At 38.2% G+C, this 58,472-nt stretch overlaps 1 protein-coding gene across 1 annotated transcript; it reads right to left on the reverse strand.

Moving 5' to 3' along the window:
- Nucleotides 1–32,005: 32,005 nt before the first annotated feature.
- LOC113484655 (interleukin-5 receptor subunit alpha-like) lies at nt 32,006–50,444 on the reverse strand. The gene is made up of 10 exons (XM_026857125.1): nt 50,342–50,444; nt 49,843–49,997; nt 49,571–49,718; nt 48,245–48,353; nt 47,972–48,159; nt 44,485–44,621; nt 40,242–40,386; nt 36,210–36,297; nt 34,557–34,647; nt 32,006–32,256 (listed from the first exon to the last, which is right to left on the reverse strand). Exons 1-10 carry the CDS (start codon nt 50,442–50,444, stop codon nt 32,173–32,175), a joined length of 1,248 nt encoding a protein of 415 aa, XP_026712926.1. The 3' UTR covers nt 32,006–32,172.
- Nucleotides 50,445–58,472: the final 8,028 nt, after the last annotated feature.

The following is a 58,472-nucleotide window of genomic DNA, read 5'->3' on the forward strand; positions in this document are numbered from 1 at the left end:
ACAAATCAGCTTAGTCAAATTGAGTAAGTGCAGCCCATTGTTCTGACAACCTGATTTCCTTTTGCAATATGCTGCAAAATGCATGTATCAAGACCTCTACTGTACCTTTTGTGCCCATCTTCTACCCATGGGCAAAGCTTAGAGGAGTAAACCTCACAGCTCCCTGGCATTCTTAAAATTCCTGGTTTTGTGCAATCACCTCAGTGTTGCCTGTTGAGCTTTCCTTGTAACACCACGGCTCGGCCTGTCCCAGCCTTCTTTACAAATGACAGGAAAGCAATGGAGAGAAAAAAAACAAAGATGGCAGGAGGTCTGCATGGATTAGCAAGGAGCTGGTATCTGAAATCAGACATGAAAAGGAAGGGTCCAAGAAGTGGAAGCAGGAGCAGATGGCCTAGCAGTACAAAGCTGCTTTTTGATCTTTCAGGAACAGGGTTAGAAAAGTCAAGGCCAACATGGAGTTGAATCTGTTAAGGGAACTGAAGGGCAACAAGAAAGGATCTACAAATACATTAACAGTAAAAGGAAGACTAATAAAAAAATGGGCCTGCTGCTGAATGAAACAGGAGACTTGGTGACAAATGACAGAAAACGCTGAGGTACTCAATGACTTCTTTGCTTCAGTTTTTCCTATCCAGACCAGTCTTCAGAAAATCACAGAACTCTGAGACTAGAAGGAAAGTCTGGAACAAAAAACCCTTACCCTTAGAAGAGAAGGACCAGGTTAGTGAGCACTTTAACAAACTGGACATGCATAAATCCATTGGGCCTCACAGGATGCATCCATAAGTGCTGATGGAGCTGGCAGATGGGAGAGATTCCTGAGAACTGGAAAAAAGCAAACATCACCCTTATCTTCAAAAGGGAAAGGAGGAGGATTGTGGAACTACAGGCTGATCAACTTCACCTCAATTCCTGGGAAGGTGATAGAGCAGCTAAACCTGGAAAACATTTCCAAATACATGAAATCATTCTCAGCCAACCTGATAACTTTCTACAGCAAAATGACTATCTTGGTGGATGAGGGAAAGCAGCATATACTTTGACTTTAGTGAGGGCCTTGACATTGTCTCTCACAACATCCCACAACATCAATTCCAACATTGGAACTGTCAATGTTAGATAAATGGTTGGACTGGATGATCTTCAAGATCTTTTCCAACCTAGATGATTCTGTGACTCTATGATCATCATAGACAAACTGACAAAGTACAGGTTAGATGGGAGTTGAGGTGTATTGAATACTGGCTGAACTACCAGGCCCAAAATATTGTGATTTATGGCATGAAGTTCATTTGAAGGCCAGAAACTAGTGGGGTCAACACTGGAGCCAATACATATTAACATCTTCATTAATGACCTGGATGCTGGGACAAAGTGCACTCTCAGCAAATTTGCAGATGATAAAAAACTGGAAGGAGTGGCTGTTATACCAGGTGGTTGTGCAGCCATTCAGAGGGACCTCAACAGACACGAACCTCATGAAACTCAGCAAGAAGAAATACAAAGTCCTGTAACTCGGGAGGTATGATGCTGGACTCTAGTACATGCTGAGGGCTGACCAGCTAGAAAGCAGCTCTGCAGAAAAGGACCTTGGTGTCCCAGTGTACAAGATGGACATGAGCCTGCAATGCACTGTAGCTGCAAAGAAGGTCAACACCTTCCTGACTTACATTAGGCAAAGTGCTGGCAGCAAGTCAAGGCAAGTGAGTCTTCCTCTCTATTCAGACCTGGTGAGACACATCTGGAGTGCTGGGTCCAGTGCTGGGTTCCCCAGTACAAGAAAGATGTAGAGTGAGCCCAGTGAAGGGCTGCAAAGGTAAATTAAGAGTGGAACATCTTTCAGACAAGGAGAGGCTGAGAGCCTGGAGAGGACTCAGGAGGATCTTACCTGTGTGTATAAATAGCTGAAGAGAGTAAAGAGAGACTCTTCCCAGTGATGCCCACTGACAGGACAAAAGACAACAAGGCAGAAATTAAAAAAGATTAGGTTCAAGCTCAACACAAGAAGGCACTTTTTACTGTGAGAGTGGCTGAGCACTGGCAGATGCTGCCCAGGGAAGTTGCAGAGTCTCTGTGTGTGGAAATATTAAAAACCCAACTGTACACCATCCTGGGCGAATGGCTCTATTTGACCCTGCTTGAGCAGAGGGATTGGAATAAATGATTTTGAGAGGTTCCTTCCAAGCTCAACCATTCTGTGATATTGTGAAGACACAGGAAATGTCACATCATTTTGCATTTGCACATCTCAAGTATTAGAGTTCTGGCATCTCCCTGTTCCTCATTTCCAAAGGATGTGGTAGAGTTAGAAAAGAGAGAAAAGCTACAAAGTCAACCAGAGGCAGGGAACAATATTTGTAAGAGGAAAAAATTGAGACAATGGTGCTTTGCAACTTGGAGAAAAGATGAGTGAGTGGAGAATTGATAAAGATCTAGAAGTTCATGAATAATGAGATGGTAACTAAGGACTGACTGCTTTTTCTCACAACATAACTTCCTGATTTTATAATGAAGTTATGAGGCAGCAAGATTAGAACATCAAATAACACTATTTCTGAAAATATATCTTCAAACAGTGCAGTGTGCTCCGTAGTGAGAAAGTTGCAGCTTGGGAACGGATACTATATTATTGGTAGGTCTAGGAATGCTGACACAGCTAACAGCAGTAAGCATGAAATGAGACAGTAGACAGTGTGTGAAAGAAAAAAAAGAAAAAAAAAAAAAAAGAGAGAGAGAAATATCACTTGTCTATTCACAAGAAATAGAACCTGACATGATCAGAGGAGACATGCTCCGGAACCTGAAATTTTAATCAGTATGGATAAGAAAGAGGAACAAATTGCACAAAATGGGACATAGACATAGATTCTAATATCAGATTATGATCAAGAGATCTGACTTCTTATGTACAAAAAAACTAGTCAATTTGATCCCATATATCCTAGACTGGCAGTGTAGGCATCTTCAATGTATAAAACTAAACAAACATTCACATATTTCTTTCTATGGATGGATCTGCAATAGTTACATCCAAGAAATGTGTAGGGAGAGACACATTAAAATCTGACTATCTTAAATTGGCAAGCTGATCTCTCTGTTGCAGAAATTTGTCCTGAAGTAGGAAAGTAGAGATTGTTTTAGAAGAAGCAATGATTAACTTCTGTGTGCATGTAAGAACATTACCTTTCTATCTTTAAAATGCAAGTAGGCTTAATTACAGTTTCCATACATGATTGCACTACAGAGTTTTATCACTAAAGAGGACTGAAAGTTTCCTTCTGCTTTGCACTTATTCACATGATATCATTACAATCTGTCCAACAATACTTAATTTCTGAACATACTGGAAACTTTGAGCTTTCATTCATTCTTAGGCATTGTCTATTAGCTAGTAGTAGCCACAATAAGCAAGTATTTGAAACTGTGAACTCACCAAAAATAGTTCAGAGAGCAGTGTGTAAAAGCCTGATCTGCAGTCATTTGTACCAGTGCCATTCTCACTGAACACTGGTCTATAACTGCCTGATACTCAAGTGCTGTTCTGCCACCTAGGCCATACCTGTGCCAAGGGAAGTGTAGCATTAAACTAGATTCCATATTTACTGCATCAGTAGGTAAAGCTTTATCACACAAAATTATTTCAGAAGGTCATTATCAGAGCTACAAGATGAAGTATCCCGAAGTCAGAATAAAGAGTGATGTATAAGATAAATGATTTGTTCAACATCTTTTGTCTGCATAAGGGAAGTGTAGCATTAAACCAGATTCCATCTTTACTTGTCCTGGTTCAGCTAGGATAGGATTAAGTTTCCCCAGCAAAGAGGGGGAAGGGATCTCCAGCCGGGTTATTCATACCATGCTGACATCGGTCTGTCTGGCGGCAGCCAGGAAGCTTTCCTTTGTGGTTTTGGTCGCAGAAGGCACACACGGCGGGCTGACTGTATCTCTCTATATCTTTTGTCTTGTTTACTGTTATTATTGTTTATTGTTGTTATTATTGCTACTGTTGTTGTTCAGATTGTTTATCACACTGTTGTATTAAATTTCTTCTTATTTCAACCGGGGGTTTGTGCCCTACTTGTGTCCAAGGGTGGGGGAGAGAGAACGGCAAGGTCGTCTCTGGTCCTGGCAGGGCCTAAATCAACACATTACTGCATCAGTAGGTAAAACTTTATCACACAAAATTATTTCAGAAGGTCATTATCAGAGCTACAAGGTGAAGTATCCCAAAGTCAGAATAAAGAGTGATGTGTAAGCTAACTTCTTTTGTCTGCGTACTGCATACAACTTAAACCACAGAGACATGAGTTCAGACAACAGAAAGAAGCTGCTTTTTGAATGGATCACACCTGGATCATGAAGGAGTCTTTTATGTGTAGGACCCTGCTTCATGTGCTAAATAATACAGAAAGTAATGCTGAATGAACCTGGGTGCTACAGAAATAAAGATGAGGGTGTCCTGGCAAGGATACTCACGTGTTGTGCAAGGCGTTTGTCTACACATTGGAAGTTCTTCACTTTGATAAGGTTTGTTACTGACATTAACAGCTTCAATATAAATTTCAAGGCCTTACCTAAAAGAATAAGCATGTTTGGTCATTGAAGAAAAAAAAAAAAAGTATCAGCAGAACTATTACAATGTCAGCAAATAAAAAACCCTTAGAGAACAGAGTAGAGTAGAGTAGAGTAGAATAGAATAGAATAGAATAGAATAGAATAGAATAGAATAGAATAGAATAGAATAGAATAGAATAGAATATAGAATAGAATAGAATAGAATAGAATAGAATAGAATAGAATAGGAGATTATTTCAGTTGGAAGAAACCTATAAGGACCATCTAGTCCAACTGCCTGACCACTTCAGGACTGACCAGAAGTTAAAACATGTTATTAAGGTCATTAAGGTCATTGTCCAAAAGTCTCTTAAACACTGACAGGCTTGTGTCATTGACCACCTCTCTAGGAAGCCTGTTCCAGTGTTTGACTACCTTCTCTGTAAAGAAATCATAGAATCATAGACATAGAATGATTTGGGTTGGAAGGGACCTTCAAAGATCATCTAGTTCCGACCCCCCTGCCCTGGGCAGAGGCACCTTCCACTAGATGAGGTTTCTCAAAGCCCCGTCCAACCTGGCCTGGAACACTGCCAGGGAGGGGGCAGCCACAGCTTCTTTGGGAAACCTGTTCCAGTGTCTCACCACCCTCACAGTAAAGAATTTCTTCCTTATATATAATCTAAATCTTTTAGTTTGAAGCCATTATGCCTCATCCTATCATTACACTCCTTGATAAAGTGTCCCTCTCCATCTTTCCTGTAGGACCCCCTTAAGTACTGGAAAGCCGCTATTAGATCTTCCTGGAGCCTTCTCTTCTCTAGGCTGAACAATCCCAATTCTCTCAGCCTGCCCTTGTAAGGGAGGTGCTCCAGACTCCTGATCATCTGTGGCCCTCCTCTGGGCCTGTTTCAGCAGTGTTTCACAATGTCGAGTCTGATCCTCCAAAGAAAAAAGAAAAAGAAAACCCAAAAATGTTGTCTGAAGTGAAACATATTTTTTTAAAAAACCCAGACATAAGCAAGCACCCTACATAACATAAAAATTAAGAATGGATAGTTCAAGTTATAAAGTACTGAAACATTATTAGCAAAAGAACACTTTTAATAAGTAGTATACAACAGTTTGCATCTTTAAAAGGATTATGTGTTTCATTCAGGGAAAGTTTTTTCACTATTCCAGTCAAGAGTTTGTTTAATTTTTTAACATATTGTTTTGTTAAATTTTGTCCTTGCCATGTGTATCCTTAAAACGCTTCTAATAAGTACTATATTTTTGTTCTTAGCATTATTATTTTATTTTCTGGGGAAGAGAATGATAGAGATATAAATTCAAGGATGCAACTGAACCCATTTCTCTTTCTGGGATATCAAAATTTTTTGGAGCATTTTGCATCAAATGGAAACCTGACAGTCACACTTCTATTCTCTTTCTCTTTTCCCATCTACTTATGGTAATTTAGCATGTGGAGCCCTTCAACTGCAAGTCAAAATATTGCCCTAATCCCACATCTGAACTGAAAAGATGGCAAAGCAAATTTTACTGTATTGTCTCTAAAACAGTCTATAGAAGATGGAGGAGTAACTGTGTACCAGCTCATTTGTGATGATCTTTTGATTACATAACCCTTAAGACTATGTAAGATTAAGATCCTTAAGATTATAATAATATACATTAATAATAATAATCAATAAGAATATGTAATTATGTAATTCTAGCATTACAGTCCTTTAATGCTAGGAAAGATCAGAGGCTAAAAATAATTTCTGTAACTTTCAGTTACTCTTCTTTGAAGAAGTCTGCTTCTTCCATCTCCCAACATTGAATATTTTGATCTATTTTTTAAATTTCCAATCCTCTGGCACATTCTTTGCAAAATATCCAACACAGCTTCCCTTGTTTTTTTCCTGGTAAAAGGCAGAGCTCCTGTCATCCTGGAACAATTTTATGTTGCAGGCAAGGGGCTTTATTCTTACTTCCTAAAATGGTAAGGAATATAACCTGAAGTGATGGTGAATATATGGGACAAAGGTCTGATATATTAAAGAATACATAAGCAATAATAGGTAGGAAATTATTGCAGATTACATGGGAAAAGAGGAAACCCAAATATTCATTTGCAACCTGGAAGAAAACATGTTTTACACTGCCAAAAAGGAAGAGCAAGTAGTGGAGCCAATACAAAACCAGTAATCTTTCCTTCTCCCACCCTAACACTATTTCATTCCATGTATCTCATTTGTCCCAGAGTCCTTACTTGCTGCATGCAGCAGGCAGGAGACCACACCCGGAATACATCAGGGCATTAATTCATCATTCAGAGTTTGAACTACTTCGGAATACATCCAACAAAACGTGCAAGGCAAAGTGGTAAAACACCCCTTAGAAACTGTGGGATGAATGGAGACCTGGAGGTTACATAACCATTTCGAGACCGGATCATAGCCTCTCCCATGTTTCTCACCAGCTGGGGCTGCACTACCAAAATCCTGGCCTGCCTTTCAGCTCATAAGAGAACTAGCATTGTTTCTGAAAAGAAACTGTTATGTCCCACACATGAGGAAACTATGCATTGACCTATTTATTACAGAGACTCCTATCACTCTCACCGTTTCAGCTTCTGCAGCCTGTAATGACAGTGACCTCATGTGAAACTTCAATGCAAGTTAAGATGTTAGCAAGAGTAAGGGAGGGAAATAATAAAATTTCGTCTTGATTTGCTTCTGTGTTTGTAGAGAATAGATACTCATCCCCAAGGATGCTGTGTGAGGGATAAGCCTGCTAGAAAAGTATGCTGACAGCCAGGAGGGTTTTGCCTGCAGTATGAAGATCATTGCCAGGTCTTAAAGAAGACAGGCATGAGACAGGCATCAGGAGATGCTGATTTCATGCTGGTGTTTTCATAAAGTGTTTCAGGCTTCTGTGCTTACTGTGAGTCCAAAATGGTAGGGAAACTCCATGAAATGCCCCCTGGAATTTCCAGCCAGCTTCCCTTCCCTCCCCCTCTCCTCTCCACTGCTGCAGACACTGATGGGGAGGAGATAAGGATTCAGTTACGAGCTCTTCCGGAGAAGCATCTGCACATACAGTTGTATAGGAGATACTGAAAGTAAGATAAGAGCATTAAGAATGATTTTTTCCATGCTACTTTTACATTACTTGCATACATTATGACAAAATGCAGTTGTTGGATTTTTCTGCTGCTTGAGTGCCAGATTTGAGATTCTGAGTCAAATTAGATTAATGAAATAGATCTGTTTTGTTGTTTACATTCATTTGGACTTTTCATTATCAAAGGCCAAGTCACAGACTGCTCCTGCTACATCTTCTGTGGCTGCAATGGTGTGAGCTACAGTAACAACAAAACTAGTCTTTATAACCTTCCAACTGCCAGTTCATTTCAAGAAATTGGGCTCCACTTACAACATGCACTGACTTACCTTTGACAGACCAAACTCTACTGGATTTCACCCGTTGCTGATATGAAGTGCTGTTGGTGTTTCAGTAGCTTGCCAGTGGACGGTGTGTTGGAACAGGCTAAATGCTTTCCGCAGTTACTGTCTGTGCTCAGCTCTTAACAGCAAACATTTGTGGCATCTGGAACCAAACATATTTAAAGAAAAAAGCTAATCAGTGTGAAATAATGCTAGAATGAGTAGTCGGTAATACCAGGATGTACTGAGATGACTGCAGTTTCTTATCTTTGGAAAGCATTTTAATCCTTCTCTCAGGTTTTGAAAGTTGCAGGTACCACACTCATTTCATTCATCATACAGTTTATTGCTTTGGCTTTTATAACTTTTTAGATAAGATTAACTTTTCACAAGAATGAACTGTCCAAAAATTACAGCATAGTAACAATTTCATCCTTTTGAAACTACTAAACAAGGACTTCCAGGAACATAGGATTTTATTTTCGTAAGTGGAACAGAACTCTGTTGGTACTTACTTTTTGATTATTTTTATTAGCTTTCTCAAATAACTACATTTCTTTTTCCACATGGAGTTTGACTGAGTATCAGTATTTTTTACCTCTAACGTGCCTAAATTCAATCACTGAAAGATCTTCAAAGCTGGTACTTGGAATTGAGCCCTGTGGATTTGTGATGCACTGAACAAGTTCATTCTGATTTTCATAACAGATTAAATCTCTTATGAACTAACTGAACTTGCTGCTCCTGAAAAATCCCACATTCCACCATTGTTGTTGACATTGTCCTAAAAATATTCCAGACTGCAATAATTCTTTGAATATATTTTAGTGTTCTTGAGTTTAAATCTTCCACAAAAACTGATAGCATCAAAGATATTCTGAACAGTGTTCCCTTGACCTTGAAGGCAGGTATTGAGTTAATTTAAATTAAGATTAAAATCAACAAAGAATTTAGGTCAGTTACAGGGCAGTGCGGGAATACAGATATGAGAGCAGGGGACCATGAAGGGGAAACATAAATCTCCTTACGCTGAGGTTGCTAACAGGAAAAAATGCACCTTGGTCACAGTGGTGGCTTCGTACCCCTCACTGAATCAAGGAAATAAAACCAGAACCACTGAACAAGTAGCATTTGCTACAGATAACAACAGTCCTTAATTTTCTAGGACTCTGAACACTAGCGGGTTTTGCTAGAGTATAAACTTTGGGAAGGGGACTTTAACCATGGTAAAACTTTGGAGGAGCCTGAGAACAGCTATAGATTAGTTGTAAAAGTTAATGAGTTTTATCAGGAAAGGGTTTGCCCTGAAGATTGTTATCTACAATGAACAGCAAGCAGGGAGCAGATATCCCTGATCTCTCAGGACAAGAAGGGACCTACAGCATGTCACCTGAAAGAGACAGAAACGAAGCATTTAAGATTTGTGCTTGCTCTAGGAAGATCGTAGTGTTTATTTTCTTCAATTCTGTTATAAGCATCAGCTACTTTTAATGTCTGCTCCAGAATAGAAATATTTTCACTTTGACTTAACCTGTATTTAATGAAGGGTGATTTCGATCCGACTACCAGCAAGTACTTTTCACAAAAGCCTGCTGTGATTCTTAAAACGAGCAGAGGAGGCACCCTAACAAGTGCCTAGCTCTGAAGCATTGCTTGAGGCTGTTCAGGGAGGAGCAGAGGCTCTTTACAGGAGAAGGCTGGTGTGAGAGCTGTCGTTGCAGGGATCAAGAGAAATCATGTCTTACAATGTCAAGCAACAACGGGGCAAGCCTCCAGCATTTGACAAGCAAAATGGAAGCAAGGTTTGGACTTTGATGGGTCTCCAAGGGGTTCAGAACTCCTGAAAATTTAGTTCACAAACCAGATACTTTTGATCTAAACTAACTAAAATATCAAGAGTAAGATTTCCTAATATTCACAAAATAAACATGTAAAATGTCCACTTTTTATAACTTACCCCAAGAAATTGTGTCCCCTCTATGTTAAAAATGGGATGTTTTAAGGCATCCCAAACTGCACGCGCATCTTTCTGCATTGCAGGGACAAGTCAGTTTTTCACCTGCAAACACACAGAATAGTTGTTTGTGCCTTGCACTCAGCACAAGATGAAGCACAAGGCAATGGTATCATCTGGCTTTGGTCTGTGTTCCTGCCCAGCTTGCTTCTTGAGTTTTTAGGGTTGCTCTTCCACATACATCTGTCTCTCTGCAGTAATAATCATGAGCAAAGATAGGTGCCAGGTGACCTAAACATGAAAATAAGGGCAGGTTGCGAGAATTTAAGCTTTCTTCTGTTTTCTCCACCTGATGTTCTTGACGTGACTCACCAGAAAAGAAACAAACAGCCAAGGTGTCAGCAGCAGCCAGTGCTGGGCCTTTTCCTTCTGCACAGTGAAATTGCTCCATGTTTCACTACCTTCCACATCAGCAGCTTCTTCTGGTTATGGGTCAGCATTGTGATGAGTGCTTCATTTGACTCATGTATAAGGAGGTGGAGCATCACACGATCAGCAGCACTAAACCCAACAGCACCACTTTTAATACTAGAATAACATATTCTGGACTCTGAGTCAGATTATACTCTCTGGGTACCCAAATGGACCCTAGTGAGAATCAACTTGGATAAACAATGCATATTCTCTAAGTGAAAAAGTCACATAAAATGAAGTACTCTGGCTTTTGAACTTGAAATCAAAGAGCAGGAACTTGGGTTTCCCAGACACTAAAGTGACAGACATATAGTAATGAATTTTTCAGTTAAAATGTTTTTGCTCAAAAGAATAATGGATGTGGTTAGTAAAACTAGATAAAATTCATTAAAAATAATTCAAAGGTGCTCCATAATAGCAGTTGGAGAAGCAAGAACATGATTTTATATCTGGACGTTTTCTCACTGCTTCTCCTTTTAAGTCATACCTTTTCTACATTATTCACGTTTGTGAAGCAACCCTTTAATGCTATTGATATTATTCTTTCCATCTTTTTTATCTGCAGAGTAGATATATTTTCTTTTTTCCTTCCCGTTTAGTTGCAGTTGCAGCTCACAGTGCTCCATTATTCACCTTGGTCCTTATTCAACACAGAGGAAAATCAAGCATTACAGACCATTTAATGAGATGAAATGCGGGAATTTACAGCCCTTAAAGTGAATCTAGACTGAGACAACAGCTGTTCAGTATGAACATGCAGCTGCATCTGTTTCCTCCAGCCATACGTAGCCCTGAAGATCATACAATGGAGATGTGAATCCCACATTGGTAAATACATATTTAATTGTTAATTGGCTTTTCTGTTTGAGGTGATAGGTAAGCTCACGCTGAGGTTTTTAGCCAGCTTCCTAAAACCTACAGCTAACTGGAAGACACATAGTTTACATTTTCAGCACTGTAATCCATCCTGACCTCCTTTGTATGGCAACAGAAAGCTCCATTTTTGTGGGCAATCACCTATGTGGTGCTGAACAGCTTCAGCACACAGCAATATGAAAGTTAGCTGCTGACAGAAAAAAAATCCCTCTCTAAAAATGAATCACTGAGGAAAACAAAATATGCCAAAGCTGCTAACCAGTAGTGTGCAGTTTCTGTATCGCACTCTGCAGCTCTTTCACAGACATGGAGGAAAGAAGGTACATTGTATATCACTTTAGCTGCAAAGACCTTTAATGCTCTCCTGGTATTTTTATGCTCTTGAGCATATGTGTGTGTGTGCGCAGGTGCACACACATCTGTATGTATAGGTTTGATATAAATAGATACATAAATACATGCATATTTTTATTCCATAACAAATTATTCCTGTACATACATAAGAATGTATATACATTCGTATATATTTTATCATTTTATCCTGGGATGAATCAGACACATATCGTTCATATTTCTAGATCAAATGAAGTCAGAGTTTAAAAGTGACTTCAGTGCACCCCTTAAAATATTGCATAATCAACATCCCCTACTGCCCTGGAGGATTAACATAGCAGTTAGCCTGCTTTCCTTGCTCACTCCCACTTGGGATTGTTTTTCTTCATATACATTATTTCACACAGAAAAAAAGAGAACTCACATAGCAGGTGGAGTTTCTCTCTATGCAGAGGTGTCTTTACATGAGTGACTCCAGACCTTAAACATCACAGATTGAACCCAGATCTGATATTTTTCCTTAGTTTAATGAGATGCTAAGCACTAGCTGGCAAGTGTCCTGACTTACTGACTACACCAGTCACAGCCTCTTGGGGAGGTCCCAGGGAGGCATCACTGTCCACTGGTACCAGCCCCCGGCTCAGTGCTTCCTCCGCAGGACCCCATCCAGTGTGGGGCCAGGAGCAGCTCTGGGAGGGTGAGAACTCCAGCTCTGTAATCAGACTTCAAAGACCCTCTTCCTCAGGAGGACACAGCCATTTGAACACACATCTTCGAGTGAGAATGGGGATGAACTGTGTGGAGATAAAGTCCTGCACAGAATTCTTAGGAGAAAATAACATGTGCTTGTTAGTACTCTGCTGACACTAGTTAAGATAAGATGTTGCATTGAGTAGCAGCTTCATGGATCTCAAGTGGGGATGCTCCAGGGAATACAGGGAAATAAAATGGCTTTGAATGCCTGAATAATTGGAAAACTAGTTGTTTTAAAAATGAGCGTCTAAGTTCATGCAGAGCTGAGCTGAGAAGTGTGATACAGCCAGGCACAGGCATTTAAAAAGCTGTATGAGCTCCAGCTCTCCCTTCCTAGAGACACCAGCAAGGCTCCAGATACCTGTGTTAATATGGTAATGCTCTGCTTTCACTCTGTATTACATTCCTCAGTGAAAAATGGAGCACACTGTCCTTTAACTCATTCCATCAATAAAGGCTTCAGTCTTTTTTTTTTCTTAAATATATATATATATTTATTCAATTAATAAACAAAATTCCTGTGAAAAACATTATTTAAACTTATGTCTATTGAAATTATCAGAGTATTTAAATCACCAACTGCAAAGCTTTCAGAAGTGAAAATGTTAATTTCTCCAAAGTTCCAATTTCATTACATAAAAAAATCATAATTGCAATAACATATTTAAATAGGTTTTAATTTAAAAATAGCAATAAGAATGTCAGTAATTGGGAGTGCTGAATACATAGTCATCAACAATATCAACTATTTTTAGAGAAAACTCCTTTTCAGAAGGTAGCAATACCTGGATGAAAATCCTTCAGCCTTTGCTTATTGAAAATTGTAAGCCTCTCTGAACACACATGGAAGAACATAAGCACCATTTAGCTGACACATCTGGACACAGGCACTCTACCCGATGGGACTGGTTGCGCACAGTCTTCTACAGACCTAACTAAAGGACAGGGAACTAAGGAAAGTTTAAAAAAAAAAAAAAAAAAAGCACAAGTAAATGCACAAAAATTAAGACTAGCACCATGGAAGTTAAATATTTTTTAAAGTGAGAGGAAAAGATTATTGATTTAGAAATTTATGTTGTGTCTCTGTTTTGCATTTTGGTTTCAAATGTCTTCCAAAATACACTCATGATTTCACGCATAATCAGTGTGACATGAAATTACAGTGACTGCTGATGCAAATGAGGTAATTGTGCATGCCAATTATGTGTTACATGCCTGTTGCCTTGTTTGAATAAGCAATTACTGAATTTATAGAGACAAGCATGTTAACTAGGAATGCATATTAGGCACATAATTACCACCACTTAATTCAGAAAATCAGGCAAAGTAGAATTTAGCTGGGAGAATGGTTATGAATCTTGGCATTTTTCCTAGGCATAAAATTCTAGTTTCATTATATGAATTTTTTGCATTTATAACAGCTTATGCCCCAAGTGATTTAGAAAATTAAATAAGCTCAGTAAAATCAGACACGTGCCTAGCTAAGCATATGAATAGCCATTTTGATTACTTTGGCATTCCTCGTTTGTGTGCAAAACTTGTGGAAGCGGAGTTATCTGTGAAGAACTCTTAATTTTCTCCTGAACTTTGGTTGCCCCACTGGCAGATTAAGCAGTCCCACATACTGTAGGGCACAGGAAGGAGCGAAGAGTCAACACACTGCAAGTGAAATTTTAGCCAGAGCAATACCTTGGGATGCTTGGCAGCCTTAGATTGCCAGGGTGCATTTTTATGCCTGATCTGAGAAGCGCTGTCAGCCACTGTCATGACATCACCCACAGTGGTGACAGCTCAGATCATCCAGAGTCTTTCAGAATGCTTTGACCACTGGCTGGTCTGACTGGACTCATCACTGATTTCTAAATCTCAAAATTGCATGCATATGCATAACCTCTATTCTGTTACAACACTGGTTGCAAATGAAGACATGCATTTGTCGATTTGAAAAGCAAAAGCTTGTATTTAATTGTTCCTGGTGGTGGCTTTGTCTGTAGTCCCAATGCTGATTAGATATTGATAATTCTTAAGCAGAGATGTCAATATAAAGAGAAGATCCAGACCAACGTATGTTATAACTTTATAACCTATTTATATATCATATTCTATAAAATATTAATTGTTTCAAATGATAAACTAGATATTTTATAAGCATTTATAACTATTCCACGTGATAAAATAAATAATTTAGTACTCTTTAAAGAACTCTCAAATGAAGGCCACAGAACTGGCAAGATATTTCTTCCATACCCAATCTCACAAATTTGTTTTCTCCCACTGAGGATGTATAATTCCTTTCAACTCAGCTGCTTGCATGTGTAAGGCTATGTGTGCAAGTCATAAGGATAATTCATGTATTTAAGAAATTGCCTGGAGGTCCTGATTACAGCTGAATTATTTGAGCTATTAGAAGTTTATATTTTTCATGTTTGTAAAACCAAAAGAATACGCTGGCAAAAACTAGTTCCCTGGAATATCTAACAGGGTGGAAGGATTTGGGACCAATCCTTTAGAATGCATGGAAAACCCAGCAGAGAGGTCTGAAGTGTCCTCCTTTCTGCCCCAGCATATACCAGCATATACTCCAGCATTTCATAGCTTGAGATTCATGTTGTATATTTACATTTAGAATGCTGGTGGGCTCCCAAAGATATGGAAACAATCTAGTTCTCTCCTTAAAAACAAAACAAAACAACCCCAAAACACTCCACCTTCCCCTCTTCTTTCTCATCCTCTCCCCTCCTCTATCCCCCAAAGAAAACACATTGGGTCTGATTAGCCTAAAACCTTATTTCATCGGTATGCAAATTAAAGGAAACAATGAGTCACCCTGGCTTACTGTGTTTTGCAGAAGAGTAGTCATCTATTTTGAGTTTCTTCAATGGTCAATCTGTTTTATTCATTCAAGTTCATATTTGACATCACTTCCATCTCTTTATGACAAGGTTTAAGACCTTACCACTTCCTTCTATGGTACATCTCTTTTCACTACAACTTTTTGATGACCACCCTTATGTTAAACCTATAACAATTGTTTGCAGCCTCTGTGGAGCCCTAGGATTGTTGAGTCCACTTCAGCCTTGTAAAAGATTTGCACGCTTAAAAGCTTCTCTGTGTTTTTTTCCAGGTCTGTGAGTTGCTTTCCTAAAAGACAATGTCTCTCCTGACAAAACTTGTGTCACTGCATATTCCTGCATAGACCTAACAAAGCTTTTTTAATATTCAAATATTCCAGTTAAAAATTAGAGTATGACAGAAATTATTTTTTTTACAAGTAACTGTCATTTTCATTCGTTTTCTTGTAGAAAAATGACAAATGAAATCTAAGTATTTTATTTTTCTTTTTTGACAACATTTTGCATTGATGTGTTTTCCACAAATGTAGAATTGTCTTAAATGTGAAAGATTTGATCAGATAAATCTTCTGAATGCTTTTAAAGTACCACTCTAGTAAGTGTATATATACAGTATACAGTTTTTGGTTTTGCCATTTGACAACTTTTCCAGACTGGATATTAGTTAAAGTTCAGCCTTCTATATCTACCAGCAGTGCTGCCTTCATAAAAATATGCAAGGATTACACGTAAACATGTTTCGCTTGATGAAGAGCTCTGGTTAGTGCTGCATATTTATTCGTAGTCATATATTTCAATTAGTTCTAAATTGTTAAAAAGTACTATTTCAAGTAATATAAAAAGTAGCAAAAGTTTACACGCTTAGTAAAACTTACTTTTCTTTGTGTCTCAAGGTTTCACAAACCCCAGACTTTCCTTTTACATACTACCAGTTGGTGCAGGGTTATGTTGATTCATGCCATTCTTGTGGTGTTTTACAATTTCGTTCATCTGCTCTCAAGTGAACCCATATATGTAAAAGTCTATGAACATAAAATTTCAGAGAAAAAATAACTTCACTCATTCAGTTTTTCTTCTGGTTTGAGTTTTGAACTAAAACCCCCAAATAACTGTAACGTGACCTATTTGCCTGTTTATTTTAGCCCATCATAGCAAAATTCAACTTTTTCAGAAGATGAAAAATATGATGAAAATTCAACACCAGAATTTTGTTCTTATACATATTTTTTCTTTATATTGTCATGTAAAGTGATAGCAATCCTGCATGTTTTTTTAAAGTCTGCAGTGGAGTTCAATATTTGTACTTTAAGCCTATTGGTTTAGTTTTTTGGTTTTCCCACATATTTAATTTAATAAGATTTCATTTGTTTTCTTTCCCATGTTGACTAAATGTGGATTTCTAGTATAGTGGAAACCCCTCACATCTATCTGACATGCCTTACTAAGAACTCCCATGTCATGTTCATCCATCTGAAATTTTGGGGTCTCACTAAACGTGATGATGTCTCAATATTCAATAGACAGTGCAGGACACTTTATGTGAGCTTTGTATCCTGCCTGCCATTAGCTTAGTCCAGTATACCAGAATGGGTTATAATGGCCTGAGGAGAGCTCGTGACTTTTGCGACTGTGGAAGACTTCACAGTGTCAAAGAAAGCAGGGAATTAAATGTACATTTAATGATAGTCCCTTGCATTGACCAAATGACTGCCCATCATACAACTAGCTAAAGATGTTTCTGCTCCCTCAAGCCCCAATTTACCTGTAAATTGTATCAGAATCTCAAATTTCAGAAGATAGTTGTTCTGTTACTGTTATGCTATTTGTGCCCCAAGAAGTACTGAAGCTTTAAAGCAGGTCTTGAGGGGAAAGCTTCTTATGTGTGCAGGGGAGAGTTAAGAGACTTATAGATGATCCTACAGCAAAGGGGACAGAGATGAAGTTCTAGACTCTGGAGTTCTAGACTCTGGACATCTGCTAATCCTATGCGCTCAAGGAAGAGGGTTTTGCATCAGGGAATGTGATTCATGTCAATCATTTTGCTATCTGAGCTAATAACAAAATGTTCTTGTGCCTTTTAATGATTAATTGCACTGAAGATCCCCTGTATCTAGAAGAGCAATCCTTAAGAAACACTCTAAAAGAGGGATGTATGGTCAAAGCAGTGTGGTATCTTAGGTCAATGTGTCTAGGTAGAGTTTGAGTCTTTATACATTTTTTCCTAAATATCAGTTATATTTGGGCTGGGGGGGAACTCTTCAGCCAGGACATCTTCTTGCTTTGTTACCATATGATCCAGCTTCAGTTACTACTGGCTGTTGAGAAGACCCTTCAGTACAAGAATAACTGAAAGTGAGGTATAGCACAAGATAATACTCTTAAGTAGGTATATCTTCTTAAAGGAAGAAGGGGGAAACCAGTCTCCTTCACCAACAGCATCTTGCTTTTTTTCTTGACAGCCTCCATTTTGTTTTCTCTGTGAGCTGTTTTAAAAAGGAAGCAGGGGCCCTTCTCGGAATTGCAGTAAATGTAATTGAATTTCAAATGTTGTTTTCAAATAAACAAACCATAGAAAAGTTGAGGATGGGAAAATATAAGCAAAGTTTTCTAAAATACCATTGTACAGACAAACACATGTTTTGAGTTAAGTTGAGCTCATTTCTGGTAATAGTATTAACTTTGTGATGGCCATGACCAGCAGGCATATGGGGAATGGAGGGTGGCAGTTTTTATCAAATTAGATCTAAAGGGGAAGAACATCTATTTAGGATCTTTTTATTGTTAGTATTTTTTAGAAGGCAATCTGGAAAGGTCAAGCAGAGGCTGTGAGGGCTCATGGAATGATCCTATTGGTTTGGGGCTGGAAAGAAGGATTCTGCTTTTGTTAAAGAACATTTTTTCGAGATTAATTTTTCCTCTTTGTTTCAGTTTAAAATGTGGTACTGGCATGGAAAATCATGTTGAAAAGTTGTATCTGATTTTCCTTTGACTTTTTCATTTTCTCCTTTGACTTGGTGTTCGGGTATGACAGCCCCTGTGCATGTGAATGTAGGCAATATAGTTTTTATGCTACATTGACATTTCGTAGCTAGATAGTTATATTCCATGTTTTTCTTTTCTCATATCCATTCAGCCTCACAGAATTTCAACAACTCATGGATAACTGCAGTGAAAAAATGTTTGAGCCAACCCCTTACCCAGTCTCAGTTACAGGTTTACAATAGAAGGTGCTTCAATGATGTGGAGTAGTCATAAAAACTAGTCTTGGAGAGCCTAAGTAAAAAGGGCTTCTTGGGATTTTACACTCATGAGAGTTTGATATGTCACGTCTCTATCAATTTTCGCTGCTGATAAAAAGCACTTCTAAAGGAAGCAAATTCTATCTTTAAGTGATTTTGAAGCAATAAATACCAGCTTCCCACCTCCACTGCTCCTCCTTCGCATTGTTCCTCTCCTGTATAAACCCATTTATATTGTTTTAACTGAGTAGCTTTCATAGCAGAAAGTTTCTTGGTTCACTTATGTGCCAATAAGACCAAACTGGGACACCTTCACTCACAGCTAAGGAAGGGCCAGCCTGAATGCTCAGTGCCTTGTAACTCACGCACTGATTCACCACTCTTCTGCATGAGTGAAAAATAACTCTGTAACAGAATGCCTTTATTTTATCTTGTTTTCCCCTGGCTTAAATTGCTGCCTTCAGTCCAAGCCTGTGAAGTGGAATTTTTCAGGTTGTCTCCTCATCCATCAGTTATCAACCTTGACAATATGAAAGATGAGATTTTTCCTTATGCTTTCACTAAAGGAAGAAGACCACCTTATGCTGTAAGGAGTGCTGTGGGCAAGTAGCTGCGCCAGTGGAGCCAGCCCAGGCTGCAGGTTGTGTCTGCCATTCATCTCACCATGGAAAGTGAATTAAATGTCAGTCAGGCTCATGCTGTACCAGTTCTGTGTTGAAATACAATTTTAAATTAGGGATGAATAAATTCGGATTAGTAAGGATGATAAACTGGACAAATAACAAAAGCGTCTAATAATTTCTGCTGAAGTCAATGTCACATCAAGCAAGAGAAATGAAGTTTAGTGACACCTAATACACAGTACTTGCAGGGAAAAAACAAACAGATCAAGATAGGCCTTTCTTCTTTTTTCTCTTATCTCCAATTTCATTATCTCCTTTATCAAGCAGCAAAACAGAGATAGCAGAACATACTGAGCAAGTTTAAAGTTTTGTTTTAAACAAAATGGATTCTCTCTGCTTCACATCCATGCTTAGGTGACATCTTTGGACAAGTATTTTTCTTTCCAAGGGGGGAGGAAGAATATGGAAGGAGTAAAACACGAAACTTGCCCACCAGTTGTAGATGACACACTTCTGCATGGCATGTGTCTTCATGCAGAGATGAGAGCTGCCATAGCCAGTGCTGTGCCTGCACTCACAACCCAGAAGTAATAGCCCTGTCAATATGGCCATTAAAAAAGGCCTGCAGAAGGTCATGTACCCTGCCCAAAATCATGGGTAACTGTTCCGTAGAACACGGTTACTGCGTCAGGTTATGTTCTAACCTTTTTGAGGAACTTTTCTATAGTCTTAGTGAACAGATTACAGGAAGAAGATATGGACCGCACCTGCTCATACCTCTATCAAACGTGATGAGCTTATCTACACCTCAAAGACTATATACTTTCTTTCTCTTGCCAAGAGTTGCACAAGAAAGAAGAGGCAGGAGATCAGCTCTAGAACCTCCTCTGTATTCTCTTCCAAAAGCCCACTCCTCCCCAGGCCGACAGGGCAGCCCCTTAGCACCTCCGTATTCAATCTGGAGGACTCAATGCCAAGGATCAGGTCCCAGGGCACGTGGGGAGGGCACCTGGCACTGCCAACCCAACCAATCCTTCAGCTGTCATAACCCCAAAGGCCAAGGGAAGGATGTATGACATGTCTAGCATGCATGCTCCCCCTGTCTGGCTGCCTGTAGCTCAGGGGCTTCCTGAGTCACAGAAGTGTGTTTGATAGTTCTTGGTGAATCACAGGTTACTATATGAGATTTTTTTAATCACCTTTTGAACCCATGTTAGCCATCGGCATCCACAGCACTCCTTGGCAAAGATTTTTGCAGCTTAACAATGCATGCTGTTTGAAGAGATGTATCTGATTTTAGTTTATAACGGGTTGTTTAGTTTATAACCAGTATAACCATCCTTCCCCTTAACTAACTCTGTTCCAGGCTAAAGGACCCTAGATTACCTAGTTCCTTCTCAGGTGCAAGCTACTTCCCACCTTTCACCGCTCTTGTCTTCCACTTTATAGTTTTACTGTATTCTTTTTAGGTTGGAAAACCAGATCTGAATCCAGATTTTGAGCCACTGATACACCTAAAATTTTTACAATGTCATTATAATATTTTCTGGTTTACTATTTATTACCTTCTTATGAATTCCAAACATTCTTAAAACTAATAAATAAATAGATAAAAAGCACACCCACACACTGCATAGGAAAAAACAAGATAGATCATCAGTTTGTCTTGACAGGATGTTTGTGTTATGATCCAACAGATCAAATTGCTGTTTTTTTATCACGTATCATCTAGCTTTGGCAAAAAAAAAAAATGAAGCAAAATGGAAACAAAACAAAACCCCAGCCAGCCAACCAAAACTAATATCTTTTAATCTTGCCTCTTATGTGATTTTTGTAATATTGAAAAAACATTTGTTTCAGGTTCAAATTTGTTATGAGATAGTTCCTGCTTGCATAATTATACTTCTTTTTTAAACCAAGGATAGTATATCTTCATTCTGATGTGAGTCAGGTGGCATCTAGATTTCCCTTCTTCTATGGATGACACTGGTCTCTGAAAACAGTTTCTATCGTGCCGTGTTGAACAGCCAGCTTTTGTGGAAGAATTGTATGCACTTCCTAGTGTTTCAATGAAATAAAGAAATACCGTACACTCAGTGACAACTTTATTATTAATTCATTTGGGAGCAAGATTGGTGTGCCCTCATAAAGTTTACATGATAGTTTGATTTGCATTCACAAATGCAAAAACTATATTTTAATGACACAGAGAGCTGAACACATTTTCAGAATGTGTGCAACCACAATAATGAGTTACATGGTTTTTAAATCTGTTATTTAATAAACTTACATTACTCCCAAACCGAACAGTATTTATTTCTCTTGGTTTCTTTGACAAATAATGTCATGCTTCTACACACATTGTAAACTGATTTTTTTTTTTTTTCAGAGCCCTTTCATTCAGCTTCACTTAATAAGAGATCTTTTACAGAGGTAAAAAAAACCGAATTCAGCATTTTGAGTCTGTGAATTCTTCTACTCCTTACTGATTGCAAAAACAGAATTTGGTCTTCAAGGTTATTATTAAGTATGAACCATACCAATCAGGTCATTAGCTGGTTTTCTAAATTTTTTAAATATGTGTGAGACGAATTGAGTTCAATAAATTTATCTAACCTCATTAAAGGTCGTATCTTATGCATGGTATACTAGTACTTTGATAATTTCACTTTTCAGGGTAGTAGTGTGTCTTCAAGAACTTTGAACCTGATTTATTAGATAAATGAGGTTGGACTGACCATGTTGTGTGTGTATATGGACCTATGTCTTTCAGTCACCTCTTCTTTTTTTCTTTTAATCCTGTTAGTCAGATTCAGCTAGAGTTTAACTGAAGGTAAAAGACTGATAATTATTCAGTGTTCACAAACATTAAAGAAGTAGTCATCAAGAGAGAGGGCAGAGTCTGTGTCAGGCCAATTCATTCAACCTTCATAGCCATGGAAGGATCCTCATAGGCAAAGAATGTAGAGTTCTTTTGTTACAGTGCTCTTTGTTTTACTTTAGCAGTAAAACATCATATTCAGCTTTGTATAGCCAGTTTGGAACAAAAGATCCACACGATAATTTGGAAGGATATAATTTTTTGCTTATGGCTGTATCTCATGGATCAAATCAGCTTAGTATCACATGCTTCATGTTCTGAGCTCTGCTTCTGAGTGAAACAAAGACAGTACTCATGACACCAGGTCAATCTTAGGCTTCAAGCAGATAATGAGACCAAAATTCATCCCACTCTTCTGAACCGACTTTAGACATAGTCATAAATGGCTATTTCAAGCAATCAGGAGGACGTTTTTGGTTATTGTTATCAGTCTTGCATCTGCTCAAAAGAAGTTATGAAAGTGACAGAACTTTCAAACTAGCAAACTATGGTCAAGACAAGTCACTTTCTGATGACAGACCTGGGGACACAGGGCGCCCGAAAGCCATTTTCTTATTCACCACTACACTTTTTTTCCCCATCTTTCCATTTTTTACTTTTTAACTATGTTTCCTACTTGTGCTGCTACATCTTTGATATAGCTAATGTTTTTATTTTTTTCCAATTAACTTTATGTGTTGAACTAGAGCTGTTGCAGTAAGATGGGAAATAAGAGGAAGCTCTTGGAAGTCTAGGGAGAAAAGTAGAAGGAAACAGACTTCCTCAGGTGGAATGAATCATCCTTTGGAGGTATCTCTCTTTCTCCATGGGCTACAGAGGGCTTGTGGTTTTCTAACAGAGGCATCTCACTTAAGTCGTATGGATCTGGGTAAAAGTGTTTGCATATTTTTCCACACAAGGCAGCCTTTTCTTGGTAAAAGGCTTAACATATGAATATGTCTAGTTTTTATTGATTTGAGGGGCTGTCATGGCCATCATGATGATGTGCAGGTGAAAAACTACCCTGAAGTAAAGGGAATGGCCAAGTGATCACAGAAGGAAGACAGGTACATAGATGAAGAACTAATCCATTGCTGTTTCTTCCCATCAGCAGGAAAAAAAGTACTAAAGCCCTGATGTGAGATCAAACAAACTAAATAATACAAAAAAAGGCTCAAACGCAGTGATTGTCTAGACATCAAAGGGACTGGTTCTCCAGTCCCCTCGCCTTCTGCAGTGACCTATGCTCAGGCTGGATGAGTGAAGAGTGGTTGGAAATGCGACTACTCTAACAGGGTAGCCCTGCACATGGCTGTATTCTGCCTCACAAAGTACAGAGCAGTGAAAAATCCAGCTCTGTTCTTTTAGTCTGGAAGCTGTTACCTGTCTCCTCTGATGACATGTCTTCAATGGTCCTTCATCCTGTGGACTGACACGTGAAGGAAGCTGCACTAACCCGACCTTTGGTACCCTAGAATCAGATATTCGAGAGCAGCATAAGACTATCATTGTGGGATCTCAGAGGATGGATGAAAAAAATCCTGTATTGTGGGGTCAGCATGTCATAAAAGACATTTCTCCTTGTCTCCAGTCTCACAGCAGAGATGCAGTACTTTTAAATGTATGTGTAAAAGAGATCAGAATTGTAAAATACATTTCTTCATACACTCTAGAGTAAGTTTCCATTTGAGTGACACAGTGACATTGTCTTAAAAGTAGTTGAGTGTTTGAAATGATACACATGTATTGTTCCATGAAAGAAAGAGAATCTGAGAGTGTTCCATCCAAGAATAGCTAACAGATTTATTGAGGATTATTGATATTTCTGAATCAAAATGTAGCTGAAGATAATAATTAAAAACTCTGTAACTACAAAGACAAATTTCAGACACTGGTTAGATGACCCAGAGGACATATGTGCCCTGACATCTAGTGAAGCTATGAGCATTTGAGACAGGTCACGGATGCAATCCGAAGGGAAATCTGGGTGCCTAAGTCACACAGAGGAGAGGCAGCAGAATACTGCCCTACACATCCATGCTGGGAGCAAAGTGAGGACATGTTAGTTTGGGTCCTGAGGCAGTATGTCTGTAGTCACGTAGCAGTGCTTAAGCAAACAACTCATCTTGTATACCATTTTTCTATGGAGACAGCTCGAGTATTTACTTCTCTTGTAGTACCAGATCACTAAAAGCCAGATGCACAAAACTGAAGATCCTCAGTGTAGAGATGCCTGAGGGGCCTGACTCATTAAGTCCAGTGACTCTTGCTGGAGTTCACCACCAGACAGCTGGCCTCATTGTTGGAGAACTGGCAAAATGTTCTATACTTTAATAAGTTGTGTTGTTTTAATTGCAGGTAGACTCTTTTTTTGTTGTTTTTTCCTGAGCTTTGAGGCAAAAATTGCCTTATTTGTTGTGCATGGTGTAATAAGAGACATTATGTGTGAAAGGGCCAGTCACTTTGAACCATAACGTGCAGCTTAAAGACATTTGAAAACTCCTTTGGCAAAGGATTGTTAAACCAAAATGACTGATATGATATCAGAAGGGTGTGGCCTAAAATCTAGAGGATAAAACACTAGCAGTGAGGCACATATATGATCTAACAAGTCTGCTCAGTCCTACAGTGTAATTGTGAAGACAAGCATTTTTCTTAAACAGCCCTCAGTTGCCACAACAGCCTGGCTGCAGGCATAACTTTATACCAATGATGCCTTGTGGGGAGCAATCTCCAAAGGTTAGAAAAATAATAGGGACCCATAACTTCTTGAAATGCAGTAGCACGATCTCTTTCACCATGTCCTAACTTAGCTAAGAGGAAATGCAGAACAGAAGAGTGATTCTTGAACTCCTGTTTTTCAACCTAGCTGACGGGCATCCTTTCTTTTGAAACAGAAGTTTTTTACAAATGGTCCAGAAGCTGGAGTAGCATGAGTGATTTGCCAGAGGAATTTACCAGTCACCTGTAACATTAGACAGCAAAATAATAAAGATTTTACAGAGACAGTGTGAATACCCATCACAGTGTGTGCAAGGGTCTTTCTACAAAAGGGTTTTCTCCACATTCCCTCGCTCTGTGATCTCTGTGACTGCTAAACAGCCCTGTGGAATAATTGCCTCACCTGGCTTTGGCATTGCTGCTGTTATTATTTAATGTGTACATTATTGTACATGCTCTCTTTAAAAGTTTTTGCTTCTAAAGGCAGATGTGCTATGGCTTGAGAGTTTGCTTTTGCGAGGTGACTGACTGACACCTAGTGTTTAAAATCTACTCAGATGGAAAAAAATAACAAAAAAGGGTTATTTTTAGTAAGAAGATCTCCCAGTTGATTCAAAGTACCACCCCATCAACAATGTTCGAAATCGAGGGTTGAGATGCCCTAGAGAAATGTCATTTAAAGACATCACAGGATACACTGGGTTACTAAATCAATAATCACCATGGCTTGATAATCACCATGTTTTCACTAACCTATTTGTCTGAAGTGTGCTGCTTCTACCCCAAACCTTCCTGTGACAGTACAACTAACTCATGGCTCTAGACATGGGAGGAAAGCGATCTGTCACTCACCAGTGGGGTGGCCCTGACACCTCTGTGCTCCCGCAAAGCCCTCCAGTACCCGTTTCCACTATTGGGAAGTGGTTTCTTCACCTCTTTTAGTACATTTTCCTGTGCTAGGAGTATGGCAGATGAATAACATAAATTCCCCAAACAGGTTATCTTGAAGCCTCTTAATTTCAAATTACCAGGACTAACCTTCTCACCAGGCACAGCCCTTCCCTTTAATATACACTGTCTTTAATCTAAAGGAATCCAAAATATATGCTACATATGGGACAGGTATACTGTTATTTTATTCTTTATTGATTTTCATAAAGAAATAAATTGAGAGATGTAAGGATGCAAATAATTTACATTTTTTATATAAACCTGAATACCTCATTTTTCACAGACTCTTCAGTCGAGTAGGGCAAGTTTATAATGCATCAAAGCTGACTACATTCACAATATAATGAATATATGTTATTGTAAATTCTCTTCAGCATGCTGAAAGTGGGCACAATTTTGCTTATGACCATTTCTTTCTATCATTGCCAGATGTTGGAACGGTCCACGGTATGTGCATTTCTTTTTATTAAATGTCCAAAAAGGATTGGGGTAAAGCTTTCCCATCCTGTGTGTTTTAAATAAAACATTTTGTTCTATATAAAACACCCTGTAATTCAAGATGCTACCGAAATTATGTAAGTAAGTGGATAAATCCCCTCACCATATTATCATTGGAAGTCCAGGCAAATCAATTTCCCCACATTAACACAGTGAAGGTGAACTGGGTGACTTTGTGAAGCCACCCATTTCTGAGGTCTTCTGGGTTTAGATGTTAGCTGAGCAGCACATCTCCTGAAAACAGAAGTCATACCCTTGGTTTCAACATTAGTAGTGAACTCATTAGTCCCTCGGCTGGGAAACACACACAATGCCACAGTAGTTCTTCCAGTTGCTCTAAAAATATGGGTGTAGTTTTTCAGTCAAAAAGCTGACCTAGACCAGTGGTCCATTTCCTCTCTAATAATGCCAGTAGCAGATGACTAGGACAGAAAGTAAGAGGAGGGCAGATGTATTATCCCTGTGTCTTGTAATTTATGAGTGGAGGACCACATGAGTCAGAAGAGTTGACTTTGTATCTAGCAAGCTTTTGATAGTCATTATTTCATATTTTTATCCAGTTTACTTTTGAAGCCACGTACATTTTTAACAACCTGTGGCAAGCAGCTCTGTAGTTTAAAAATCAGAAAAAAAGGTTTCCCCACGTAGTAGCATTTTGCACAAAATCAGGGATTAAATGTGTATCTGTTATCTATTGTGGCCTAAAATATTTACATAATCACCACATTTCTCACTTTCTGCATTGGTCAAAAAAACAAATGACAGCTAGAAGCCAAAGCAAGCTTTAAAATGCAATTATTTTTCATCTATATGAGTGCAAAATGGCAGCTTGGTGGATCCAAACTAATTTTGTGAGGTAATGAAGACATAGTAATATTGTTTTATGTTCTGGAATACTGATTCTTTTAATTCTTTCCCTCCACTTCCATCTCTTCTTTCCTTCTTTATTAATGTCTTGCTTTGCCTGTGTATTATATATGTATTTTAGTATGCTTACATGCTTTGGATTTAGTGCAGCTAGGTAAGTATGATTGTGGTTTTTTAGAAGCTTTACAAAGTTAGAGGATGATAATAAGAAAGCTGAGTATACCTATGATAACTTTCACTCAAAGGTCTTGGCTGCTTCATTGAATCTATGTCACTCCAAAAGTTTTCCTGAACTAAATACCAGAATCATATTCTCTAATTATTTGTCCAGTGGTTAAGGGTTTGATCACCTGCCAGGTTTCAGGAGAACCAGAGGCATGATGAAAGGCTTTATACGCAATTAACATTGAAAGCTGGGACCTGGATTTTTTCTGAGATCACTGAAAATATGCTGATGTTTATATTCTTACGAGATGCGTTTTAGCACAATCCAGTGCTGCACCAGCATTTTTATCTTTTCAATATCATCTTTATCTTCAGAGTTACTTTGAAGGAGCCATCTGGTTCCTTTAGATATAAGTAGATCAAGTTGTACCAGTCAGATAACATTGGCTATTCAAACGCCAGCAGATAACACGTACAGCCGCAATGGAGAAATACAAGCGGTATGCTAAGGACATTACATACACAGTACACTTGGCCCTGAAGAATATTGGTGTCTTTTTCCATATATACAGCATTTCCTTGACTATGTTCCTTCCACATGCATATGCACGCCCCGACACTTCCACATTCTTTATCTATTTGATAAATTTCACTTTGATGAAGCTTATAACAGTATACAATTATGTGTAAGTAAGTTAGATGTTTGCATCTTCCATCCTTTCCACTTGATAGCAAGAAGAATAAAGTTGTGAACCCAGGCTTCAGCCTAAATACTGCAGCCCAAGATTCTCTGCCCTTGCTCTTGATTAAGGCTCTTTCTGATCAAAACTGCTGTTTCTGGCTTAAAAATGTTGGTCTGAAACGTGATGAGATATGAACTGTGACTTCTTTAACTGTGCTGGAAAAACTCCCAAATGCAATGGCTACACCTGCCAAGCTGTTCTTTGGCCAAAGTATGTCCTTTCACCTGGATAGGAAGAGCCAAAATAACTAGGTCAAGGAAAGCATGTATTGCCAACGTAGACATCTAACTGAATCTGATTATCTAGGGTCTAACGAGAAAGAGATGGGCATCTCCAGAAGGGAGAGTCATATCTTGGACACCTGTTCTAGGATGGAGTCTTCTCTCAATACTCCAGGGCCCTGGCCAGCCCTGATTAGATACTCAACCTTGAGGAAGCTAAAATTAGGAAAGATAGATCCTGTCTGGAATAAAGGCCAGATCTTCAAGATATCAGTGCAGATAAAACAGGAGATCTGCCCTGAGCTAAACCAGTTTGAAAATTTGAGGAATATTTCTCATTAAAAGTAGGTTGGCTCTACGGTAGGTGGCAGCAATGGACAACCTGACCAGCCCTTCCTCAGAGGCCCAAGCCTGAGGGTTGCTTTGCTGATTCCCTTCATCCTCTTGCAATTACATGCCTTCCAAAACAAAGAGAAGGGGCTGTTGTGCCTTCAGAAGCTACAGTAAGGTACACCTTATATCTACATAGTCACTGACATTCAGGAAGAAACACAAACGTTGAATAATACTCCTAGCCCTAAGTCCCTTTGTGTTATATGTACTTGCAGAAGATTTAACTCCAGAATCTTCTATACATGCATAAGTGGAGAGGAAGAGCAATCTCTCTATGTGCAATGCACTGCCTACTGTCTCATCTGGTTGTGCCATTTTAATACCAAAATGTGAAATCTTACACAGGAGCTTCCTTCACAGGTAAGGTGAAGGCAAGTGCTTCATTCACATGAGCAAACCAGCTGAGCTGAGTAAGATTTTTGTAGAATCATAGACTCCTAGAATACTCTGAGTTGGAAGAAACCTTTAAAAGTCATCTAGTCCAACAATGATCAGGGACATTTCAACTCGATCAGGTTGCTCAGAGCTCTGTCCAGCCTTACCTTGAATTTTTATAGAGATGGGGCTTCTACCACCTCTCTGGGCAACCTGTTCCTGTGTTTCACCACCCTCACTGGAAAAAAATTCTTCCTTATGTCCAGTCTAAATCTACTCTCTTTTAGTTTAAAACCATTACCCTTTGTCATGTCTCAACAGGCTCTACTAAAAAGTTGGTCCCCATCTTTCTTATAAGCCCCCTTTAAGTATTGAAGACCTTGGAGCCTTCTGTTCTCCAGGCTTAACAACCCCAACTCTCTCAGCCTTTCTTCAGAGGAGGGGTGTTCCAGGCCTCTGATAATTTTTGTGGCACTCCTCTGGACCCACTCCAACAAGTTCATGTCTTTCTTGTCTTGAGGCCCCAGAGCTGGATGCAGTACTTCAGGTGGGTTCTCACCAGAGCAGAGTAGATGAGCAGAATCACCTCCCTTGACCTGCTGGCCACACTGCTTTCGATGCAGCCCAGGATAGAGTTGATTTTCTGGACTGCGAGTGCACATTGTCAGCTCATGTCCAGCTTTTCATCCACCAGTATCCCCAAGTCCTCCTCAGGACTGCTCTCAATCCTTTCATCTCCCAGACTGTATTGATACCTGGGGTTGCCCCGATGCATGTGCAGGACCTTACACTTGGCCTTATTGAACATCATGAGGTTGTCCAGCTCCCTCTAGATGGTATCCCATTCCTCTAGTGCATCGACTGTCCTACTTTGCTTGATGCTGTCCACAAACTTGCTGAGTATTTTGTATATACTTAAGTGTTCATTGCCATACTGAGGATGGTACAGTTTTGCTTTTAGATATTTATATTTCTTTACGTATATATTGCACATTAATCCACTATGTCTAGAATAGGTTTAAAGTAATATTTTAAGGAAAAATTATACCATTTTATAAGCAAATTGGTTAAGTGTTTCCCAAAAGGGTCCAGATACTGATTTTTTTATATTATCAAATTTTCATTTTAGGATTAATTTTCCATACAACTGATATTATAATATTTCATTTTATATGGTATGTCTCTGAAGGTTGCCATGTGCATGTGGGCAAGCTGTGCATTGACCAAAACAGTTCTCTTGTAAGCAAAGCAATTTTAACCTAAAAGAATTATTCTATTTTCAGGTAAAATAATAAAATTACTTTAATCTATAGGTTGTCTGTCTTATTTTAAATCTTGGCACTAGTTTTGGGCTTCAAGTGCTGCAAGCCAAAACTATATAAAATATATGTATATAAAATATATTTTAAGGAACAGTATAATATTCACTGTGGCCTGATTTCCTTATACAAAATCTGGACTCCAGATGTATTTGGCCAATGTGTGGTACTTCTCTACCCCACTTAGCTCACATATGTTCTGATTGGTTTATTATATCAGTTCTATATCGTCACTAAGAAAGGAATCTGTAAGTTCATGACACTTGTTTTCTAAATGCCTCCTTTAAAGATTTTTAACTGAAGTAGTAATTCTTCCCCCCTTCTTGAGAAAAGAATTCTCCCCCCCTTCTTGGACCATGGCTGATGGGATAAACTGCCTTGTCTACCCACAGAGATAGTGTCTGACCATCCAAGAGAAAAATGAGTATGTTGATTGTGGGTTTTCCCATCTGGACTCAAGACAAAGAAGGAGACATTACAGGAGTTAAACTTGCTTCAGTACCTGATATCTACCATTCACCTTCTCCCTGATGATTTGCATAGGCATAAGGCTGACAGGTATGGAGGGAAGAGCACTGATGTTCAAAGGTAAGGCCATCCTTACCTTCTGTAAAAAATACAATGCAACTGCAAAGGTGACATTACCCAGTAACGTTGATTGTTTTTTCCTGAGGTCATGAACTTATCTTATGTCAAACCAAGTCAATGATAGTCCTTTTATTGTTCAGCCATTTCCAGTTTGGGCTCTTGAGATATTACCAGCCATTCTTAGTCTTCTCCACTGTGGTGAAGGAGATATTTTACCCAAAAAAGCATATTTAAGTGAATCAAAACTCTGCACAAAAGCACAAAAAAGTTTTATATTGTCCTCTACAATAAAACAAAAGATGTTATTTCAGATGTAATCAAATATTTCCTTCAATGAATGTTATTTTGAACATGGAGAAGTTTTGTCAGTAATGAAAGCAAGAATTTTTAAGGTATCTTCCATACCTTCCAGAAAATTACGTCCATCATTTATTTGTATTTCCCACCTACAAAAAGTCTACAGAAACCTTTTATTTGCAAAATCAAGGCCTTATATTTCTTTTCTTGTAGTCAAATAAATACTCTCTCAACTAAGAGTTAAAATAGTCTGCCCTGGTTATATACCTCAAATGAACTTGCATGGCTCACTACCTCATGGTAAATGCAAGAAACACTTCTTCAAAAAGACAGGGAAAAATAAATAGCATTAGATGGTCAGTTCTGAACTTAAACTTCTCTGAGTTACCATTATTTAAACAATCACAATTTTGTTTTCTTTCTCTAAAAGGTAAAGAAAACCTTTCTCCTTTTACTAACTGCAAAGGAATAAATCCATCACGTTATAAGACCTTATGTCTTCACAAATTTCTTTCTTTCTGTTTGATGTCTGCTTGCAGAATACAGTACCTCAGAAAGTGATTATTTTGAGATTTAGAGAACCTTTGTAAGCTTCTGTTGCTGTTTCAGGAAACATTCATTTCTTCCACCATTGCTCACGGCCACTTCAATCAGTTGTTGGATAGCGAGTATGAGATTTGTATGGCCAGTTTTCAAAGGCAATGATCTATCAGACATTATTTGGGAGTTATTACAGCATTAAGAAATACTAACTCTAATTCCATTTTAATCCAAGTGGACCTCAAGATTAGAACATATTGTCTGAGGTGCTGTAATTTTATTGGGCTAAAGATCAGTTGTAGTTAGAGACAAACTGCAAGATACTGCTTTGTCTTTGTGATCCAAAGATCATTTTAAGAGTTGCATAATGTCAGAGCTCAAAATACTACAAATTACTAGTCTCAGACAAACTCCAGTATCAGCTGTTCTTAGATCTGTTAGAATATTGTCCACTTCATAGAAAGGTAACTCTTGCATGCAGATAAAAAAAGCGTACATCCCTACAGGTCTTCTAATCCAGATTCCTTCAAACATTTCTGTCATTGAACGTTCTCATCTGCGTTCTCTTCTGATATTCCCATAATAACCTCTGAATGCAACTCCATTGTAATTGACAGTTGTTTCTGTTGGATAAAAATTACATTATGCACAACATCTGCATTCAATGGTATTATAAATGCTGACTATTGTTACAAGCATGCTACTTATTTGGTGTATCTGTGATTAGTACAGATTACTTACTCTGTTATGTAACTGGATCATACGAGCTACTCTTTCAATCTAAAATTTCCTTAGTTGTTCTGAGCCCTAATTTTGTTGCTTGTCACCCTCCAGGATCATATGACTATGTACTTAAGGTTCATGTCAAAGTCACAGTCTAGCTTTCAGGGGTTATATTTATCTGTTGGGTAAACAGATTCTCTCATCACCATTCTCCACAGACTTCTTTCTTAACTCTTACAGTATGTCCAAAGCCAGTGACTTTGCTATTTCAGATGTCAGCAATCTTTGAGCTACTGATAAGTTCCATATGTTTTATTCAATTTGTCTTTCCTAGAAGTGCCATCAACAGTCATCTCAGCCACTTGTAATCATCTAGACAGTAGTTACACAGCTATGCTGAGCTCTTCCTCCAAAGGTGTTTTCAACAGCTTGGGGACAGAAAACTCTTCTTTATCTGTTAGTGATATTAAAAACATTTTTTATAGTAATCATTAACTGCTGTGATTTTTTATTCATATATTGAATATAAAGACCTCTAAATAGCAGCATATGCAGTTCTAGGGTGGAGGGAGACACAGAATATAAGGTTGATGGTGGTGATGATTTTATCTTTACATTCTGCCAGTCCATGTGTGATGGCCATAAGGGGTATTATTAGTTAATCTGCACACCACTACAAGTGAAAGGGGCACAAAAGTATTTTTGCACAGAAAAGGTGGTAAATATGGTACATTTTCGGTCAAATTTGGGCAAGGAATTTTGGCCAAAGGTGTCACAGAAATTATCTTGAATCTTGAGAATAAGAGAGTTGGCTTCAATCCAGTTTTGGGGCTCTTGGGTTTTTCTGTTTTGAGAAGATGAATGTAAAGAAGAGGAGCACAGACTGCTCTTGGGAGCCAGCCCAAGACTTGTGGAATGAACTCCAGGTGCAAGTTCAAAACACTTCAATCTTGTCATTTGTAATATGATTATATACCACATGCACATCAGTTTTTCCATAAATTTGTCTTTGAAAAGCTAAAATAAAACAAACCAAAACAACCCATGCCTCTTGCCTCACAATTCAAATTGTGATTCATGAATTGAGATGTCCCATGGTTTCTGTCAGAGTTTGCAATTATGTAGATATATTTATACAAAACCCCAAACACAATACTGGAAGGTATACATTTTTCCCCTGGGAGAGAAGATGGCATAACAGCTCACATTGACTGCATGTTAGTCACATGATAGTCACATGGCTAAATGCATAGAGTAAAATTAATAGAAGTCCTGCAGAGGCTCTCAGCAAATGTTTTGAGTACATAGTATGGAGAAGATCCTCATTACAGTTTTCTTTTTCAGTGATGTTTCCCCCCAGAAAACCATAGTTTGGGCATTCCTGCATCATATGTTACAGGACAAGCAGGTAAGAGTCAACCTTACCATGCTTCCTGGAGCACAGTTCACTCTGCAGCTTCTCAGGAGTTATAGGGATCTAGAGCATGCCTAACTAGTGTATTTTTTCCTCTAATTCGCACAGTGACAGACAGTGATGAGACACTGAATATGCCACCCAATGAGCTCAATTAATGATAGCCCCAAAAATATTGCAAATATTTATTTTCTAGTTTGTCAAGTTGACCAAAGACTTGTAATTTGCCATGAGATAAGCTAGCATCTGAATTTACAGCATATCAGCTCTTCCAAAGTAAACACTTCTGTACATGGTTTTATTCCACAGCAGGTACACAGTTGGGGTAGGCTATGTTGCATGCATTGTGGAGACTCCTCTTATTTACTATAAGAATGTGCACATTTACTACAGCACAGACAATGACTTGCAGATCTCCACAGAAGTTTTCCCTTTGATAACTTGCCCACATGCTTACACATGTAATATCACACAACTGACTATTCTGCAGGGAGTTGGGGTGATTGCTCTTTAATATGTTGGCCCATTGAGTGTAGATATGCTGAAACACTCGAGATAACACTCCCCTGAGGGTTTTCTCCATCCTGTTTACTGAGATCATTGTCCTGTGACCTCCACAAGATTTCTGCTGTCTTCTGGTTTCACTACAAACATTGTGCATGCCTTTTTCCCAGTTTATCTTAAAAATGACCTGCAGCTCCAAATGTAATGCACCATTCTGATCACAAGTAATATCATATGTGTCAATGTAGTGAGAGAAAAAAAAAAACAACAGAAATCCACTACCTGGTGGTGAGTCTCATCTGCAGCTAACCAAGTTTTGATATTATCTGAAGGATGTGGAACAGGCATGGTTAGAACTTCCAGGCATCTATACCTACAAGGGAGTGATACAGACACGCGACTATTAAATGTCTGCAGGATCTGATCAATCAATAATGTTTTGTAATAGATACACCAATTAGACAGGCATCTACCATTTCTAAAGCTGTTCTACCCTTTTTTGTTTCACTGCAGATGTTTTTCTTAACATTTTTCTCAGTTCTTCTTCAGTCTGACTAGTTTTTAGCCTGCTAGAGATTCAAAAGAACTGTATGGATATGTGCAAACACATGATTTACAAGGCAAGTGAGAGTTTGTGACATGCTACTATGTCTATAGCTAAAAAACTGCTCCTATACATGCTTTTTGTAATTTAAAATATTACTTATAAAGTGTGATAATCAAAAAAAGCAACATCAGATGACAGGGAGCAGGCACAGCATCGGAAAGAACTTCTAACTCATTTGCTGAGGTCTGTCAGAATTTGGGTTTGAGAGTGAGTGGTGTCTGCACAGAACCATGAAAACATTTTGTTTCATCATAAAAGATTAGTTGTTGGGTTTGAGCACTGGGTAAATTTTCCACTGAAAAGATCTACCAGCTGAGCTCTTCTCTTGAGGCCACAGTCACTTCTCAGTATTTGACCAGAATATTGGTTTATGTTGGTTTATGCAGATGGCTTTCAATTACATGTTTTGTTTGCCCCAGGAGAAACATTTTATTCTGTATTTTTATATTAACTCTTTCATATTTATAGTTACTTGATTTTTTTTTTCTACTTAAAGATAGAGCACAGAATAATTTTTTTTATCTTAACCAGGAATAATATTTAGTCATTAATTAAATAATCAATTTATTTTTAACATAGGTTCCATTTACATCCTGCACCTTTAAACTATTAAGGCATCTTGAGTTATCATCCTATCCTGAACAAGTTTATTTTTCAGTTCAGGAAAGCCTTCTCTGACATGTCAGTAGGAAAGTTAGGTAGCCAGCCAGAAAAGTAGTGGCATAGAGGCAGTTGGCTGTATTAATTTTTACTGAGTGTAGGGCCAGTACTATTATTTTGTTGGACTAGTATTACAACAATGCAAATTCCTTCCATCAGCCTGACTTTCCTTTTTTATTAATTTCTTGTAAACTGTGCAGCTTAGAATAAAAGCCTACTATTAGTAATATCCATGGATTATGAAATGAAATTGGGCAACTTGGCAAATGGAGTTCATCTTTGGTATGATTAATGTTGTGGCCCTGAATGAAGAACCTATGAAAGCATGCCATAAAGTCACACTGAGGGTAGAGAGGAAGTAAGATGAAAAAATGTCATTTATAGTGGCAGAAAGACATCTGAAAGCAGGGTGCAATACTGCAGCTCCAGGGACTGTGATGGGAGCTGTAAGACGACAGTGCTAAGGCTCACTATCTTACACTATGTCTTTACACCCCATACTCCTTTGTCAGAATAATAGTTGGAAATGCACAATTAACTGCTTCTTGTAAACATAATTTATCTGAGAATATCTGTGTTTGTCTTTAATCCATTGTATGGTTTGTTTACCCTCACACTTACATTTCATCCACCAGAAATTTATACTGTCTTCCAGAAATGTACACTACCTTCTACATGCACATATCAGCAAACCTCCAAGGAAAATCAGGAGACAAAACAACGTGAGGCTTAGCAGCATGATGTCCACTGTCTTTTCTTGAAAAGAAGAGGGAAAGTTAATGTTATTATTGTGGGGAAAGGTAGTTCATAAATGGATCAGTTATATATTAATTCATAAATATTGCACCATTCTTGAACTGCCAGAGTTAAAGATTCCTCGAGCTTTTTTAGGGGAAACAGGGGCTTCTGACTTCAGCACTGTTCCTTCCTCCTCATTTTAGCCCTCAGCCTTGCTGCTGCCTTGATCCAGCACTTTTCCTTGCTTCCTCTGCTCCAGTGGACTCCATCCCCTCCTTTCCCTAGATTTCTGCTTTCACATGTTGGGCATGGCCTGTCCTGCCACTGGATACTGCCATTCAGCCTTGATTCCCCTGGACATCAAACCCTCTGTCCATCTGCTATTGTTGATCCTGCTGCTGCCCTAGCTGCCTCTGGATTCCTGCTGTTGCCACCTCCCATCTCCACTCACCATGAGCCCCCCACCACTGTCTCCTCACCCATTCACAGCTGGTTTAAGGCACAATGAAAATAAAAGCTTTTTGTCAAACAAAATATTCTCTTTGACTCAAGAATCAACATTTGGTTTTCATTATATTCACCTTTCTTAAGCCTGATAGGTATAGTCCCAAAGAAGCGTCACCAATACATATTTATATTGTTCAACAAATACTACTGCTCTGTACCTTTCATTCCTTCCTCCAAAATACCCAAAATAGCAAAATACCAATGTCTTTGGTTGAATCAAAAATGTATTTTTGGCAAATTTTATTTTTTGTTTAATACCTAGTTTTAGAACCACAACTAGTTTGGATTGCTTTGAACCAAGTACTTTGAAGAAAAAGGAGGCAGGAACAGCTCTTAAAATGTTAATAGTTGGAGACCAGTTAAACAGTGGTTTTAGGATCAATCTAGGATCAAATTCAAAGAACAAAAGAATTGAACAATAGTTCCCAGTTTGAACTGATCTGTAGTGTAAACCAAGGATATTATGAATTTCCACAAATTTTATATGGAATTGAGAAAAAACTCACAAAATTCTGGACAAAACTGTGTTTAATATTTATGTTCTGCTAAAATACAAATCTATTCTTTATTCATTTTAAGACAGAGTTTTTCCCTTCCTGTCTTTTGAGATGAGGTTTCAGAAAATATATTCTGAACAATCTCTGAACTGTTTAGTAAGAAACCTTTTTGTTTGAGGTAATTGCTCTGCATCATTCTGCTAGTCCCGTATCATGTACACACCCGGGAGAAGAGGAAGCAGCGGTCTCTGCATCAGCTGAACCACAAAGAAGTTTGTTTCTCTTGCTGTCTTACTTTATGCATTTTGAAAAGGAGGAAGAAAAATAAGTACATCTATTCTTTTAGGTAGACCATTTTATGGTAGGGTTTTTTCAGATGCAAGTGCCTAAACTTAGTCACAGATAACAGCACTTTGAGACGAGTGGCTTGGTTTGCAAAAATGCAGAACACCTGAATTGCTATTCACTTCAAAGTGATCTATGAACGCTCAGCAGCTCTAAAAATTAGACCAATTATTTCAGGTTTCTATATATGAATAAAGCTGATTATACATTTATTTTTTAGCAGAAAGTTTATACTAAACAGCTCGGTTCAGTTTAAACGATGGGATTTTTTTTCAAGGGCATATGCTAATTCCAGTGGAGAATGAATGTTTTTCCCATGAGAAAATTAACAAATTCTTTTCATGTCAAAGGAACATTTCAGAACAAATATTTTAGTTATGTTTTGAATTATGTTATTTCATTTTGATGTTTCAACTTTTTTAAATTGAGGCTGAAATGTCACTTAAAAATGCATTCTTAAAGAAATATAGCACACTTCCTAGATGAAAAATTGGAGTGTCATATATAAGCAAACAAAAAGCAGGTCATTGCTTACTCTTTCAAGACTTTCAGCAGAATAATTGACACATTCCAAAATAAAAATACCAAATGGATGTTTTTCCTTTCAGGTTACTCCACAGATTCAATTTTTTCAATCCACTGTGTCTATGAAATCAAGTACATGACTTTCATGGATTTACCATGAATAATACTACTAATACCAGGGTTTTTTTTTTTCATCTAGACAGTATTAAAATGCACTTCATAAGTCCACTTATACATGTTCCCAATTAGAAGGAGACAAAACAATTTCAATGGAATACAAAATAAAATGGACAGAAAACTTTCTCTAGGCTTCAAAGGAGATATTTAAAGAGGATTGTCTGACCATGTGACCGCTCGATATAATATACCCACAGATTCATTTTATAAAAGCCATCAATCCTCTCCAAGTACAGGAAGGAAGAAGGGAAATTGCTGCATCATATGAATTTGTGCATATGTGCAGTATGCTCCAGGGGTAAATCAACATGCTGCCCTGAACACATGTAGATATTATACCTTATATGCAATGATGGCCTTATCTACCATAAACTTTTCTGAAGTGGAGGAAACATGCTGTGATTGTTTGGCCTCAACAACAGCTATGGCTGAATCTGGGAAAGCAGCGGTGTTGAAAACAGCTGAAGGAGAGCTGCAGCTGCTGAGACCAAGGTTTGGTAGGCTGGAACCAGGATGGGTGACTGTTCAACTCCATTTCCTTCTTCTGGTGAGGGGCTGGCAGGGAGCGAATAAATCTACATTCCTCCATCAGGAAAAGCCCTTCTAATTTCCCCTCCCTCCACTGCCCAGATAGCAGTAGGTTTTGGCCTGACACCAGGCAGACCCTTCTGCTGGCCATGCTGTGGTCCTAAGCTCTCTCTGTCTTCAGTGAGAAGAAAGAAGCTTCTCCAAAGGGCAATTCAAGTCTCTGATGGCTTGAAACATGTTCTCCTTCACTACAATGCACATGTGGAGCAACTAGGTTTATTTTTCCAATCATTTCACGAGTGAAATGATTTTGAAGTGAAATTAATCTGGGCCAACAAATGTGGCAGCTGACAGTTGCCAGCAGACCAGTGGGATGTGGTATGGCATCTGATAGAGCAGGCAGGCAACATGCTAAAAACCCTATAACTGAATTTACATTCAATCTATTGCAAAAATAATAATGTCTGGCCTTGTATTTCCTGTGTCTTCAGATAACTACATACCTGAAGCTCAACAGATTAAAAAGACATATTCCAAAATACGCAGTCTGTTGCATTAAAGATATTTATCTTGTTTGTTTTACTACCAATAGTATTGTTTTGGTTTGGTTTGGTTTTTTTGCTTGCCAATGTACTGAGACAAGTCTATACACCAGTATCTCTCCATAAATATAGCACCAACTTCCCTTTTATCTAACCTGACATCAGGAAACTGCTGCATGTGGAGGCATTTTTCTCATCACAGAAAGCACAAGTTTCCCTGGTTAGCACACAAATTTTAAAATCTAGTCATAGGCAGTGAAGGAAAAGTATTACAAGGCTCTTGTTTAATTTGTGCTGAAGTGAGATATAGGGTGAAAGAACATATATTTAAATGAGAGCTAAACCATTTCCTACCTCTGTCAGATAAGAAATCATTCCCCTGATATAATAAAAGAAATGTTAGACTTAGTCCTTAAGGACTATGTGATTTGTTGAATGTTATAACTTTTGTGCTTTCCTTGGCTTACTAATTCCAGTTAAAAACAATTGTAGAGATGCTTGGGCTGTCCATTGCAGGACAGTCAGGGGGGTCTAATGAGCTTTTCAGCTGCTGATCACTATTGTTTTCTAAAAGCTCAGAGTCAGATGTAATTTCCCTCAGGAAAACAGCCCTGTGCTAGACTGCCTTAGCACCAAGGAAGTACAACTCATTAGAACAAGGACTGCCTTTCCCTACAACACCTAGAGTTGTGCGAGCCTGGTGTGTGCCATGGACCTCTAGGTACTCTTATGGTACAATAATACAGCAAGAAGAGTAGATTCAATAATGAAGTAAATATGTTGAATGGTAACATCATATCTAATGATAAGGGTTATGAATAGTAAATACATGTTAACTTACCATCATAAATAAACACTGGTTCACTCCATTCACTCCAAATCTTGTTTCTTATGCATATCTCTTTCTTTACCCTCACTCGTGCTGCACATTTGTTTGCTGGCTTATGAAATGGATACTCATATTTCTCTGCAGTGACATCTACAATCTATCAAGATAGGTTCAGGAGGTTATGTTAGGTTGTTTCACATTGCAGTTCAAACAGATATAAATTAGGATTGTCAAATATCATTATTTACATCTCTAACCTAGTAGGAAGAGATTTTCAGAACAAGTGTTTGTGTCCAGACACAGTCTGACCCTTACCTGGCATGTGTTAAAAAACACGACTGGAAATGAAGGAGAGACTGGAACTGATAAGATGAAAGGAGGTATCAGCTATAGTAGGACAGTAAGAATTTGAAAACACTGATTCCCCTTTCATTTTTTATCACACCAAGTGTAGGACCAATAGACTAACTAGGAAACTGCAAGTTTCGAAGTTTTAGTGTGGGTAGTTCCTTGTCTGGTAGAATAAAATCTTGTATTTTTCAGCTGGCTGGTGGTGAGGGATGCCCACTATTTTTGTGACTATCTTGAAACATCCTTACCTGTGCTTATAAAAGAAAGCATGTCACTTCAGAAGATCAAGCCCACACAAGGGGTGTCAGAGTTTAAAACAGAGGGATCTCTAAATCATCACTTTTGAAAACTGAAACCAACTTCTGTAAACAAACGATGCTAAGAATTTAAGACGGAACAAAAAAGAAAGCAGGAGAGGAAACTCTTGCTTATAAAAACTAAAAATAATGTTAGGAAGTTGTGAAGAAATAGAAAGTGTGCAGCTCAGACACATAGGGCCCTAGAAATTTTGCATCTTTGGTGTTAAGAAAGCACAACGAGGTAGTACTATAAGTACTCCCTAGCTCTCCTCATACCAACTTGTGCAGTGTGGATTTGGCCCTGTGTACCATTCCATTTCTTTCTCTTACTTCACACTCTTTAAGACCTTTTCAGATCTGGTACCAAAAACAGGTCCAAAAGTTCACATGGTAAGTTTTTCAAAAGTAAGTAAACATGGAGGAAAGTCCTTGGGCTTTCTAAAGCAAACTGCAAATGACTATAAGGGTTAAGTGCTAACCAAGCACTGTGCCTGAGAACGTTCCTAGGGAACTAATAATAAGCTTATGTCATCATAGGAAATTTCCAAAATGTAGGACTGGAAGACTTATCAAATTATGTAGGCCAGCTTCTGGCAGTCGTGGTGTGCAGCAACTTTCATTCACATGTACCCAGAGCCTTTGTGGAGGGTGTCTAATACGTTGTCGGTAACTCTATACAGAGCCATCCCCAGGCAGACTCAGAAACCTGTTCCCATGCTAGATGACCCTTGAATTAAGACACTTTTCCTAACTTTTAGCTTATATTTTCCTTGCTTCAAATTTAGCCAGTCACTTTTATCCTACTCACAAGTATGATCCCTATGCTCTTTTATTTACCAGAAGATTGTTAACACAAGTTACACTCCTTTACTCTAGATGGTATTCCTCAGTCTTCCACTCCTAGAGCATGTTTTCAAAGCTTATGCTTATTTTGATAACTCTTAGTGATGTTCTCTGAACTTTCTTTGGCATATTTATATTTTGTGATGATGCCCAAAGCATGATTTGAAATTTTAGGTAAAACGCAGCAGCTAGAAGGGTGAATTAGTCACAACCTACATCTTACATGTGACATGTGTGTCATATATACTTGAATAATATTTGACCTTTGTATAATAACAAGGAATGATTGACTCAGTTTGTGGTTCAGTGTAACCCACAGACCTTTTTTAATTCTGCATTGCTGCCTACATGTTAATTCCTTATTTTATGTTGTCACATTTGACCTGTATTTCCTAATCATAGGGTTTTCCTTATTTCTGAATTTTGGCTTGTTGATTTCAGACTTAACCAACATTTCAAATTCTAATCTTTTTTCCCATGGTACTTGCCAACCCTTCTAGCTTCCACGTGCAGACTTAGCTCCCTATTTGTAAACTTTATCAGTCACAGTATTATTTGTGCACATAAGTATTCAGCAAGTCATCTCTTAAGGTATTCCGAATAAATATATAGATAGATAGATAGATAGATAGATATAGATATAGATATATAAATCATTATACTCTTACCTGTTCTTCAACAGATATCTATAAGCCTCTTAGGGATACCCTAACACCTCAACTCATTAAGTCTCTGCAACAGTGATTAAGACCTTGCTTTGATGAGGAAACAGAATCTCAAACTTTCTCCATTCTTCTCCCTCCTGTGTCTCCTATAATACTGCTGCAGTTTTCTTCCTTAACTTTGTCACCACCCTCATCCTCACTGCCATTTTGTGCTTCTTGTCTAAGTAACTACCATTTTAATCATTACTAGCTTTGACACTGATTCTCTTCAAATCTACCCTAACTTAGCTGGTGCCCTCAACATGTCTTTTGTTGTTGTTGCAGCTGCCTCTCCTGTCTTCCCAAACCATTCCATTTATGGAAAAAAACAACCAACCAACCAAACAAACAAACAAGATTTTCCTCTGCTGTAGCTGTTTATTCACTTCTGTGCCCCAATGATTTTTCTTTGCTTTCCTCCTCTATGTTTATATCCCGCAGATGTATACAAAGCAAAGGAGCAGCTGTGTAAGACAAGGAAAATAAGAAAGTTTTATTCCATTTAAGTAAGATTGCTGAACTATTTTATGTATTTGACATTTCCTTCCAGAGAGTGGAAGGTGTTAGGAAGCTAGAATCAGGAGCTGCAGTGACCACATGAACACTGTAGATTGTAGGATCCCCCTGTTCACCCTGGGCATATCCCAGCCCTGCAGTGGGAGGGGACCCCTTAGTCCCATCCCTCCACAATTCCACCTCCCTTGTTCTGAGTCTTGAAATAGGAAGGAAATCTGTGTGCATGGGCAGGAAGGCATCAGAAGTGCTCTAGCACAATGATGAACAGGATACCAAGAATTCAGCACGAACATCCCTTGCTCCCTCTGCTCACTGCCTTTTGTGATTAGAAGCTTTGTGAATGGACAGGGACAAGACCCTGGATGCCTCTGGCAAGGGTTTTATGTATTAGACTTGGAAATGGTTTAGGGAGTGATAATTATTTGCAGAAGTGGCCTAGAAGGAGGCTAATCTGTCTGTCTGCTGGGAAAATCACAAAGAGGACTGAGAACTTTGGCATGTCCATGTCAGACCTGAGCTCCTTTTCCACATGCTGCAATAAAGGAACATGGGAAGAGCCAGCCCTGTTCTGGAAGCTGCCTACCAGTATTAGCACTGCATCTGAATTAATAAACCTTGCTGTAATTTATGAAGATAACAATATGTGATCGATAATGTGTCTGCCTCATTGCACTTCTCCTCTCTACTGTGTTTAACAGAGTCAATACATATCAATTTAGCCATACATTCTCTCAGAGTTGAATTGTCTTTTAAATGTTTGCAGCCACCCTAGATAAGCCTTTTATTGTTAGAGTACTGTGCACTGAGGTGTGTGTTTTAGCTGAGATTTAGGTTCTTTAACAAAACAGCTTGAATGAAAACAATAAAGATTCAGAAAATTCACATTCCAATATACACCTGAATTTCATACTTATTGTATTCTGAATTAAACGCTTGGCTTTCTATTCTTTGGGAGTTCAAATACGAACCTGCATGAAAACTTTTCAGCTCTTATTTCTAGGTAATTTTAAAATGCCGCCAGGTGACAGCATATTTCTGTTATACCAGACAGCATAACATAAATTATATCACTGTTATATTTCTTACTGATAAGACTAAGAGAAGCTGCTGATATGCCTTGAAATATTTTGAAATATATATAATGTATGCAAACAACAGGGATGATATTTTAGTGATGTATGTAGAAATAGCAACAAAATTTTTTTCCTTAAAAAATGTTATTAAAGTAGCTGCTAAACTTTTCTTTTAATCAGTACTCCTTTTTCTATAACAAAAGTCAACAATATGATATTAATGTACAATTACAATTCAAGAATAAAAGAAAAAATCTACTGCAATGCAAACATGACTCTGAAAGATCTCATAAAATGTGTTGATATTCCATTTTTGACCAGAAAGACAAGAAAAGTTGGATTATTCAGGAAAGACCTTGGGATTTCTTTAAAGCTTGTTTGAGTTTTAATTTTGTTAAATTCAAGGGATGTCTAGTTTTTATGGAAGTTATTTTGCACGGGTTAAGTGTATTACCAAAAAACTGATTACCTTACGATCTGTTATTTTCACTTGATACAAAAAGCATTTGTTACTTGCAGAACCAATAGTAGGCGGGGGTTTCCAGTGAATTTTAATACTTCTGTTTTCAAGGGAAACTGAGACGTTGACCGGCGGGTTCAGTTTCTCTGAAAAAAAGAGCACAGAGAGACTTTGTATACCTCATGTTCTTTCTCATATTTATGCTGATGCAAAAGAAATGCAGTGTGTTAGTCCTTAAAATACACAGCGGACTATTTTGGAGTTTATAACAGCCAAAGAAGGCATTCAGTGAGTTACACATTTTCTTTAAAAGCACTGCTCACTAAGTGGCATCCATTTCTGCCTCAAAATAAAAGGATTCTCCTTTTTTTTCCCCCATATTTTTCCAGGGAAGGTAGCAAGGATGGGTGGGAGGAGAGGGCCCTTTGAGTTCACTCTCTAGAGTCTGTGTGGGTGTTGAGGAGACCTCTGAGTTGCTACAGGCTCCCTTCCATGTAGGATACATGTGTCTTGTGGGATACCCCAAGTCTGCCCTTAAGCCTAATACTATAACTTTGAATAAAATGGAATTTCATCTCTCACTAAGGGGTTAGTGAAGGAGTACCAGCTCCTGACAGGTCTTATTCAATATATGAATTTTGTTACAGATGCTTAAGAAATCTGTCTACCTCTCCTGTAAATGAACAGGTGAGCACTAGCTATGGAAGAAGGAAGATGTGCTTAGGAGTTGTAAATGAACAAAAAAAAAATCCCACTCCCACTACTGTGCTCCAGTCATGAAGTGCAAGAATTGTGATGGCAATTTTTTTTTTTTAGGGAGGGATGAGGTACAGTGTCAGAAGTAAGGTACAGTTGGATTCCCAGGATTTTAACCTTTGGTTTAGATAAGCAAGTGTACAGTTGCTTTCTAGCATGGTGAGTGTTAAGGCACTGATTCTGGGTGTGTGCTGGAGTACTCAAGCACCCTCAGCCCTCCCTGCTCTTGCATTGTTGCGAAGGGAGGAACCGCAGCTGGAGTTTTCTGAAAAAGCCCTCTCATCAGAGGCAGAAGTGCATGGCATATCCCTGTGAACAGGGTCAACGAGGTGTGGAGCTGATATGGTTGCAATTTAGTGCCAGAGACAGAGAGAGTGAGTGGTAGCATCACTGGTCCATGAAGCCACTGTGCTCACTCTGTGTGGCTCTGTGACCTTGTGTCTCTCCACAAGGGTGTATGTCACACTGGGTGTTTAATTTTTTGCTTCTTTTTCCTTCCCCTCCCTGAGAAGTCTCCTCTTTGAGCAATGATCCCATAAAGTCAGCAAAATCATCTATTCCAGGGCTACATTGGGCTTGTAAAATTGTTTTCTTCTGACTGTCTCCAAAGCTGTTGCAGGTGCTGTGACCAACACCTGCCTTTGAGTGTGGAGGCACGCCATGAGCCATGAAAGGTGAGGAGAGTAAGCAACGGCTTTTTTTTTTTGTTTAGTCTCTGAAGTACTATTCCCAGAGCATCTCCCCCTTCTGTGAGTATGCCAAGAGTAGAAAACAACTTTTTTTCCTCCCTTTCGTCACCTCTCCTCTGGAAACTTCTTTCAGCCCCCACACAGAGAAAGCCAGGACTGATTATATTTGGGCTGACTGAAGCACAGGGTGTGTACGAATCCTGTTTTGTCAGACCATATGCCATGTTACTGGAGGGAAACTTAGATAGCAGGGCCTGGTAAATCACAGCAGGACAGTGGACCTCCAGGAGCTCCAGGACTGTGCAAGGGCTAGGACTCAGCCCAGCTGGAGGCTTTCCATTTTAAGAAGGGGAGCCCAGATACAAATGACCCTTCTTGATGTGTGGGAGAAAAGAGCCCTGGTTTGCAATGTTGGAGCCTTGCAAGAGTAAGTCCACTACTTGCAATACAAAAAACATCCCCTGCAAGCATGCTCAGATTTTGCTGTGCCCTACCAAAGCTGGGTAATGGCTTTAGAGGCAAGGCGAGCTAACGGGTTTTGTGCCTGGAACTGACACAGGAGTGGGAGCTGTTGGCTGAACCAGTTGTGACTGGTGTACACCCCTGATGGTGGCTAAGATGGGCAGGAAGGAAACACTGGCAGTCTGGCCTCTGCAAAGAGGAGTCAGTGGCTGCTCTGGGCAGGGTGGAAGGAGATCATGGAAAACGAAGCAGGGAAGGGACATCCTGCTCCCTCCTGCTTATTCCCCCACCCCCTCCATGCTCAGTCCTGGTCACCCCATCCCTGTGCTCCCTGGGGAGGCTCTGGGTGGGAATGTTGCCCCAAGAGTAGCAGAGGGGTGGGAGAAGGTGTGAAACTGCCCAGGTGGTGTCGGGCAAATAGGAGGGAACCTCAGGAGGTTGTCAGGCAAATTAGAGTAGTTCAGGCATCATCTCTGAACATTACCTGAAAGCTTTTGCTGCTGTGTGAAGCATTTGATCCTAAGACGGGATGGACTGTGCCAGTTTTCTGCTCTGGCATCTGTGGGTGGGATCAGACCCACGCAGCCAGTCTGGAAGTGAGTGTCTTCCCAGTCAGCTATGAAAACATCTAATACAGTCTTCCTGTAGATTAGTTCCACCCCTCCTCTCCTTTTTTTTTTTTTTTTTTTTTTTTTTTTTTTTTTTTTTTTTTTTTTTTTTTTTTTTGTTTTGTTTTGTTTTGTTTTGTTTTCAGAAAAGTCAGGTTTTCCTGAAGGTATTTTATTTTGCTAAAACAGAATGTCTTGCTTGTAGCTCGCTCTGATTGCAGTGTAAATCTTTAGGTAAAGCAAATAATTCTAATGTCTTAGAACAGAATAAATGAGATCTAACTCAGAATAATTTTTGATAGTTATGAATGAGTTTTTTGCTATCCCATGAGTTATGACTGATTCCCATGTTACAGGTCTGGAATATGATCAACATGTTCTTAATTTAAAGGGTACTTGAATCTGCAGTCTGTGCTAAATCTCAGGTGAATTACCCATGAGATTAATTCAAACTTCCCAAAGAAGTAAGGAGAAAGATTTTTATATGATCATTCAAAACTGTCAATAATTAAAAATAACTGTCAAAGTATTTGTAACTGAAAAATGGCATCATAAATTGAAATGTTACTGTTTGAGAACTTTCATATTCTTAAATTCAGTTATGAATGAGATGTGCCTATGTTCCTTTTTTAAATCACATTTTCTTCAGCACTATAAAAAAAAAGGAAAAAGTAGAAAAAACTGGAGAAAAGGAGGGTATAATGCTTTTCAAACTGCATTTTCTCACACTAGCCTATCAATTTTTATAGAGGCCAATTATAGATAAACAATGATGTAATCAGCAGAGAAAAAAATAGAAAAACTGTGAGCCATAATTAATTTTCTTTAATCTTTGTGTAAAATTAACATAGATGAATGCATAAACAGTTAGAATTAATATTCTGACTTTGCCACACTTTTCTTTTTCCTTTCTTTGCTTTCCAGACCAATGAAATAACCAATAAATGAATTTTTCATAATAAATAATGAGACAATACTTACCTATTGTCTGAGGTGTAAAAGCTTTGTAATAAGACAGTCGTCTTGAATTATTTATCACATCTCTTATGGTTATGTTTAAATTGATTTTTCTTGATGGTAGGAAATATATTTCTTTCATATGGCATCCAATGGTTTTCTTCCTTGCATTTTTTATATATTGCTGGCATTTAAAATCTTTTCCTACATGTCTGTGAGAAGGAAATATGAGTCTTGTAAATCAAATACTTAGGTACAAAACCATGGTTTCGTGCTTTTTTTCTATGAGACACTTACTTGTATGAAAAAAATATCTGGACATCTTCAGGAGCTTCTGCTTTAATATGCCAGGTGCAATTGAAAAAAGAAATGTTATATATGATACATGAAAGATTCTGAATATAGACTGCAACAAAGAAAGGGGAAAAAAGAGTGACTAATGTTTATTTTACATGGATTTTTTAACAAGTACATAATAGTTGCCTTTACAAAACCATTATATAACCTTATTTCTAGAAACACGAATAAGTGGTAGGGTGAGAACAAATGGGTCTTTCAGCTTTCTGAACAATGACAACTGAGAAGCACATCTGCTATTACCACTAAAAGCCTTACTAATCCACTTCAAAAATTGTCCAGAGTAGTAGCTGAAAAGCTCTGCTCTTTCTATCCTGAAACCAGGTGATACAGAAGGCAATCTTCAAGAGGCATGGAAAAATGGAGACAGTGGTTGGGTTGTTCTGGCATCTTTAGGCAGAGCTGGAGTTTTCTGAATCTGAACATGTCTAATAAAGGAAGTAATACTGCAATATACCAAGGTGTTATGTGTCACCTTCTTAACAAATCTGTACCAAAAAAAGTAGCATAAAATAATAATGAGCTTTCAGAAATTATTTTGATGCATGCTAGCTGATGCCTGCAATTTGAGGCCTGTAACAATTAGTGATAAAAGAAGCATTCCATTATACCTTATGTGGTCATGTTGTACCCATTTGTATATACCTAAAAGTCTCAAAGGGGGGAATATTAAGAAATTCTTTTACCAAACAATGTTTAACTTTGTATTTAACAAGGCCTGAGTGATTAAAATGTACAGAGAAGATATCTAACATGGAGAATAGATACATCCTGGCAGAAATGCTCAAACAAGGTGGATAAGAAAGTACAGCTTGTCTGGACCACAGACTTGGGAAACATCCAAGGAGAAGAAATTATCCTCAAAAGACTTGTGACTATAAAAGGGAAAAAGGAGTCTGGGGCTAACTCCCCAAAAGAACACCAACGACCACCCAAGATCCCCACACATGTGCAATGTAGTTTTGCAACACCAGCATTACGTAAATGTAGTAGACAGGCAGAAAGGTGGTGACTTCTTGGAAAATGTATGAATATTCAAGTCTTTAGGCTATCTAAAGGATGAATTTTTGGTTTAGTGTATGCACATTAGGTGGAATGATCCCACATGCATCCAGTGCTGCAAAAAAGAGTGCCTGCTTTCTAAACCTCTAAAATGAGTCTTAGATTGTTTCTCTGCCAGCTTTATAGTAACAGTATGTCTCCAAGCAATACAGCACATTATCATGAACACTTGGATGTCTTAACAACATGTAGGAAATAGCTGACCTGGAGGTGCCTTGTAAGTAAATTCTGTCCAGCCACTCTCCTTAATTACGTCTTCTGTTTCTTTTGCAAATAGTTGAGTTTTAACTTTAGCATTAAAACCAGAATGTAACTCAAGACGTATTATCTTTTTCTTCTTCTGCAATCTTTCCTATGATGAGGAAGAAGGAATTGCATAGTAGATAGTACTAAGTAAGGGAAATTATACAAATTCATCCTGAATGAAGTAAGACGTGATTTCACTTTAAACTATGTATAACCATTGAACAACTTACTTTCCTTTCATGAGTGGTATTGAAGAATTTATAACTCAAGATATACTTCACAGTGTACTTCTCAGTTTCTTCTTTTGTCAGATTATTATTCCAGGACAGAATGATTCTTGATTCATTATTGGTAACCCACAGAATGTTTTGTAGCCCAAGTGCATCTGCAATTACAAAGATTACGTAGAGAAAGAGAGGCCCCACCACTGTGTACACAAAGGATTTGGCTCTCAGCAAGGCTTGCACACATAGCAGCTCTCCCAGGAGCTCTGTTCTTACATGGAACAAGTGGTTTCTGAGCGCTGTTGAATATGACTTCAGCAGTGAGATTAACATTTACCTATCTGCAGCTTTCAAAATGTGAGGTGATTCACTCTTACCTGTCTTGGAAACCTCTCTAGCACAAGTTTCTGTTTCTTGTTATGGTCTGTAGAAAGTGCCTTAACAATAAGTTCAGACATACGGGATGGCTAGCATAAGATGAACTGTTACTTATTACTTTACTCACCCACTACATATTGTTGTCCACTTGTCAGGCTACTGTAAAACATTGTCTCACACTGGAAAAAAGTTAATATCAGCATGACAGGAACGACTGTAATATGTGCCATAGGAAATGCTTTGGGCCACAGGTCTGTAGAAACTGGGACTCTTTAGTTCCAAGTTTGGTTGAAAAAGCAGTTAGATCATGATGTTTTCATTTTGATTCTGTGAAATAATAGGAAACGGTCACTTAACCACTTCAGTGATGTCCAAAGTATAAGACATAAATGTGAAATTACATATGTTTAACAGGTTTTGTTGATAGGTGCTTTCTATTCCCAGGATGTTTGTATTTAAATCTGCTCTTGAGCTGGGTGCCTGGGTCAAATAGGGATGTGTGTGCCCTATTGAGCTTATTTTGAGTAGCAGTATTGCTTCGATTTCGAGGCAAGATCACAGATATGACATTACTGATACTGAAAGCGGACGGTTTGGGTAGGAGTCATCTGATGTCACTTTGGCTGGATACAAAACCAGCAGCTGTACCTGTACAAGTCATCTAGCCTTTAGTGGCAGTAGAGCAACTGTCACTTCTAGGTTGTGATTCATGTTACCTGGTTTAGGAATCTGCTTTAGGAGGATATGAACCATAAGTATCCGAGGAGAGATGAATCCTGCCATTCGCAAAAGCAAGTATCAACAAGAGTATATGAGGTGTTTGATAAATTTGGGTTAATATGAGCAACAGCTTCCAATTGATTAAAGTTGGGTTTAGAATGACATAATTGTTGTTTCTCTGATAACTGAGTATTCATTCAAAATTTGCTTTAACATAAAACAACTTCTGCAAACTTCTGAGTTCTCCACAGAATCAATATGCCTCTGTGTTCAGGGTCTTTCACTCAGAAACTATTTGATTTATCTTGGCTCTGATTGTTTTCAATACTAAATCCTCAGACACATGCTATGTATGCTATTGAGGGATCAGCAAAAGGACACCTGGAGCCATATCAAAATGTTCATAATACCTTGACTAACAAGTGACACTGGTCATGTAGAGGAAAACATGTGAATGTTCAGTGTATCCCAAAAATCTGCAGTGAGGTACCTGGAAAAAAAAGATATACACATACATGTGCACTTATACAATTTCATATCCATACAGATTCATTTATAATGCTATTTTAACACAACACAGGGAACAAGGTCATTTAATGAATGCTGTCGTTGTTTGTGAGGTGATATGAAAAATTATAACAAAATGCTTTAAGGCAGAGGTTCCCCCTCCTGGTTCATTCTGATGGTGAACTCAGCATCAGTAGCAGCAGTAGCACCTATAGTATGTGTTCCACATTATGCACACACCCAGAAAAAAAAAAAAAGTGAGTCAATTCTACTACATGGTGTGCTGGGAAAAGAAACTAATTCTAGTTGCCTGGTGAGGGAAGGGGTGAGCTGTGCTATTAATGATGTGCCAGGAATGGTATGATGTATGGCAAGAGAAAAAGTCAGGGAAAATATAAAATGAAAACAAGGAGCTTTCAAGGGTTTATAATTCAATATCTAGTGGCTGTAAAGGGTTCATCCATCCTCATGAGATGGAGCAATCAAAAATAGTTCTAGGAACATGTATGTACTTTATTTAAATTAGGAGAATGAGGATGGAAAACACTAAGCAAGTTAAAATATTTCTGACTAATATTAACATGACCTTTGTGGAACACACAAGACAAAAGGGGACCTGACAAAGGAAAAAGAACAAAATAAATCTTGAAGTAGCAGCAACTTTTGGTGTTAGAAACAAAAATGGAAATCACCTGTGAGGTAATATAAATGCATTCAGTTGGAGAGAGGAAACACAGGGACGGAGAAGGAAGATCTTTAAAGTCTGAATAAACTTGGAAAAAAACCAACCAACTTGAATCAAAGAAGGACATTTCAGGAGAGATCATTACTGTTTCCCAGAGGTGACTTTTTCCTAGGAATACCTTTTGTAGAGGACTGAGAGGCACTTCCTCCACTCAGTGTGCAATTAACTCCTGCACCTTGCTTCCAGAGGCACTGTCAAAGAATGCATATTTCCATATATCCCAACAGCAGAAAGACAACATTTCTTTTCAGTCACACACACAGGACTGTGTATTTCTAACTCTGTGCTACAAAGAGCTTTATGTTAACATATGGTGCTGAATTTCAGTCTATGAGTTACAAAACAAAATTCAGTGCCTGACCATTTTTCTTTTTAAAAAAAGGTTCTCTGGTCCTTTTGTATTTGGAGAAATGTACACTAGCCAAATATCCTTACAGACATTCCAGTTAATCTAATGGGATATAAATTGTCTCAATAATCTAAATAATCTAAAAAAAAATCCATAAAGCCAAAACCAAAATGATTATTGCTTTCCAAACAGTGCACTGTCAACAAATACTTTTGGTTTTAGTAGGAAAGTATTCTTAAGATTTAAAGATGGTACTACACTTATATTTTACTCCTTTTTTGTCTTTTGTTTATCCCCTTGCTTTCATTGCTGAGCTTCAACTACAGCCAGTGCCTGTTTGTTGCTGCTCAGTGATATCTAGTTTACAACAGTGGGTTGCTGGATTAAGACAAAGGAGAGGTAACATAAGGGGAGCTGCCAGCCCATACGCCACTGCAGCTGCAGAGACGGTAAGGGTTTATGCAAAACCCACCTGGTGAAGCTGGGAAGTAGAGAGTCAGGGCAAGAAAACTGAAAGTAGCAAAACCAGCCTTCACAAAACTTAGCTGTTACTTGGGGTGTGGGGAAAATGAACTATTTAATTGTAAAAATTCAGGAGACCTGAGATTTTCCTAAAATGTAGATCTGTTCATTGTTCGTGTCTAAATAAAGTAATTTTTGAAACGTTTGTGGGGCTGGTTATTATGTCTTCATAAATACAGAAGTAAACATTTTAAGAAACAGAATTTTTTAATATTGTCCTTGAAAAAAGTAGTAAAATTGTCCAAAAAGACAGTTTAAAGTGCCTTTGTAAAATATATTGTGCCTAATTTAGAGGGTAAATTCAATCATTAAGCAATGAAATCTTTTATTCATGGTTCTGATGCACAGTCCTAACTAAGGGGAATCACTAGGACTGTTTGTCTGATTAAGACTACCTAAAACTTATGCTTCATTTAAGGCTGTTAATTCATATTTTTCAAAGCCCCCATATTTGATAGCAGACCATGTAGAAATTGATTAAGGAATCATGAAATAAACAATATATGTCAAATACATTTTAGAGGTCTGGGTAGCTGAAGAATAAATACAACATATAATTTTCAGTCTTTATTCAAAACTTACCTTCACTTTAATGCTTGATAAATCCTGGATACCTATTCATCTGTTGGGCTGAGAAGGAGGAGAGATCAGCACTGAAGAATGTCTTGATTTAAGATTATAATGAGAAATTGAGTCAAGAGACTTCCCTTTTTGCAAGACACCCTCTCAGAAAAGCCCGTTCCCAGTGCCACTTCCCACTGTGGGACAGAAGCACACCTCTGAATACACGAACACTAACTGGAACTTTACCCAAGTTCTTCGAAATACCTTGAAAGAGGCACACCTCTGGATGACTAACTCAGTGGTCAGAGCTGTTACTATTTTTTCTCTCCGCATATGGAAGAGAAAGATTTCAAAACTTTTTGCATACTGTAATGAGCCTTTATCTTTTAAGAAAAAGATTAGAGAAGAAATTAGATCACATAGTGCAAGTGGTGGCTATGAAATTTAAATCCCAGAAAGATCATACCCTACTTGTCATTGTTCTCCTGTTTTTTCGGTGGCTGATAAGCGTCTCTCACTGTACACCAAATTAAAATAAAACAAAACAAAACAAACACAAACTAGGCAGATAACCAAACATCACGGAATTAATAGAGGAAAAGGAACAAATATATCTTACATTTTGAGTAGGTATGACTGTCTGGCTTACTCTTCATATCTGAAGCTTTGCCCAGCCCAGCTTCTGAAATTGTCTTCCTTTTACCTGGTTTACTTTGTAAATGAGGTTAACTTGCAGTTATCACATATCCAATTGCAAGCCATACCAGCATGCTATGAGTCACATTCGGGGGGGGTTTGACTGCCTTGATAATGAGAGAGTTTGAAATCAACTTTATGTTTACAATCTGATATTTTGCATTCCAGCTTTCCTCCTTAATCTGAATTTGGGGAGGGAATAATGGACAAAATTGTTCAGTATTTTCTGAGAATGTGGTTTGGAACAAATATTCCTCTTCATTCGCATTAAAAAGTTTATTCACTGAGGATCTGACCCCAAGTTTTGGCGCAAAAAGTGAACCTAAGGTGTCAAGAATGCATTATTTACTGTCTTTTAAAAAACTACCAAATTTGAAGAAGCTATTATCCTCTTAGGAGACTCATTTCACAAGCACTGCTACTAAGGGCTGAAGAGATCAAGGAATATATTTTCTTTCATTTACTAACTGTTGCAGTCCCCTCCAGAGCATAGAAACTTGCTCTTCTGCTTTGCTTTTCCACATCTTTATCTACTAGACATACAGCAGAGATATGCTGACAAAGGAAGGATCCCATGCATCCTCCTCGCTTTGGTGGCTTGTTAGGTGGTAGAGACCTAAAGATCTTCATCCTCGTCCCAGGCAGAAGCTGCTACGGCTGAGTATGGAAATATTTTTATTCTCTCAGTATGTATGTTAAAAATACATGTTTAAAAAGCCCAAACAAACAAACAAACCCAACCAAAGAGTTGTCATAAAAAAGCCCAGTGGAATGGGCTTTCAATTTCTTACTATTAAAGCCTTGAAAACTGCTTTGCATCTTGGGTGTACATCATGTCCTCTTTCTTTTAATAGCATATTTTTAGCTGCTATTACTGTGACTGTTTTATAACCAGATTTCCCTTATACATAGATTCAACAAATTAATCTTGGATTTAGATTGGAAAATAATGTATTTAGGTCCGCGTGTTTTATTGTTAACACTAAATAATTACACAATGTAAGGCCAAATGAACAGCCTTTACCTATAATGCCTGGAATCCAATTGCTCCCTTGTTCTGCTGTTTATCAGACTTGAGCTTAAGGTGAAAGTCTATAAAAAGCATAATTTTCTAACAGTGATACAGGGAGGTAAATGCTTCTTGAGAACTTTGACTATGTTTAGAAGTATGTTGTATTTAAGTAACAAGAGTGTCACTTAGAATCTCAGATCTGTTGGTAATAGTAATAAACCTGACCACAGGCCCAGTACTTAATTTTTAAAATGTAGAAAACTTATTTTCTCATTGTGCCTTCTGCTTAATAACAAAACATGTAAATTTTATCTGGTTGAAGTGGGGCTAGTACATTGAATTGATGGTAGTGATTAAAACATGTTTCTTTCTGTTTTCTTATGACATATGAACATAACCATTTCTGATTTCAGAGAAAAGACATTCATTACCTGATGGCATGTTTTCTGGAGTTTTCTTATAATTTAAAATCATTAAAGATAAAAATTAAGAAAGATGGACTTCAGGAATTTTTTTTTTCCCCAACATTGTTAATATATTTGGAAAAGCAAGAATGGTAGGAATTCAACACTTTTTTTCCACCCTTAGCAGGCTTACACTGAACTGAATAATAGTTCTAGTTCATCACAGTGCTGCACTGGAACCACATACGGATTTGGGCTGATCAAAATGGTGTGTCATATAGCTAAAAATACCCATAAAGCCAATGCACCGTGCAGTACTTCATGCAGGGTTTAGCTGCCTATAAAAAAGGAATGTCTCCTAACAGTCCATAAAGCCAGAGCTCTAAGCAGCACTTTGTACTCAGCAGCCATTTCTTTCATAGTCACCCAAACCCTGTCTTGTGTTAGTTCCAGCAAAGTCCCATGAGTGTGACTAAAGGACACGGGGTTTCCCTTCTCACATTCCCTTGAAGTCTAGTTTGTGGTGTTAGCAAAACTAGTGTTTAAAATCATGTGCTGGGGGCATTTGGGGTGCTCCGTAGTTCCGCCCTCTATTTACATCGAGAAAGCAAGAGAGGAAAATGTCATCTTTTGTACTGATGTGAAAATGAAGTTTCAGAGATTTGGGCTGTCGAAAATGAAATTTTTCACTGCAAAGGTGTACTGAGGCAGGCTTGAATGATATCTGTAAAATAAAGAGAGTGTCCTGAAAATTATATGTGCTTGGTAGTAGAAGGCAATTTTGACATCACAGTTTTCTACTGCAGTGACTAAATTACCACCATTTGAGTGTCTTAATCCTGTTTTGAGGCTGATCTCATGTTTCTGTTTCACATAACAAGGAAGGCAGCTGTTCATGTGGCCTTCTACTCTGCATCTGCAGTCTCAAAATGTAACATTTATTTTGTTGTGGATTATTTTTTACACTTTTCAGACTAGATAGATTCATATGCACATATATCAATACAAGGCTTGCTAGAGAAAGTAATTTCTTGGAGATGCTGATACAGAGAAATGATTACTTGTTTTGAGATGTTTTGAGATGTATTTACTTATTTACTAATAGAAAACTGCTTAGCAACTTATTTACTTACTTATAGCAAGTTACAGGATTTTTAAATATTGCTAAGAATCCTGCTTGCCCAGACTGTTCCGTGGAATTTTACCAAGGACTACTGTGTTCATCAAAACAAAGCAGTTCACTGTGAAAATCTACCAAGGACTACAATGTTCAGCAAAATATTATACTTTTGTTCTTGAGGAACAGGTGGCTCTAACTAGTTGGAATTTTGCTAATGAATAAAGATAGCCATATACGGATGGTTGAAGTTCTATTGGTTCTCTTAGGTAATAGAGAAGGAATAAACCGTCTGAAAAACACTCTTGTTATTCAAGAAATTGGCCAAGAGAATCTGCACATGCTCCGGGGAAAAAAACAAAGTGAGAAAGACTAGGAGCCTTCCTCCCAAAGACCCCCGAAGACGACCACCAGGAGGCAATGCGCGGGTGCAAAGATGACATAAACTGTTGACATCAGCCTTTCGAACTAACCCAGCCTTACTCATGCATATGTATGTTTGTGTTATGTAATCCAACGAATATGGATATCCACAGTCTGTAAGTTTTTGGTAAAATGTGCAGTGGGGGTGCAAGCTTTGTGGAGAGATCCCCTTGCACCCTGCTGTATAACTTTATTCGAGTTGTAGAGTCTTTTTTTCCGCGAATCAGTGCCTCTTTGCTTTCTGAAAATTATCAGGTACTGCAAATAGCCACCTATTGACAGTGAAAGTAAACTTCAGGTATAATGCCTCTCTTCTAGTTTCTCTTGATTTCTATAGCTGTAAAGGTTAACATCAATTACAGTAAAATCCTACATGCAGAGATTTATGAGACAGCGGTGTGCCGGCTTGGGGTACACTGTAGACTGTGCTGATTTTGTATCAGGGCTGGGAATGAGCTCTATAAAGGAGTGCCATACTATAAAGGAGTGCCATGCTTGTTCTCAGCTAATCAGGATGAATCAGTGAAAGGTTTGAATTATAAAGGTAGTGCTGATACTATTGTGATTACAAATCCAATAGATTAAATCAGATCCATTTTAGGATATGCACTACTTTTAATGGAGGAATGAAATTGGAGGGAGAGATAAGAAATAACAGACCTCTAATCTTTACTAAGTGAGGAATTGAGGCACAGAGAAATTATACAAGTTTTCCAAATCACACCCGAAATAGCTGAAATAGCTAGGAATTGCTACTATTCTGAAATTTCCATTTTAAACTTTGAGAACTACATAGAAAAATTCATAAAACTGGTATCTCATTATGCATACAAATTCCCTCTGGGGTGATTGCCAGATCAGGGATGAATCACAATAATTGTGAGATCAAGGAGTCTATGTGACCAAGGCTTGAAAGAATGACTTAGCTTTTAGTGTGAAAACAATAGATATGTATCCTGAGTATTTCAAAGGAGACACCCTGCTATATTATAAAAGATAAACTATATTTCATAACCATTAACCTTCTTTCAGGGGAACTGGTAGAACATAGCCTATCACGGAGAAAATTCATAGACATTTAAGAGCAAATATATTGGCATTTGATTGCTAATTAATGCAAATATTCCTGGTCAGATATTCAAGCACTGACAACAGAATACTTTTATATATATATATATATATATATATATATATATATA

Source organism: Athene cunicularia, assembly GCF_003259725.1.
Source record: "Athene cunicularia isolate RWA chromosome 1 unlocalized genomic scaffold, athCun1 chr1_part1, whole genome shotgun sequence".
In the NCBI taxonomy this organism is placed as follows: domain Eukaryota; kingdom Metazoa; phylum Chordata; class Aves; order Strigiformes; family Strigidae; genus Athene; species Athene cunicularia.

Bases quoted from the DNA above. Each gene is read 5' to 3' on its own strand.
- LOC113484655 (XM_026857125.1), bottom strand. From the start codon at position 50,444: ATGGCACATATTACAGTCGTTCCTGTCATGCTGATATTAACTTTTTTC. The intron at 48,160-48,244 runs GTAAGTGTCTCA...TCCTTCTCACAG, and splicing joins CAGATATTTTTTTCATACAA to ACATGTAGGAAAAGATTTTA. The intron at 36,298-40,241 runs GTAAGTTAACAT...CTTCTTTTCAAG, and splicing joins ACCAGTGTTTATTTATGATG to AAAAGACAGTGGACATCATG.